Source organism: Chrysochloris asiatica, unplaced genomic scaffold (genome assembly GCF_000296735.1).
Source record: "Chrysochloris asiatica unplaced genomic scaffold, ChrAsi1.0 scaffold00158, whole genome shotgun sequence".
In the NCBI taxonomy this organism is placed as follows: Eukaryota; Metazoa; Chordata; class Mammalia; order Afrosoricida; family Chrysochloridae; genus Chrysochloris; species Chrysochloris asiatica.
Genome location: NW_006408676.1, coordinates 6,031,363 through 6,100,104, shown reverse-complemented (window position 1 = coordinate 6,100,104; position 68,742 = coordinate 6,031,363). Strand labels below are relative to the sequence as shown.

Sequence of the window (68,742 nt, the reverse complement as noted above, 5' to 3'; positions counted from 1 at the left end):
CAGGTGGCATCATTGATGGACTCAAGTGTGGCAGCGGTAGTGAGGTTGGCCCAGGATCGGACATTGTTTCATTCTGCTGTGCATAGGGTCGCTATGAGTCGGTTCCGACTCGATGGCACCTGACAACAACAACAACAACAACAACAACAGATCCACAAGCAAAAACTTAACGCTGTAACTTTTTCTTTGTTTGTGTTTACTTGATTTGGAAATGGACCAAGAAAGCTATGTATAATCTTACTTCTACATCTCAAGGTATTGAGCTATGTGCGTTAAGTTGTTTTTCTAATACTATAGAAGGTTTTCTGCTGTTCTTTGTACCTACTTTTCCACTTGTCTTTGTGACTAGCAAATGGTACAGTTTTTCAGTTGGTTGAGAAGTTAGTGCTAACTAACTCAGCTAATAATCTGCCATAGACAGATTGCATATCTGACAGGTGTGATGTTAAACAAAAGAGAGTTCAGAGTTAATTATATGAATGTATTGCATTCATCTTGACATATGCTGATTTTTCTTTATATAGGAGGAATTTGTGAAATGGAAGGGCTCTCTGTTCTTCCGATTTGTCAGCACTCTGATAGATTCACACCCAGACATTGCCAGGTAAATCCTTGCCCTCAAATGCTAGACAATTTAGTCTGTGTAACTAATTTTTGGTATATACTTATCTCTTTCCTTTCAAATTCATTTGTTGTGGTTAGTGCCGTTTGACCGATAGTGACCCTGTATAGGGTTTCCATCTAGCGGCTAGTGAGTTTGAACTGCCAACTTTGAGGTTCAAACTAAACTTATGGCGCGCAGCACATGAGACTCCAAATTAATTTAGATTTGACTTTTTTAGTATATAATGAGTCTTTGGCAGTTGCCAGAAAAACTAATTTTTAAAATACTAAGTTTTCTAGTAAAACTTCATATTTTAAAAATAAGGAGTCTGCCCAGATTTGCTAACATTACCTGCTCTTCCTAAAGGAGTAATGAAGATCACTATGTGCCTTTGTCATATTAAACTGCTTGTGCGAGTTCTGTGGTAGTGCTGTAAGACAAGCTCTGGACTGCAGTACTATACTGCCAACCACAAGGTCAGCTTTTCAAACCCACCAGCCACTCCTCTGAAACCCTATATGGGGTCACTATGAATCGGGATGTGGCACTTAACGACAAGTATGCATGCCATTAAACTATATTAGCTGCTTACTTAATATGTTGATTTCTAGACCAGTAAAATGCTAGTTTTGATAAGGAATCCAGTCTTTATTTTAAGGAAGAAATTGTGGGAATTAAGATAGAATTACAGCATGAAATAGAAAGTACAAATTGCAAAGCTCTCTGAAAAAGAATTGGTTGGGGAGGGAGTTAATTTGGCAACTCCTGCCGTCTCTAATTTTTTTACTCCTAAGTTTTATTTGGACACCAGGTGTGGCACTGTAGGATCAACACTGCACTACAAACCATAAGGTCAACATTTCAAACCCTCCACATGCTCCTTGGAAACCCTACACATGGTAGCTATGAGTCGGAACCAACTTGACGGCACTTAACAACAAGAAGTTTTAATTTATTTTGTTGTTGATGAGAATATGCTCAGCAAAACATACACCAATTGAACAGTTTCTACATGTACAGTTTAGAGACAGTGATGTCATTTTTCAAGTTGTACAACCATTCTCACCCTCCAAGTTGTTCCTCCCTCACTAACATCCCCTCACTACCTCGTAAGGTTTCTGTCTAATCTCTGAGTTGCTGTTGTCAGTGTGGTCCATATTAACTAAATCCACTGCCATCAAATCGATTTCATCTTATAGAATCCCTACAGGTAGAGTACAAGTGCCCAGTTGGGTTTCTGAGATTTAAATCTTTATGGAATCAGACAGCTTCATCTTTCTCCACTGAGTGACAGGTGGACTTGAACCACCAACCTTGTGGTTAACAGCACAACACTTAACCCACTACATCATGAGAGCTCCTTGATTCCACATCGTTGTTGTTAAGTGTCCTCAAGTCAGTTCCAAATCACAGTGACCCTGTATAAGATTTCTGATGAATGGCTGGTGGGTTTGAACCACCGACCTTGTGGTACAAGTCAACCTTCTGGTCCAGAGCTTTATTCTACAGCACCATCTCATATAGATAGGTCTTAAGAGCATAGTGCGTGGAGCAGATCTTTTTTTATACTAGTTAAGCTAAACAGTTGTTCAGTTTTAACATAACTTCAGGGAGTATTTTTGATTTGAGGTTTAAAGATGCTCTAAGGCCAATCGTTTAGGGGTTTATCCACACTCTGTGGCTCTAGACAGTCTAGAGTCCATGAGAATTTGGAGTTCTGTTCTGCATTTTCCTGTCTTTGATCAGGATTCTTCTATAAAATCTTTGATTAAAATGTTCAATAATGATAGCTAGACACACCGTCCAGTTCTGTGGGTTTCATGGCAAAGGAGGCAGATATTTGATGGAAGCACTTAACCACATGTTCAATATCTTCCTCCTGTTCCTGACTTTCTTCCTTCCTTTGTTGCTCCAGCTGTGTAGAAACCAAATTCAAGTCTTTGAAGATCCCATGTACTGCACAGTGAACTAGAAGGCAGTATAGAAGCACTAAACATTTTATTAAGCTAGTTAACTGGGCTGATTCATGAAACCATGACCCTAACCCTAACCCTCCAAACCAAAGAACCAAATTCACTGAGTGTGTTTGGTTATAGAAAAGCAACCTCAGCCTGTAGTCTTGTTGTAAATAATCTTCACATGCTGGTGTTAGGTGCCATCAAGTCGGTTCTGACTCACGGTGACACACCAGAATGAAATATTGCCCAATACTGCAACATCTTCACAGTTGTTTTTATGTTTGACCCCATTTGTACTGCCACTGTGCCAATCCATCTCATGGGGGTTCTTCCTCTTTTTCGTTGACCCTCTTACCAAACATGATGTCCTTCTCCTGATAACTTGTCTGTAATAAGAAAGACAGTTTCACAATCCTTGCTTAACAAGTACTTCTTCAGACACAGATTTGTTTGTTTTTCTGGAAGTCTATGGTACTTTTAACATTCTTGCTCATCACCATAACTCAAATGCATCAGTTCTTCTATGGTCTTTCTTATTTATTGTTCAATTTTCACATACATACGAGGCTGTTGAAAACACCATGGCTTGGACCAGGCACACCTTACTCCTCAAACTGATGTCTGGATTCTTGAACACTTTCAAAAGATCTTGTGCAGCAGATTTACCTAATGCAGTACATCTTTTGATTTCTTGACTGCTGGTTCCATGAGTGTTGATAGTACAACCAAGCAAAATGAAGTCTTTGATAACGCCAGTCTTTTCTCCATTTATTATGATATTATTTATTGGTGCAGTTGCTGCCATTGCATTGAGGCATAATCCATACTACAGGCTATGATCTTTGACCTTTATCAGTATGTATTTTAAGTACTATTTGCTTTCATCAAGTAAGGTTGTATCACCTGCATATTGCAGGGTTGTTAATAAGTCTTCCTCTAATCCTGATAGCATGCCCATCTTCATAAAATCTAGTTTTTCAGATTATTTGTTCAGCAAAGACATTGATGAATAAGTATGCTGACATCAGATGAATCTTGACTGAAAGCAGAGAATACCAGAAAGATATTTACTTGTGTTTTATTGACTATGCAAAGACTTGTGACTGTGGATTATGGCAAGCTGTGGATAACATTGCAAAGAATGGGTATTCTAGAATATTTGATTGTGCTTATAAGGAATCTGTACATCTATCACATAACCTTTGGCAATTCAACTGTTTACAGAAATTTAACTTACTTACAGCAGCTAAAATAATCAACTGTACACACCTACCTTTAATTAGTGTGATTTTCCATCATTGTTAATTCCCTTTTAAAGTAACCACTAATGTGGCACTGTGTAGGATTAGCATTGGAATGCAGACATCAGTTCAAACACATCAACTGCTTCTCAGAAGCACTATACAGGGTCACTATGAGTTGAAACTGACTCAATGACACTTAACAACAACAACAATACACTTTAGTCTCTGTACATTTGCCTTTTGTGTGGTCGTACAATGTTTGCCCTTTTGTGATTGACTTATTTGGCTCAGCATGTCTTCAGGCTTCATACTGTAGCATGTATCAAGACTTCATTTCTCTTACTAAGTTGTATTCTGTTGTATGTATTTGCCATATTTGGTTTAGCCATTCATCTGTTGATGGACATTTAGGTTGTTGCTACTCGCTGGCTATTCTGAGTAGTGCTGCAATGAATATTGGGTACACGTCTCTTTTTGAGTCTCTGTTTTGAATTATTTAGGGTACATATCTTGGAGTGGAATTGCTGGTCATACGGTAACAAAAGACAAATTAAATGGAGTTTCAAAAAAATTGTAAACTTTTCGTTCATCAAAAGGTGTTACCAAAAAAGTGAAAAGACAGACTACCAGTGGGAGAATATCTTCAGAAATCTAATACCCAAATATGTAAAACTTTGGCAACTTAACAATAAAAAGACAACCAAATCACAAAGTGGGCAGAGGACTTAAATAGACGTTTTAGATGATTTGCAAACACATAAAAAGGTGCTCAGGAGCAGCCACCAGGGACGCAGAAACCAAAGTCACAATGAAATACCATTTCATTGGAGTCCTGGTGTGGCACTATAGGATAAGCACTGGACCTCACAATCCGTGGTTCAAACCCACCAGCCGCTCCTTGGAAACCCTGTACAGGGTCGCTATGAGTCGGAATCGACTCAACAGCACTTAACAACAGCAACAACAGGATGGCTAAGATAAAACAAAACAATTAATTATTAAGGATGTTGGAAAATTGGAACTTGTATGCATTGCTGGTGGGAATGCAAAATAGTACAGCCATTGTGGAAAGCAGTGTGGCAGCTCCACAAAACCCTAAAAGTGGTGTTGTTATCATATGACCCAGCAATTCCACGTCTATAATTTATTTAGAGATTTCTTTTCAGGGGTTTGAGAAATGATCTGACAGAATTTGCTTCCTTAGATTATGCATGAATAATTCTGTTTCATCAAATCTATAGTTGGAAAATAGAATGTGAATACCATGGCAAAAGCCAACCCCAGCTGGGAAAAGGGCCTTTTTAGAGTTCATTAGCTATAAATAGGTTTTAATAATGGGTCCTCTGATTCTAAATATGGTCACAAATGATTTACTCAGAATTCCATGGAAGAATTTCTGATCTGTTTTCATTGGCTGTAGTTTTCAAAGAAAAGCTTTTCACATAACAAACTAGTAGAAGGTTAATGGTCTAATTAGTACTGTCTAGCGGCAGAATAGAAAAGCTAGGGCTATACCGTTTTCTTTATCTATGTAATTGGGAAAGTGACTGAGATAGCTTTACATTGCATCTGTCATACTAGCTTACAAAGTCCTCATAGTCCTCTTTACGCAGTGTGTTACAGCCAAGGAACAGGCAAAATTAGAAGTGCTTAGAATGCTTTTGGATGATGGGCCTGAAAGTTCAGATTGATTTTTTTTTTTTTTTTAAATCTGCGTGTCCTCATTTTTGTCAGCTTCTGTGCTTGTTTGTTAAATATATTTAATCATGCATAAAGTAGATCGATGTAGAACCAATAATGTGGGTGGTCAGAGCATGAAACAGAAAACATCAGGATAGAGAAGTAGTTATTTTAGACAGTGGTGAATTAATGGGTATCTGCTCTACCATTTAAATGTTGTACAATGCTGTTGAGTCAGTTGTTGTTGTTATGTGCCGTGGAGTCGGTTCCGACTCATAGCGACCCTGTACAGGGTTTCCGAGGCTGTAAATCTTTACGGGAGCAGAAAGCCTTATCTTTGTCCCGCAGAACAGCTGGTAGTTTTGAACTGCTAACCTTGTGCTTCACAGCCTGATTCGTAACCATTATGAGTCAGTACTGCCCCTTAAAAGTTTACATTTAATCTCTTCAAGTTGAGTTTGTTTCTACTATCCTTTGAATGTGAAGCATGATTTTCAGCTTCAAAAAGTGGATGACTACATTTGATTTAAGGAGCTCTGATAGTATAGTGGTTACAAGTTGGGCTGCTAGCCTCATGGTCATCAGTTTGAAACTACTAGCCGTTCCACAGAAGATGAGCCTTTCTGCTCCCGTAAAGATTTACGGCCTTGGAAGTCCTGTGCAGGGTCTCTATGAGTCGGAACCAACTCCACGGCACACAACCACCACCATAGTTAATACAATTGTACTTTAAATTAATCTGTTCCCCAATTTTTAGACCAAAGGTCTGCCTACACTGTCTGCTTACATTAAATATACTAATTTTTCCATATGTATCTGATAATGTAGCTCTTCCAAAGAGCTCGTTTGGCATTGTGGGATAAGCACTGTATTGCTAACTGCAAGATCGGTGGTTCAAACCCGCCTGCTACTCCTCAGAAGCCCTGTACTAGGTTGCTATGAGTCAAAACTGCCGCAGCAGCACCTCACAACATAATGAAAAAGCTGATTGAATTTTCTGTTGCTCCAGATGGATTTCTTAAAGATTCTGGCATATGCAAATCAGCCAGGCATTTTTAATTGGTCATTGTTAAGTGCTGTCGAGTTGGGTCTGTCGCATAGAAACTCTGTATAGGGTTTCTGAGGAGCAGCTCGTGGTGGGTGTGAAGCGCCGATTTTGTGCTTAGCTGTCCAGTGCTTATTCTACAGCACCACATCAGCCCTCGTTGGTCATGCTTGCTGTTGTTAAGTGCTGTCGAATTGGTTCTGACTCATAGCGACCCTGTATAGGATTTTTGAGGAGCAGCTGATGGGTTTGATGTTCCAACCTTGTAATTCACAGTCCAGTGCTGATCCACAGTGACACACCAGAAATTCTAGTTGGTCATATAAAAACCCACATTTAGGGGCTACAAAATTGTGTGATGGTATGTTTCCCTATGTCCACTAGGTGGCAGCCTCGTAGTACAGGAGTCACAGAGCGATTGCTAAATAACAAGTGTACTGTTTTTGTTTAATGGAGCAAATGCTGCAGAAATGTAAGAAGGCAGAGAAACAGAGAGTCTCAAAATAGGAAAGTAGTCAAAATAATGGATCGCTTAGTTTAAAAGGAGTCCTGGCATGGCGCTATAGGATAAGCACCGGTCCGTAAGGTCAGTTTGGACCACAAGTGGGTGGTTGTAACCCACCAAGCTACTTCTTGGAAACCCTATACAGGGTTGCTGTAAAGAGCCTGTGCGCCTGTCACATAACTTTGCCAGTGTGAGTTGGAACTGACTTGAAGGCACTTAACAAGAAGTTAAGAAAGGGAGTAAAAACAGAAATGATTTAGTTTGGGAGAAAAAGAAGGAATTGAGGATCTATAGGACTCTGAAGTTGTAGAGCAAGCAGAGTGGAGATGAGGGAGTTGGGAAGCTGAAAGTATAGGTGGGTGTGATCCCCTGTATCAGTGGATTATTTGATGTCAGAAATGGAACATTCTAGGTGTAGTGGCATGCCCGTGAAGTAATCCCCGATAAGGTTATTGAAGACACTCTTGAGTAATGTCAGGATTTGGAATGGAGAGGAAAGCTAGGAACTAGCTACCAAGTTGTTAGATGCTGTTAATTTGGTTTCGATACATCACTAGTGACCGTGTATAGGGTTTCCCAGACTCAGAATCTGTATGGGAGCAGAAAGCTGCATCTTTCTCCCACACAGTTACTGGTGGGTTTCAGCTGCCAACCTGAGGTTAGCAGTCCAGTGCTTATCCTACACCACCCCTTAGTTATCAAGTAGTAGAGGGTGGTGTTATTGTTAAGTGCCATTGAGTCAGTTGCAACCCATAGCATCCCTGTATAGGGTATCCAAGGAGCAGCTGGTGAGTTTGAACTGCTGACCTTGCGGTTCAAGCTGACCTTAAGGTCGAGTGCTTATCCTGTTGTGCCACACCAAGACTCCAGTAGAGGGTAATGAAAGTAAATAATCAAAACTTCCAAAGGAAAGGGTGTTAAGTGTTCTTATATGAAGTAGGAAGAGGAGGACCTCCCCCAACCCCCCAACTGCAACTGACAGCCACTTTCTATATCCTTTCGCTTCCGTATTTCATATTGACTGACCCAACTTTCTTTTTCTCCAGAGCCCTTTATGTTGACTGTTATGTGTATGTTATGTCTACCCGTTAGAATATAAACTTCCTAAGGGACAACTTGTGTTATTTAGTGCTCTATCCCTAATACCCTGGAAGAAAGCTTGAACCCTAGAAGATACTCTACAAATATGTGAATGAATGTGAATCAGGGAAATGGGAAAATGTGGTCTTCATCCTCTGGCTGTGGGATATGGGAGATTAAGTGGCTTCCGTAAGGCAACTGGAGTCCTTGAAGAAAAACCAGCTTTAATTTATAATAAGAAAGTAAGCAAGTGCTCTGAGAATTAATTACAGATTTTAGGGTCTTGATTTATTGTGGAACCTGGAATACAGAGCTCACAACATTAGGACTCAAAGTGGGAGTTCGGGTAGTAATAGGAAGTTAGATTCAGACAAAAGAAACATAGAAAATACAGGTATGAGATAGGCATGAGGAGGGACGAAAGAACAAGAGAGGGTTGGATTTTCGGTAGTAGCTAAGGATAACAAGATAACAAGGCTACAAGAAATAAGTTACCTCTTACAAGCTATGTATCCTAGAGGAGTAAGAACCCTGACATGGATAGATAAGTGCACACCATCTTTATCACAGCATTATTCACAGTAGCAAATAGATGGAAACAGCTTAAGTGGCTTTGAATGGATGAATGGATAAACCAACTATGGTATATACATAAATGGAATAACAATGAATTCACAAAACATCTCATAAAATGGATGAACCTGGAGGACATTATGCTGAGTAAAATAAGTCAGTCACAAAAAGGCAAATATTGTAAAATCCACTATTAGAAAAAGTCAAGAAAGATTTGTAATTATTGTGAGGTGCTGTCTTGCTTGGCCCCCAACTCATAGAAACCCTGTGCATAGCAGAATGAAACGCTGCCTTATCTTGCATCATTCTCACAGTTGTGCTTGAGCCCATTCTTGTAGCCACAGTGTCATGCTATCTTGTTGGGGTGGGGGTGGGGGTCTTCCTCTTATTTGTTCACCCTCTGCTTTACCAAGCATGTTATACTTTTCAGGGACTGACCCCTTCTGACAACATGTCTAGAGTAAGTCTCGCCATCCTTGTCTCTGAGGAGCATTCTGAATATACTTCTTCCATGACAGATTTGTTGTTGTTGTTGTTGTTTTTACAGACCATTATGCTTTCAATAATCTTCACCAGCAACCATAATTCAAATACATCAACTCTTCTCTGGTCTTCTTTTCCATTTTCCAACTTTCACATGCATATGAGATGATTGAAAATACTATTGCTTGGGTCATGTGCATCTTAGTCATCAAAGTGACATCTTTGCTCTTTAACACTTTGAAGAGGTCTTTTACAGCAGATTTGTCCAATGCAGTACATGATTTGATTTCTTAAATGCTGCTTCCATGAGTGTTAATAGTGGATCCAAGTAAAATTAAATCCTTGACAATTTCAGTCTTTTCTCCATTTATCATGATGTTGTTTATTACTTCCCTTGTGAGCACTTTTGTTTTCTTTACATTGAGTTTTAATCCATATTGAAGGCCATATTTGATCTTCAATAGTAAATGCTTCAGATCGTCTTTACTTTGTGAAAGCAAGATTTATGTCATCTGCGTATTGCATGTTGCTAATGTGTCTTCCCCCAATCCTTATGTCACATTGTTCTTCGTATGGTCCAATTTCTCAGAGTATTTGCACAGCATGTGATTGAATAAGTATGGTGGAAGGATACAGTCCTTTACCTGATTTTAAACCCTGCAGTATCCCATGCACACTTTACCTGATTTAAAACCCTGCAGTATCCCTTTGTTCTGTTTGGATACCTGCCTCTTGGTCTGTGTACAGGTTCTGCATGAGCACAATTGAATGTTCTAGAATACCCATTCTTCACAGTGTTATCTGTTGTTTGCTATGCTTCACGCGGTTGCTTGCTTTTGCATAGTCAGTAAAACACCAGTAAGCATCTTTCTGGTATTCTTTACTTTTCTGCCAAGATCCATTTGACATTAGCAATGATATCCCTGGCTCCAAGTCCTCTTCTTCATTCAGCTTGAATTTCTGGCCGCTCCCTGTTGATGTACTGCTGCAACCATTTTATAATTATCTTCAGCAAAATTTTATTTGTGTGTAGTATCATTGATATTGTTTGTAAATTTCCACATTCTGTAGGTTCACCTTTCTTTGGGATGGGCACAAATACGGTTCCCTTCCAGCTGGTTGATCTGGTAGCTGCCCTCCAAATTTCTTGGCATAGAGTATTTCCAGCCCTGCATCAAATTGTTGAAATATTTCAGTTGGCATTCAGTCAGTTACTGGAGCCTTGTTTTTCAGCAATGCCTTCAGTACAGCTTGAGTTTCTTCCTTCGATATCATTGGTACGTAATTAGTGCTACCTCGTGAAATGGTTGAATGTCAATTTTTATGACATAGTGACTGTGTATTCCTTCAATATCCTTTAAATGCTTCCTGCTTCATTCAATATTTTGCTCATAGAATCCTTGTCCAGGCTTGAATTTTTCTTCAGTTCTTTCATCTTGAGAAATGCAGAGTGTGTTCTGTGCCCTTTTTATGTTCTAACTCCAGGTCTTTGCACATTTCGTCATACTACTTTGTCTTCTCGAGCTGCCCTTTGAATTTTCTGTTAAGCTTTTTTGCTGCCTCATTTCTTCCATTTGCTGTAGCTACTTTGTTTAAAAGCAAGCTTCAGAGGTCTTCTGACATCCACTTTGGGCTTTTCTTTCATTCCTGTTTTTTTAATGGCCTTTTGCTTTCTTTATGTAGGTTGTCATCCCAGAACTTTACAACTTGTCTGGTCTTCAGTCATGAATGTTAAGTGTGTCACATCTGTTCTTGAGATGGTCTATACATTCAAGTGGTATATACTCAAGGTCATAATTTGGGTCTTTTAGACTTGTTTTAATATTCTTCAGCTTCATCCTGAATTTGCATATGAACAATTAATGGTCTGTTCCACAGTCAACCCTTGGCCTTGTTTTGGCTGATAATAGAGAGCCTTCTTCATGGTCTCTTCCATTTGATTCCTGTATATTCCACCTGAAGTGGCTCATATAGATTGTTGTTGTTAAGTGCCGTCAAGTCAATTTCAACCCATAGCGACCCTGTATAGGGTTTTCAAAAAGCAGCTAGTGAGCTTGAACTGCCAGTCTTGTAGTTCATACCCACCTTGCTGTCCAGTGCATTAACCCACAGGCTCACATATATAGTCACCTTTTATGTTATTGTAAAAAGTGATGTGTAAAAAATAGTCATTGGTCTTACACAATTTTATTGTGCAATCTCCAGCCTGCTTTCTATCCTTAAGGCCATATTTTCCAACTGCTGATCTTTCCTCTTTGTTTCCAATTTTCACATTGCACTCATAAGTAATAAATGCTGTCGAGTCGGTTCTGACTCATAGCGACCCTGTATAGGGTTTTTGAGGAGCAGCTGGTAGGTGTGAACTGCTGACTGTGGTTCACAGCCCAGTGCTTATTCTACAGAGTCACACCAGGAGTCCATGTATGTATGTATGTATCTATATCTATCTATAAACATATACTTTTTTTTTTTTTTTTAATTTTGTATTGTGATTTAGGTGAAAGTTTACAGAGCAAAACAGTTTGTACACATTTTGTATCGTGACATTGCTTGCAGTGCCCACATCGTAACAACACTCTTCCCACCTCCTGTCTTGTGTTTCCCATATTCATCTGTCCTTCTTTCCTTTCCTTTCCTCTCTGATAGCCAGGCACCCATATGGGTTTTGATGTATTCCTGAGTGAGCAGAGTCTGGGTCTTGTTCCAATATAAAACTGCTTGAAATAATTAAAAATGGCCATGCTATGCCAGAGTATACTGGCCTTTAGTGAATATCTTCTCAGGAATAGAGGTTTGTTTTATATTTATAAGTCAAACAGTTTCCTTATTTGCTATGTAGAAAGTCATAATGTGATTATCTGCCACGGAATTTTTATGTAGGCTTTACTTTAATCACAATTTCAGAGCTGCTTTCCCTGACTTTTAATTGATGTGTATTCTACAAATGCAAACTGAGTAATTAGCTTAGGAAAACATTGTTATTGCTTTGTGCCATCAAGTTGATTCCAACTCATAGCACACTATAGGACAGAAGAGAACTGTGCCCATAGGGTTTCCTTGGCAGAAACCTTTACAGGAGCAGATCTTAAGGAGTTAATGGTGGTTCAAACCACCGACCTTTCAGTTAGCAGCCAAGTACTCTAACTTTGCACCACCTGTGCCCTTGAGGAAAACATTAGGAGGAGACACATCTCCCTCAAAGCCAAGTATAAGGCATTTAGATTACCCTTGTCAGTGCTCCTCTGCAGTTGAAGATTCACTGGTACTCCTAGTATTTGGAAATTGTGTTTGAGCTCTGACATAAAATAGAAGCATTGATCTGAATAGTATGAATATACTTTGACTGACAGCTAAGTACAAAGCTCAGTCCCTTGGCCTTCCCTGACCTATTGTTGTCGTAAAACAAACTGTCATGTAGCCTAGAGTCGAACAACTTGGGCCTTTGTCCATACACGTTGGTTTGGAAACCATTTGAATTTTGCCCTCTAAATTGGTGTAGTGCTAGTGATGCCTGTGTCTCAAGTGTTCCAGATTTGGGGCCCAAGTTGAAAGGAGAGAAGTGTAGGGAAGATTGTTGAATGTTTTGGAGAAGGTCAGTGAAAGTAAAGTACCATTGAAGATACTTGTCCTGCTGTCCTAACCTACAAAGCTCTTGTCATTATTTTTTATTATTAAATAGGCCCTAGCTGCTAAAATTGGGTTTTTGTTCACTGTTGTGGTCAGTAGACTTGAAGTTGGGGAATGAAGACCAAGTGGTCATTTTCAGGTGACCATTATCCTTGCATAAGTCTTAAGGACCGTGGGCCTCTACTTAAGAAGCAATTTAGGGAAGGTTGGTTGGTTGTTTTTCCCTTATGAAGTGTAAGTGAATAACAACATTTTATTAGAATTCTGAAAAGGAATCTGGTAGAGAAAGCCTTTACATTGACCTTGAATTCTAAAAGCAGGCTGTTGGATAAGGATGACAAAATAAGCTAAATTTATAGCTTGATTTAGCTCTGGATGTAGCTGTTTATTGGAATAGTTTAGTTATCCTTTATCCTTATTTATAATTCTCTGTATTGTAAAATCCTTAGTATATTTTTAGAAGCTGCCTGAAAGTAGCAAATGATTCTCTTTCTTTTCTTCACAGTTTTGGGGAATTTTGCCTGGTTCACCTGTTACTGAAGAGAAATCCTGTCATGTTCTTCCAGCACTTCATTGAGTGTATTTTTCACTTCAATAATTATGAGAAGCATGAGAAGTATAACAAATTCCCTCAGTCAGAAAGGTCAGTGAGTCAACTAGGATGGTCTCTTTCTCTTGGTAAGACTTGGGTCATACTCAGGAAATGTCCAGCTGTTTTGTGTAGGGACTCTAACCTAAGTGTTTATTGTGGCAGTCCTTGCTTTCCTTTTGTAAGAATAAATTCCTGAGGGAAGTTCCTGTAATGAACATTAGGCTCCTCACAGTGCTATGTGAAGCTTCTTTTTACCCATGCCCACATGATGCAGTAAAAGTGTCTTGTTTTGCCATAGAGAGAAGCGACTGTTCTCACTGAAGGGAAAGACAAACAAAGAGAAACGAATGAAAATCTACAAGTTTCTTCTAGAACACTTTACAGATGAACAGCGGTTCAATATCACTTCTAAAATCTGCCTTAATATTTTGGGTAGGTCTGGTGTGTTTGGAATAAAATGTGTTTTTAAAAGTAAAATTCTGTGTTGATAATGGACCCAGCTGGTCTGTAGCAAATGTGAACCTGCCAGTGCAGGAAGACCCTTGTCTTTGTTCTTCCTCCACATCTGCTGGCTCCAGCAGCAACTACTGCAGCCCAGATGGGCCCTCCCTGCACTATGATATCCCACTTCCCAGGCAGTGGTTGCGGTTTCCCAGAGACTGATCCTTTGTATTTTCTTTCACTGTGCTTTATCTCAGCATGCTTCGTGGATGGCATCCTTCCCCTGGATATGGAAGCCAATGAGTTACTCTCAGATACCTTTGAAGTCCTCAGCTCAAAGGAGATCAAACTTTTGGCAATGAGGTCTAAACCAGATAAAGACTTTCTGATAGAAGACGATGACATGGCTTTGGCCAATGTAGTTATGCAAGAAGCACAGAAAAAACTCATCTCACAAGTGAGTGTGGGAGTCTCCCCTAAGAATATGTCTGCTCTCACTCTGCTTCCTGTTTGCCTCTCAAGTATTGGTGGTGTGCCTGATTCTAATTTCAGTCTTTTGAATGGCTTTAACGCTCTTCTGTTGTTAACTGCTGCCAAGTCGGTTCCAACTCATAGCAACCCTGTATAGGGATGGCTGGTGAGTTTGAATTGCTTCCCTTGTGGTTAGTAGTCCAGTGCTTATCTTATAGTCCAGTGCACCACACCAGGATTCTGTACTAGTTGGTGTTTATTCTCAACCCATGTTTCTAGCTCCACCTTCCCTGTAAGCTTTAACCCAGTTCCACTGCCTGCGTGGATATGCCTGAGGTATCTCAAACTTACTGTGTCAAAACCAAATGAATCATCTCTTCTTTTCTTATGCTTCCCACTGCTGTCCCCACTCCAAGAAAAAAACTAAGTAAACAAGACAACATGACTTGCTTTTCCTTCTCCCATAGTCTGTGTTGTGGAGAATGGAACCATTGGTCACAAAGTTGTCCAGAAAAGAAACCCAGTGCTCTCCAGGCCAGAGTTTTTCATGCCAGGTGTTGGTTTTATTTGGCCATTTGACTCTGATTGATTTAGGTGAACAGCTTAGTTGCTATAGTCCCCACCCGGCCCATGTTTCTGTGTCTCACCTGGATTGTTACCTTGTATTCCCCACCTGACCTCTGAAGGTTTTTGACTCCAAAGATTTGGACTTTCTTCACATCTAATTTGGCAGATCCTGTCTGTTTTATTGCATGAATTCATGTCTAGTTTGCATCTCCGTTGGTACTGAAGTAATTTAATTTAAGCCTTTAACATTTCCAGCAATTTTCAGCATCCTTTTGTCCCTAGTTTGTTTCTATTCCAGGGCATGAATGACATTAATGCGAAAACAATATTTCTTAAATACAGATGTGATCATTTTATTTTCCTGCTTAAAGTAAGTTGGAGACAGATGAACAGCAGAGAGGAATGGGGGTCCTGCCTGGGATAAAGGAAATGCTTTATACCTATATTGTGGTGTTGGTTACTCAGTATACACTTTTTTCAGAACTCATTGAACTTTTCACTTAAAAGGGGTAAATTTTATTGTAAGAGTATATGTTACACCTCACTAAAAATGTCTTTAAGATGTAGATTGGTATCTTCCTGTTTCCTTTGAATCAGATCCTTATTCTAGTTCAAAGCTGTGAAACATACATCTTTCCTTATTTGTGCCATGCTTCCTCTACCCTTCCTCATCTCTCCAATCTTTACATTCCACATTCCACAGTGTTCCTTTGCACACTGGTTCTTCCTGGAGCACTGTTTCCCGCTTGCTTGTTTTCCTTTCCTAATTATTTCCTCCATGTCCTAGGTGTTACTTCTTTCCTACTCCCTTCCTGCCTGGGCATGCCTCCTTCATAGTGCAACTGTTGTTGTGTGCCATTCAGTGCTTAGTCGTACAACACCACACCAGGTTGCCAGAGCACCCAGTATATCTCTGTCTCATGCCACTTTCTGAAATGTACACACAAACGAAATGTACAAGCAAATGCAAGCAGGAACGGTTTCCTTCATTTCTGGGTCCGCTTAGGTAAGCTCTGTGTGTGATGCCAATGTGTTTGATAATATTTGAGTGAATGTATGTGAGCCACTTACAAAAAAAATTTATTGTAAAATATATATAATGGACATTGACCTGTTTAAACAGTTCTTTATGGTCCTTCATTAAAATTTATTTTTCATTTACATTGTCTGTTCTATACTGTCTTAAGTTCAAACACTATTGTGCAGTATGTGAAATAGCATATTCTTAGTAAATGCTGTTTAACAATTGTTTATTGTAGTAACCATGTACATAACAAAACATTTGACAGTTCCAGCCTTCACATCAATAGTTCAGTGATGTTGATTATAAACATCAAGTTGATTAATAATTATCTTTATCCAGCCCCAAATTCTACCATCACACTTAACCAGAAGCTCAATGTCTCCTAAACACTGAGTTTTCCCTGCCCCCCCAGTAGCCACTAATGCACGTGCCTATTATATAAATGAGTTCATACTGTATTTGTGCCTTTGTGACTGACTTGTCACTCATCCTGGTTTCCAGGCTATAACCATGTTGCAGCATGTACTAGGACTTTCTTTCTCTTTGTAGTTGTATAACATTTCATTGTATGTATGTGTCACATTGTGTTTATCCTTCATCTTTTGATGAACATTTAAGGCTGTATTCCACTTTCGTGAATATAGTGCTGTAATGAGCTTTGCCTATAAGTATCTGTTTGCATTCCTGATTTTAAGTCTTTTAGCTATGTATACCTTACCTAGGAGTAGAATTCCTGGGTCATATGATAGCATTTAACTCACCAAGCTCTTTTCTGCAGTGGCTGTACCATTTTACAATCTCACCAGCAATGGAAGAGGATTCCAATTTTCCCACATCCTCTACAACACTTGTTATTTTTAGTTTTTAAATGGGGTGAAGTGGTATCCTTACTGTGATTTTGATTTGCATTTCCCTACTCACTAAGGATCTTGAGCATCTTTTCACGTGCTTGTTGTATATTTGTACATCTTTAGAGAAATCTTCTCTCAATCTGTAGGTATCTTCACTATCTTGATAAAGTCTTTTGATGTACAAAAGTTTTGCATTTTTCATAAAGTCCAGTGCATCCATTTGTTGTTGCTGTTTGTGCTTTTGCTATTATATCTAAGAATCTGTTGCCAAAAAACAAGGTCTGAAGTATTATAGTACCCTAGAAGAAAGCATAAGTTTTTAGCAATGGATTCTTAGATATAAGCACAAACAACAAAAAAATGGATAGAATGGACTTTATGAAAAATGAAAAACTTAGAATACCTTATGTTTTCTTCTAGGAGCCCTGGTGTGGTACTGGAGGATAAGCACTTGGCTTGATAACCACAAGGTCAGCAGTTCAAACCCACCAGCCACTACTCGGAAACTTTATACAGGGTCATTGTGAGTCTAAACTGACTCCATGACACTTAAGAACAACAACAATCCTATTCTGCTAAGGGTTTTATAGTTTTAGTTAGTACATTTAGGTTCTTGCTCTATTTTGAATAAATTTTTGTATATGGTATAATTTATGGCTCCAACTTTATTTATACAGTGATCCTGTTGTCTCAGCACCATTTGTGCCTGAGTCCCTTGGGGAAAATCAGAAATATGTATGGGGTCATTCTCAGTGCTCAGTTCTATTCTGTATGTCAGTTAATCTGTATGTCTGTCTGTATACCAGTACCAGAGTATTTCGATTACTATTACTTCATAGTAATATAATTTTCAGATTGGGAAGTGAGAATCTTCTTTTGTTCTGATTTTTTTCAAGATTACTTTGCCTACTCAGAGCTCTTTGCAGTTCCATATTCATTTGAGGATTGGCTTTTCCTTTTCTGCACAAAAAGCTGTTTGAATTTTGATAGGGATTGCAGTGAGTCTGGAGATCACTTTGGTTTGTATTAACATCTTAACAGTAGTAAGTCTTCCGATCCATCCACAATGTTTTACAGTTTTCAATGTATGAGGTTTTTTTTTTTAACCTCCCTGGGCAAATTTATCCCTAGATATGTTACTATTTTAGATGCTGTTGTAATGTAATATATTCTTTTTTCTTCCCCTTTTCTAATTTTGCATTGCTGGTGTGTTAGAAACATAACTGATTTTTGTGTGTTGACCTTATATCCTGTCACTGTGTTGAAGTCCTCTATTAGCTCTAGAAACTTTCTTGTGGTCTTTGGTATTTTCTCTAGTTTTATTTCTTCTTTTTCAGTTTGGATACCTTTATCTTTCTTTCTTGCTTAGTTACTCTGGCTAGGACTTCAGAACAATATTGAATATGAGTGGTAAAAGTGTACATCTTCGTTTTGGTCTTTATCTTTGGAAGGGGATATTTTTCACACTGAGTATGTTAACTGTATTTCATAAGTGCCCTTTATCATATTGGGAAATTTCTCTCCTATTCTTAGGGGTTTTTTTAGTTTTTTTCTATCATGAAAGGGGGTTGGATTTCTGCATCAACTGAAATAATCATCTGGTCCTTTCTTTTGTTTTATTAATATGTTATATTACATTGATTGATTTTCTTATATTGAATCACCTGAATTGATTTTCCTTTAGCCAAGGTGTATAATTCTTTTTAATATTCTAGACTTGGTTTTGGTTTGCTATTACTTTGTTGAGGATTTTTGTTTCTATATTCATAAGGGATGTTGTTCTATAGTTTTCTTGTAGTGTGTTTGTTTGGCGTAAGAATAAGTTTGGAAGTTTCCATAAACCACTGTTTAAGACTATCCCTAAACTTACTGTTTGGTAAGGTTTGTATTTATTAGGTTTTCTATTTCTCTGCTCTTTATGTCAGAAACTGATAACACTTTAAAAAATTAGTTGTTTACAAGCAAGGAACATATGCCAAAACCCAAACCAAACCTACTGCCATAGAGTCGATAGACCTGCATAGGATGTCCAAGACTATAAATGTTTATGGGAGCAGACAGCCTCGTCTTTGTCCTTTGGAGAAGCTGGTAGGTTTGATCTGCCAGCCTTGCAATGAACAACCCCCAATGCCTAATTCACGGCACCACCAGGTCTCCTTTATACCTTTAAATAGAAGAAGTAATTTTCACGATCAGAAGGATAAATCTTGCAAATATGTGACTGACTCATTTTTAATTCTAAGAGATTTCTTATAAAACACTTATAGTTAGTGACCATTCTTAGTAAGTATTATCAACACTTGATCAAGTCAAGGTTGGACAAATAAATAACAATTTTCTAAATGTGTGCAGAGGTCACCAAAAAAGGGAACAAGAGATAAAAAGGTTGACTGCTCTTGCTTAGCAGTTTTCAGATCATTATCAGTCACAGAACAGGAAGACAGAATGTCCTTTGGCTAGCCAGAGAGGAATTAGTTTTCATTCCTAGAGGTAGGATGCTGAATGGAGGGGATGAATCTGGAGTCAAGAGTCAAGGACCTGTGATAGATCTGTGGAGGTTCAGTGCTTTTGTAAATTTCATCAGCATTTCGATTTATTTTTGTCATGTAGAAAATAGAAATAGTATGTATCCCCTTCCTACTTTACAAAGCCATTTGAGTGTTTTGAAGCTGTGCTTATAAAGTCTCCAGTACAGAAGTGGTGGTTTTTATGTAGTGCCAACATCAGAACCAAAAATAACATTGTATTGAATGTTGTTGTTAGATACCATGGAAGTGGTTCTAGCTCATAGCAACCTCATGTATAGCAAACTGAAATGTTGCTCCATCCTATACTGTCCTCTCAATCGTTGCTGTGTTTGAGCATGCTGTTCTAGTCATTGTGTCAGTCCATCTCGTTGAGGGGCTTCCTCTTTTTTGTTAACCAAAATACATGAGACAAAGACTCACCATCCTCGTCTCTAAGGTGCATTCTGGATGCACTTCCAGTAGAGATTTATTCATTCTTCTGGCAGTCCATGGTATATCAATATTCTTCACTAACACTGCAATTCAATATGTCAATTCTTTGGTCTTCCTTATTCATTGTCCAGCTTTCGCATGCATACGAGGCAGTTGGAAATATACCATAGTTTGGATCAGTAGCACCTTAGTTCTCAAATGCTACATCAGCTATACTGAAAGAATTAGTCAAGGAAATGCCAAAATTTGCTTAGAAGTCTAAAATGTATGCATCTTGGTTTGTTTTACTATAGGTTCAGAAGAGAAATTTCATAGAAAATATTATTCCAATTATCATCTCCTTGAAGACTATGCTGGAGAAAAGTAAGATCCCAGCTTTACGGGAACTCATGGCCTATCTCAGGGTAAGTGGTTCCCATGTACTTTTGGAGTTATACCCCACCAGCAGTCCACCACTGAGCATCTTTTGATAGATCACATAGTTAAAACCAACATTATCTTTCTTAGAAAAGATGTGTGTCAGACAGAAGGTGGAGAGTTTCATCCAAGTTGATTCTTTGCTTTTCTGTGCTCTTGGGGTTGTGAAAAGCTGACTTGCAATATAGAATATGATTCTGATTAGATTCAATATTTAGGTTTTCTCAACTGCAGTCAAGAACAGAGTCATCCTTTTAGCTCATTTGGGTGAAGGATAAAGTGAAAATTGGTCATCTAGTGTAATTTTAGGGTGTTTACCTTTAACACCTTTCCAAAGATGTGAGTACAGTTTTACTAAAGGTATACAAAACCGACTGCAAATACACGTTGACAGAGAACTTCCAGATGTTCAAGCCAGTCAGTCTCAGAAGAGGACGTAGAACAAGGGATATCATTGCTGATGTCTGATAGATCTTGACTGAAAGCAGAGAATACCAGAAAGATGTTGCCTATGCTTTGTTGACTACGCAGAGGCTTTCAGTTGTGTGGATCATGACAAGCTATGGACAACATTGCGAAGTATGAGTATTCTGGAACACTTAACTGTGCTCATAAGGAACCTGTACATAGACCAAGAGGCAGTTGTTAGAACGTAACAAGGGAACCCCGAACAGTTTAAAATTAGGAAAGGTGTGCAACAGAGTTGTATTCTTCCACCATACTTATTCAGTTTATATGCTGAGCAAATAATCTGAGAAGCTGGATTATATGAAGAAAAATGTGGCATCAGGATTGGAGGAAGACTCGTTAACAACCTGTGATATGCAGATGATACAACCTTGCTTGCTGAGAATGAAGAGTACTTTCAGATACTTACTGATGAAGATCAAAGACCACAGTCTTCGGTATGGGTTGCACTCAATGTAAAGAAAACAAAAATCCTCAACACTGGACCAATAAACAACATCCATATAAATGGAGAAAAGATTGAAGTTGTCAAAGACTTCATTTTGCTAAGAATAAACAATCAACACTCATGGAAGCAGCAATCAAGAAACCAAACAATGTATTGCATTAGGCAAATCTGCTGCACAAGACCTTTTTAAAGTGTTGAAGGGCAAAGATGTCAGTTTGAGGACTAAGGTGCACTTGCCCCAACCCATGGTATTTTCAATAACCTCATATGCTTGCAAAAATTGTACAGTGAATAAGGAAGACCATAGAAGAATGGATGCATTTGAGTTACGGTGTTGGAGGAGAATATTAAAAGTACCATGTCATGCCAAAAGAACAAATAAATCTGTGTTGGAAGGAGTACAACCAAGTGCTCCTTGGAAGACAGAATGGTCAAACTTCATCTCTCATACTTCAGATATATTATCAGAAGGTAACAGTCCCTGGAGAAGGATATCTTTTTTAAAGTGAAGGATCAGAGAAAAAAAGGAAGACTCCCAGTGAGATAGGTTGGTACAGTGGTAGCAGCAGTGATGAGCTCAGGTGTAGCAACCATTGTGAGGTTGGCTCAGGACTCGGCAGTGTTTCATAGGGTTGCTATGAGTTGGTACCAACTCGGTGGCACCCAACAACAACAACAACAACCTTTAACACTTTTGATAACAAGATCAGGAAATCAGCCCTGTAACAGCATACCACATAATATATGTTGACCCTAGTGACCATTGAAGGGTTGGGCTTTCTGTCTGTGAAGTTGTAGAACACCACATTCTCAATCTGTGCAGACCTACATGAAGACAACATCTTTCAACCAGAAGTAATAGCAATATTTTCCTTGTTTAACTTACCAGTTATTACCCTGTTCACATTATGCCTTTTTCTTCCTAAAAAAAAAGTTACATTTTCTTTTTGTTTTTGAGACAAGGACTAAAACAATCAACAAACACCATAAAAGCTATAGTCAAAAAATCAAAAAATTGTATTGAATTGGGCAAATCTGCTACAAACTTTTCTTTAAAGTGTTAAAAAGGAAAGATGTCATTTTGAGGACTAAGGCGTGCCTGACCCAGGCCATGGTATTTCAGTCACCTCATTTGCGTGCAAAAGCTAGACAATGAATATGTAAAACTGCAGAAGAAATGATGCCTCTGAATTATGATGTTGGTAATGAGTATTGAAAGTACTATGGACAGCCAGTTGTTGTTGTTAGTGGTAAGGAGTTGATTCCGACTCATAGTGACACTGTATAGGGTTTCTGAGGAGTTGCTGGTGAGGTTGAACCACCTACCTTTTTCGAACTGACCTTGTAGTCCAGTGTTTATCCTACAACATCATACCAGAACTCCAGAAGAATGAATAAATCTATTTTGGAAAAATGGAATGCTCCTGAGAAGGTGAGCATGGTAAGGCTTTGTCTCACATACTTTGGATATGTTATGTGGAGGGAACAGTCTCTGGAGAAGGTTATCATGCTTGGGAAAGTAGACATTAATGACTGAAGACCAGAAGAGTTGTGGAGTGACATCAAAAATATCATTCATGAAGAAAGCAAAACATCATTAAAAAGATGGGAAAGTACATTGTCTATGAAGAAAGCAAAATGTTGTTAGAAAGAACCTCACCCATAAAGAAAGCAAAATGTCATTAAAAAGACAGAAAAGACCAAAATGCATATCATAAGAGACTCTGAAATTTGCTATCCAGCCTAGATTTGCTAAATCAAATGGAAGAAATCAGGAGACAAAGAGCAGAACAGATAATTTCAAAGGACATTTCAAGAAGATAAAGTCACGTAATAAAATGTGCCAAGATTTGGATTTAGGAAATCAAAAGAGAAGAACATGCTCAGCATTTCTCAAACTCTATGAACTGAAGGAAAAAGGCAAGTCTCCACTTGGCAATATTGAAGGGTTCTATGACCACAATACAACCCTGTCGCACACCTTTCTTAATTTTAAACCATTCAAGCGTTCCCATGTTCTGTTCGAACAGCTGCCTCTTGGTCCAGGTAGATTCCTCATGAGCACAATTGAGAGTTCAGGAATATTCATACTTCACAATGTTGTCCATAGCTTGTCATGATCCATACAATCGAAAGCCTTTGTGTAGTCAATAAAGCACAGGTAAACATCTTTCTGATACTCTTATGCTTTCAGCCAAGATCCATCGGACATCAACAATGATATCCCTCATTCCACAGCTTCTTCTGAATCTGGCTTGAACCTCTAGAAGTTCTTTGTCAATGTATGCTTGCAGTCGTTTCTGTATTACCTTTAGCAAAACTTTACTCACATGGAATCTCAAAGAAATTGTCTGATGATTTCTGCATTCCGTTGGGTCTTCTCTCTCTGGAATGGGCACAAATATGGATCTCTTCCAATCAGTTGGCCAGATGGTTGTCTTCCAAATTCCTTGGCAGAGATGAGTTAGTGCATCTTGTGCCACCTCACTTTATTGAAAGATTTTAATTTTTGTTCCATCAGTTCCTGGTGCCTTGTTCTTTGCCAATTCGTTCGATGCACTTTGGACTTACTCCTTCAGTATCATTGGCTCTTGATCATATGCTACCTCTTGAAACACGTGGCATCATATGCTACTTCTTGAAACAACCTGTGATATGCAGATGATACAACCTTGCTTGCTGAAAGTGAAAAAGATTTTTTTATTAATTTTATAAATATTAAAATATTTACTGATGAAGATCAAAGAGCACAGCCTTCGGTATGGATTGCATCTCAATGTAAAGAAAACAGAAATCCTCACCAGTGGACCAATAAGCAACATTCTTATCAACAGAGAAAAAATTAAAATTGTCAAGGACTTCATTTTTCTTGGATCAACCATCAACTCTTATGGAAGCAACAGTCAAGAAATCAAATGACATATTGCATTAGGCAAATCTGCTGCACAAGACCTTTTAACGTGTTGAAGAGCAGAGATGTCAGCTAGGTGCTAGAAGACTAAGGTGCTCCTGACCCAAGCCATGGTGTTTTCAATAATCTCATATGCATGCAAAAGCTGGACACTGAATAAGGAAGACCGGAGAAGGATTGATGCTTTTGAGTTCTAGTGTTGGAGGAGAATATAGAAAGTGCCATGGGCTGCCAAAAGAACTAACAGATTCATGTTGGAAGAAGTGCAGCCAGAGTGCTCCTTGGAGGCCAAGGTGGCCAAACTTCATCTCTCATACTTCGGACATATTGTCAGGAGGGACCAGTCGCTGGAGAAGGATATCATCTTTGGTAGGATGGAGGGTCAGAGAAAAAGAGGAAGACCTCCAGCGAGATGGACTGGCAAAGTGGCAGCATCAGTGGGCTCAAGTGTAGCAACAATAGTGACGTTGGCCCAGGCTCGGGCAATGTTTTGTTTGCTATGAATCGGTACTGACTCAATGGCACCTAACAACAATGACAATATTGAATGGTGCAGAAAGCATCAAAAAAAAAAAAAAAAGATGTAAGGAATACATAGTGTATCAAATAGAAGTGGCCTATGTTCAACCATTATAAGAGGCAGCATATGATCAACAACCAATGGTACTGAAGAAATAGAAGCTGCACTGAAGGCATTAGCAAAAATACAGGCTCAAATTTGACAGAATGCTAATTGAAATATTTCAACAAACTGATGAAGCACTGGTGGCACTCACTCAGCTATGCCACGAAATTTGGACGACAGCTTTGTGGCCAACCGATGGAAAGAGATCCATATTTGTGTCCTTTCCAAAGAGAGGTGACCCAATGGAATGTGGAAATTATTGAACAATATCATTAATATCATATACAAGTAAAATTTTGCTGAAGAAAATTCAGAGAAACTATTGCAACAGTACATCTACAAGAACTGCCAGAATGGATTGATTCAGAAGAGGATGTGAAATGAGGGCTATCATTGCTGATGTCAGATGGATGTTGGCTGAAAGCAGGGAGTACCAGAAAGATGCTTAGTTGTGCTTTATTCACTATGCAAAAGCTTCCACGTTATTGATCATGACAAACTATGGATAATATTGTGAAGAATGGGTATTCCAGAACACCTAACTGTGCTTATGAGGAACCTGCACACAAAACAAGAGGCAGTCATCCAGTATACTCAATGATTTAAAATCAAGAAGGGTGTGCACAAGGTTTGTATTCTTTCACCATACTTATTCAATCTGTATGCTGAGCAGATAATCCAAGAAGCTAGATTATATGAAGAATATGGCATCAGGATTGAAGAAAGATTCATTAGCAACCTGAAATTTACAGATGATACAACCTAGCTTGCTGAAAGTCAAGAGGACATAAAATACTTAACTGATGAAAATCAAAGACTACAGTCTTCTGTATGGATTGGACCTCAGTGTAAATAAAACAAAAGTACCTACCACTGGATTAATAAACAGCATCCATATTAATGGAGAAAAGATTGAAGTTGTCAAAGTTCCTTGTGCTTGGATCCACAATCAACATTCATGGAAGCAGCCGTCAAGAAATCAAATGGCATGTTGCACAAGACCTCTTTAGTGCTCAAAAGCAGAAATGTCAGTTTGAGGACTAAGATGGTGCCTAACCTAAGCCCCCTGGTATTTTCAATTGCCTTCATATGCATGTGAAAGTTGAACAGTGAATAATGAAACATTGTAAAAGAATTGATGCATTTGTATTATGGTGTTGAAAGAGAATATTAAAAATACCATGGACTGCCAGAAGAACAAACAAATCTGTGTTGGAAGTATAGTCAGAATGTTTCTTAGAAGCCAGGATGCCAGACTTCGTCTGTCATACTTCAGACATGCTATCTGGAAGGACCAATCCCTGGAGAAGAACATCATGGTTTGTAAAGTGGAAGGTTAGTGATACCCCCTAGTGATATGGCTTGGCATAGTGGCAGCAGCATTGGATTCAAGCATAAGAATTGTGAGGGTGGTGCGGGACTGGGCAGTGTTTTGTTCTCTTGTGTGTAGGGTGTCTATGAGCCAGAACCAACTTAACGGCAGCTAACCACAACAATAAAGTAGAGGACCAGTGAACAACAGAATGAGCTGGATGGACTCGATGGCTAACAATGGTTTCAAACACAGTAACGATTGTGAGGATGGCAGAGCTTCATACATAGGGCCACTGTGCATCACACTAACTCAAAAAATAACAATGACTAGGAAATTTCACATTGTGTTTTGTCTTATAGGAATTAAAGGTGAGAAAGATAAGCTCTTAGAAAAATGAGAACTTGTTACTGTTTTTATATTTTTATTACCTTGTTTTGAACTTCTGGAAAGAAAAAAGAACTGCTTAAGTCCTAAGAGACCATTTCGACACTTGTGTGAGAATAAATCTGCCTCCTTATTTGAGATATATGCAGAGAATGGCTGCAGTGGTGCATTAATTCTGTAACGGTGTTTCTTCTTTTTTTTTTTTTTTTAATGGTTAAGTGCTTGAGTACTAGTCAAGGTTGGCAGTTTGAGCCCACTAAGAGGTACCTCAAGAGATAAATCTGCCGATCTGCTCTGGAAAGATCATAGCTTTGGTAATCCTGTAGAGCAGCTATGCTGTGTAACACATGGAGTCATTGTGAGTTGGAATTGACTTGATGGCATCAAGCAACAACAGTACTTGAAGGCAACTAACAACAGCTAAAGCTGCCTGAGTAAGACCTACTCTAGAATGATAGCTAGCCTTCTCCTCACTGGACTTCCCTTAGGATGGTGGTGGTTGGGTGCCGTCAAGTTGCTTCTGTCTCATAGCAACCCAGTACAGAATTTCCAAGGCTGTAAATCTTTATGGAAGCAAAAAACCTCATCTTTCTCCCAAAGTTCAGCTGGTGGATTCGAACTGCTGACCTTGCAGTTAGCAGCCTAACATGTAGCCCACTTTGCTACCAGAGTTCCTTGAACTTCCGTTATAGTTGGAGCTTTTTCTTCCCCCAAACACTGTTAGTCAAAATGGTCTCTTAGTAAACAGGTTTTGCCCCTAGCAACTCTCTGTAAGATCTGAGAATGATAAACACTTGCCATAGTAAAAGCTTCTCTGAAACCTCTTCAGAGGAGCCACAAGATGTGAACAGAGCAACAATTCAAAATTTCTGAGAGTCGGTGGGAAAGGTGGTGCAGAGAGCTGACTAGCTTTTAGATTGCACTGCTTCCTGTGGCTGACCCCTAAAGCCTTGTCAGAGCCAGGACAGCACCGTTTGTACCTACCTGCCAGACCTCTACCTTCACTTCTGACTGGCCTGCTTCACTTGACTATAAGATCTCCTGAACTGGTTGAAACCTCATGCCAAGCCAGACCCCCCAAATGCATTACTGTCCCCATCCCAGCCTTGGTCGGTTGGGGATGGGAAGGAGGTAGCAATTTGGGACAGTCCTGCTCCAGTGCAAGTTCTGTACTTGGCTAAAATTGCATGATTCCATGTCTCTTATTCAACCAGGAAGCTGAAAAATTGCATGTTAACTAGCAGATTGACATGAAGCTTTCTAAGAAATCAAAGCTATTTGTTAACATCGTGCTCACTTGCTTGTGGTAAATACACTTGTGGTGGTTGGTATTTCTTGGGAATTTATTACTATGATAATTAACTTGTAATAGGAATACTTTGCTGTCACCAAAGTAAATCTTTATTTTAAGCCCCAGGAAAATTATTATTATTTAATTTTATGTCTAAGAGTCTTTATTTTTTTATTCAAGAAAATAATCAAAGAATGCTGCTGGATCTGTTTCAGGAGGTGATGCAGGATTACCGAGATGAAATCAAGGACTTCTTTGCAGTTGACAAACAGCTGGCATCAGAGCTTGAATATGACATGAAAAAGTACAATGAACAGCTAGCTCAGGAGCAAGAGCTGGCAAATCAGCTAGATGTGAACAGGACTGCTGAAGAAGGGGCCAGCGTGGTACCAGCAGGGCAGGTAGGAAGAGACCCACCTTGGGCTTGATCTTGCTCTCCCGGCTGCTTTCTATAATAACTTTTTGCAACATTTCTCAGAATGCAGAAATGATCCAAGGTCAGTTTAGGTTAAACCTTTGTTTTGGGTTTTTTTGCCACTATCATGTTCATTTCTTAAGTGAGATAGACAGGCAGCTCCACCGTGGGCAGCTTCCTTTCCACAAGACTGTGCCATGTGAATTTGTCTGGAGCATCCTTGTAATAACAGTTGGGAAAATGTGTTAGTGCCCAGAAAGTGAGCTGGCAATCAGGTTATTTGATTATAGTGATTTTAGATAATTAACTTTCCCTGGGTGTTTTCATTTGTTTGCAGTGTTTCCCCCAACACACCCTCCTTTCTAGAGTATATTGTCACTTGGGGTATTTCTGGGTTTATCTGCTGCTCACTTTCAGAAGCAACGTATTCTCCTGCCCAATGAATCTAGACAGATCTGCTACATTAAAAAATGAAGACGACGACCTTACTCCTTTGTCTCCTTTAGTGCCACAATATCTACTGTGGCAATCTGCCAACAGTACTGTTTCTGAAGAGAAAGCTCTACTAGCTCAGGGCTGACATGTTTTTAAAATAGATTACTCACAGAGTTGCTCAAGCATGTGAAAACTCTATAGAAAACAAGAGTTAAAAGGTAAATACCAAATACCCTTTTATCTTCTCTAACAGGTTACTCCGACTTTAGAAAATATGCCAACTCCTGTTGGCCAAGAAAATGCAGCTGTGACTCCTGCAACACCAAGATCAAGCCCTGGCAGAGGATCTACACCGCCTTCACCTGACACTGGACCATTTAAGATGTTAATACCCAAAGCCAGGTATAATGCTGGTCAAATCTCAGAGGACCTGCTGTTGCGCACCAGGTCTTTTCAGTGTGGGTCCTCTGGGTGAGAGCGTGTGCAGATGAGTGGTCCAGTGGAAGACTGGGATAGTGACTGTGCTGTGTTTACTCTCACTTGGTACAGGGTCTGCAGTTAGAAAAATTAACCTTGGGGGCTTTTTCTCTTCCACAGACCTATGTCCCTGAGCACCATTGCTATCCTGAACTCTGTCAAGAAAGCTGTGGAGTCAAATAATAGGCATAGGAGTCGAAGCATAGGAGTGCTGCCTTTCAGTTTGAATTCTAGAAGTTCAGGCAAGAGCCACAATCAAGGTATGCCTCTAGGTTAGCCCCAGGAAAGTCCTAGAACTCCTCCTTGGTCTTCAGTCTCCTGATGGAAATAGTGAGATCATGCCGATTAAAGCACCTACAGAACAAGCTTGCTTGTCATTCAGTGTCAAGTGGTTTTTACTTCCTTATTGTTAAGACAGATAACAGTAATTGGGACTTGGAGTTCTAAGCAATAAAGCAATGCATATTTATGATGAAAGATTTGGAAAATTGCACAAAAAGTAAAACTCATCCGTAGCAGTTAAATGTTTATTCTTCCAGTCTTTCTTAGCACACTCAGGTATGTATGTTTTATGTGTTAATTATAAAATGGTGATCATAGGGTGCGTCGCATTGCACAATTCTTCTTACAGTGACTTTATATAGCATTTTGTCTTGTGGAAGTATTGTAACTACCCTCTGCTTGAGATGTAGGTGCTTTCCAGTTTTTATGGTTTATGATTTTATTTTGTATAATGTCACAGTGAACATCCTTGTACATAAGTTTGTATATATGTAACCATTAGGGTTAATTTCCAGAAGGCAAAAGCTATGAATATTTGAAAATGTCTTCCATGATTCATGCCCAATTATACCTTCCTAAGGGACATTGGGTTTGTAATGGCTTTCTTTCTGAGTTCTGTAGATCAAGAATGTCATTGTTTGATTGCTGTTTCTTTGAATCATGGTGAGGATGGACTGTTTCCCTCATGTGTCATGTATTTGTGTTTCTTTTGTTATTGCCTCTTTACAGAAACACTTCAAATATTGAGAGTATTAACTTTGTTGTATATCTTGGACATTTCTTCTCACATGATTATATTGCTTTTTGATACTGTTTTTGTTGTGTTTGGGACAGATGACAGTGTTTTATGTTATCCTAGGCTCGTCTTACAGCTTGAACCAAGAGTCTCGTGGTTCTGTGGATCCTGTGACTAAAAGAGCAATCAGCACCCCTGACCGTAAGTAACTGCTGTGAGGTTACAACTCCTCACCCTAGCTCATTATGTATTTGCTGGAGTTAAAACTGATACAAGACAGTTCTTTCAGGTGGATAGACTCTCGATACTCACATGTTAGTTCATTATATTAGTAGTAGACTGAATGTTTCATAATTATATTACCTCACTTGAGCACTTCCTGAATGTCAAGCCATCTTTCCAGTGTTTATACATTTAAATCTCAACCATCCTGTGAAGTGAGTATTAATGGTATCCTTATTTTACAGATGACACTGAGGCCCAGACAAGTTTTAAGTTGCTTCCCTTGTCAGTACAGATCTAGAGCCAGTCATGAGGCTCAGGTGTCTAAGGGTGTTCTGGTCTAGAGGATGATCAGATGTTAGCACTAGAAGGTACCTTGTATGTTACATAGTTCCACTCCTGAGGAAATGAGACTCGTAACTCAGTGGTGTATTCTAACAGTGCTAAAATAGTAAGCAATGCATTTACTCCCTAGTGGTATTTTGTTATACCTTAGTTTTCATGTGAAGCTGGAAGTATAGAATATTTTTCCCATTAAGCCTTTATAATAAAAATATATTTTTATTGTCTCAAAGTCCATAAAAGCCATTCTTTTCAAATAATTAGTATAGCGATTGTCACTGCCTGAAACCTGTTGTCTGCTTTCAAGATCCTGCCTGGTGTGTCTTCCACGTTACCCCCTGTTCTTTATCCCCCACTGCTCACTGCTGCTTCTTCACTGTGTACCATCCTCTGAGTATCTGCACTGAGCTGTGCTCTTCCTGCCTCAGGAATACATGCCATCTTGTCATCCTAAATCCAGACCCGCAGAGTAGATCAGGGCCCTCTTCACTGGGCACACTGACCTTCTCAGCAGTTCTTACCACTCTGCTCTGTGCCTTCACAGTGCTAGAACATGCTAGATGTAAAACAGGTAGTTGCTAAGGGACCCCAAAGGATGGCAGAGCTGAGCTTGAACTCAGGTTTTCTGATTCCATGTCTGGGTTTCTTTTCAGCCTTGTTTTTGTCACCATGTTCTTATGTGTGAGAATGAGAGGAGTGGGAAGATGTTCTCCTTTGTGACCCTTGTAGCATCAGGAGTGAAGCCATTCACTTAGTCCTACCTTCAGTCAGTAGACATTTAGTGAGTGCCTCTTGTGTTCCACATACTTGCCTGTTGCTATTACCCTGTGGTGCTGTGAGCTCTTAGAATATTTAACAGGTTATAGATCATTTTTAGGTAAATTACCATTTTAAGGGAAATTAATGAGCAGACTTCTCAGCATACCCCTCTCCTCAGATGATGACTAAATCATAGCACTTTTTATCATTATAGGCAGTGAGTAATGTTTGGTTCCTCTATATTGAACAGGTGTGCTATTAGATATGTAAAAATTCACCTTCTTTCAAATGTAGATGTTGTCTGTCTGTTCTGTGCTCCTGACTTGGAGCACCAAGCACTTCTATTCTGGTGGTTGGGTACCATCTGCCGTAGGAGCAAGAAGACTGGTTCTCGCGATGGCTCTGTTCCCCCAGAGCCTCTGGCTTCCAACTGTGGCTGGTTTCCCAGCAGCATGTGCCCCTTGGCAGAGACCCCTGACTGGGTATGGATGTTGCTTTAATTTGCACATACGGAGCTGTTCAGTGAGACCAGACACAGTGCCATCAGATCAGTCACACACTTGTTCTTTCTATAGTCTCTTAAATGTAAACTTCCAGCTGATGCAAATTTGGGGTATGTCCCTTTATTCCGGACCAGGAAGCACTGCTTTAAGAAGGGTATCCCATTAACTTTCTTTTCTGGGAGAATTAATGTGATAACTTAGAAGAACCCAGTTCTGTTTTCTCTTATTTATAAACACAAGTGCTTTTGATAGCTCTATAAGGTCATGTGAGGATGCCTGTCAGGAAGTGCTGTCAGCTCTACAAAGCTAAACAGGAAAATGGTGCCCAGCTCAGCTATTCTGCACACCAGTGTTATTCGGCATGAACACAGTGGTTTTGCTAAGTGGAAATTAATACTTTTCAGAGGTAGGATTTGTACTGGAAACCTGTTGGGGGAGGGGAGTTAGCATATGCCTCTTATTGCTATAATTAGGGCACCAAAAGGAGGCTTTTTGCTTTTGATTCTAAACACAGTAGACCAAGGGCTTGGGAGCTACTGGATAGGTACTTGGTAAAGTTCGGTAACAATTACCCACTGCCTTCAAGTTGATTCTCACTCAGAGCAGCTCTATAGGACAGCGTCCAACTGCTCCCGAGGGTTTCTCAGGCTGGAAATCTTTATAGGAGCAACAGCATCCTCTTTCTTGGAAAGCCTGGGGGGGTTTAAACCATAGCAGCCCAATGCTTACCCCACTGGGCCACCAGTGTTTCTTTGATAAAGATTATAGTCTTGGAAACACTGTGGGGGAGGGGGAGTTCTACTCTGTCCTATAGGGCCCCTGAGTCAGAATAAACTCAGCAGCAACAGCGTTTACAGAGGGGAATTCACGTGGAAGCCTAAGGAGAGAGACCTCGCGGAAGTGGTAATCTGCAGAACCAAGCTCTTTTAATGGTAGTGATAAAAAACTTCAGTAGCTATTGGTGTGTTGTTAAGTGCCGTCTAGTCAATTCCTACCCATAGCGACCCCTCTATAGGGTTTCCAAGGAACAGCTGGTGAGCTTGAACCACCGACCTTGCAGTTCAAACAACTTTGTAGTCTGACGCATTAGCCCACAGCACCACAGCAGGACTCTTACAGGTGTGTAGCATTGCAGATATGCCAATGGGTCTTACAACAGGTTAAAGACACATGACTGTGTAAGGAGGTGGCAGTTTGTGGGAGAAATGTAGCAAGGATAAAATTTATTTTATAAATGTTCTTACAGCAAGAATTTTGTTGTTGTTAAGTGCCATAGAGTCAGTTCTGATGCACAGTGACTGTATCTAGAGGTTCTGAGGAGTGACTGTTGAGCTTGAACTGCCGACCTTGCGGTTCAAACCAACTTCACAGTCCAGCTCATTAAGCCACAGCGCCACATACCAGGACTCTTACAGAAACGATGGGGGCTTTAAAAGTGCAGTGTACTCTGCAACAACCTCGTGGGACCTGTACCAAGTTTTAGGCTGCTACAGTGGGGGGATGGAGGGGTGTTGTGCACAGGTAAGTGAAAAGAGTGGACTTACTGAAGAAACAAATATTATTACAGTGTAATTTGGTAAGTTCCACTAAGGCACATATGCAAAATGGTACAGGCCCATGACACAAAACAACCACTAGGGGAAGACTTTAGAATCTGCTTCGGAATCTCAGTCTCAAAGAAATTATACTGTGTTGTCAGATCAGGGGGAACTCCAGGCAAAAAGAACTGTGCTTGGAGACCCAGGTTGGCAGTCCAGGGCATGCTGAGAGTGGCAAGACCGAGGTGCAGTGAGTCCCGGCATTTGCATGCCCCAGTGAGTCTGTAAAGGCAGGTTGGGGGCAGCTTGCATCAGACTGAAGTTGGATTTTAGGTCTTCCACAAAACACTGAGCCATCTAGGTGCTTAAGTGGGACTGTAACCTTACTGTATCTTTAATTAAACATCACTCTGGAGTTCTGGTGTGATGCTGTAGAACAAGCACTGGACCGCTGTCCACAAGGTTGTTGGTTCAAACCCACCAGCCACTCCTTAGAAACCCTATACAGGATTGCTATGAGCCAGACCAACTTTATGGCACTTAACAACATACCAGGTCACATGGGGATCATAGCTATTTAATAATAATCATTGTCCTGTATTTCTTCCTTGTTTAGCTTATACCAGGTATTGTGTTATAAGCACTTTACATGAATAATCTCACTCAAATCTAACAAGTACCCTCTGAGGTAGATACATTGTTATCCCCATTTTTCAGGTGAATAATTCACACAAGCTCACCAGCCACTCCTCGGAAACCCTATACAGGGTCACTATGGGTCTGAACTGACTCGGTGGCACTTAACAACTACAAGTTCACACAACTAGTGAGGCAAAGGCAGAACTCAAACCCAGAGTCTGATTCAGAGTCTGTGTTCATTCTTAAATACTGTTCTACTGCCTCGTGACAGAAGCAACAGAGTCCATAAATGGGAAACCACAGTGATATATCAAGGGTGAGATACACCGAGAAGTGCACAGAGGAGGACACAGAATGAATCAAGAGAGACTTGAAGATAAAACATACAGGACTTGGTTATGGATAGATGTGAAGAGGTAGCTAATGATGTTAACCACAAACTCAGCAGTTCGAATCCACCATTTGCTCCATGGGAGAAAGATGAAGCTTTTTGCTCCTGTAAAGATTTACAACCTCAGAAACCCTATACAAAGGCATGAGTCAGAACCTGCTCCACCATGCCTGAGATAAGAACAAAGGAGGAACATGTTGAGGAGCAGAGGTAATGAATTGGTGAAGTGTCTTCAGGGATTCCAGATGAATACAGCAGGAATTATAGAACTAGAATTCAGGAAAGATCTGTGCTTGAGTTGGGGGGTCATTGACAGATAAGTAGTAATTGACATGAGAGTGGATGAGAAAATGCGGAAGACTGTCATCAGTAAATACTTAGGGCCGGCAAAGTATTGTAAGTAGGGGAGTGATAAGAAAAACAGGAAAATCAACAGAGATCAGTGCCATGTAAGAAAAGGGAGTGAGTTTCAGGAGGCCTGTGCTATTTAAATCCAGAATACTCTGTACTGGTGGAGGGTGGAGAGACTGAATGGAAACTGGCAGAAAGTCTTAACTGACCTTGCTCATTTGACTTTCTCTAATGTTTGTACCAATTTTTTACTCAGTAGTATTTTCCCCTTTACCTAGGAACCATCAGTGAGATCTCATTTGGAGCAGGGGTTAGTTACATCAGCATATCACGGACTCCTTTTACACACAAAGGCAAGTTACCAGTGCTGCCCCTTCCTGTCTGGCACATTGCCTACTTGGGGAGCCTAGAAAAAACTGAATTTGTGTTTGACTCCCTTTCAGATAAAAGTGAAGTCCAGAGTCAAGGAACTGATATACTGTGTTTATCACTGCCGGATAAATCGTAAGTCTACTAAGAGTTCCTTTTCAGGTGAGTGTTTTCTTAGGATTTTTCTTTCCATTTCAAAATAATGGTATCTTTTCTTTCCCTAGGCCTCCACAGCCTCAGCAGTGGAATGTGAAATCTCCAACCAGAAATAAAGACAGCCCAGCCCCCAGTAGGAAGTCCCTCCGAAAGACCCCCCTGAAAACAGCCAACTAAACATTGCATTCCAAGGAGTGGCCTGGAAAAAGGACATTTAAGGAAAGTTTGTTTCATGCATGTGGAAAGAAGTGCAGCTGTCTTCCACCTTACTGATGCTCTTATCTTGGAATACAAAACTTTTCTTGATGATTCCAGCACTCTTATTTACTATGTTTTTAGCTGACAAATCTTTTATATTTCTCTTTGTTAATTAATGTGGTTAAATTGTAAGATAATAAAAGAGCAGTGTCAGATTTAGATTTTCTTATGCCTAAACTTCAGCTATTTAATAACTTTATTCCATTTGAACGTGTCGAGTAAATTCCAATAAGCTATATTCCATCAATAAAGATTAAGCAATAAAAACAGCCCTCTAATATTAAGAGTCTTTCTAATTTTAGAATAGGGTTTTTATTGGTAGTAATTTTAATTTTACATAAAGTGTTTAAGAAGAGAGAGATGATCTTTTCTGTTGGTGGTGGTTATGTACGGTTCCTACTCATAGTGACCTTGTATAGGGTTTCTTAGGCTATAAATCTTTGTAGGAGCAGAAAGCCTCATCTTTCTCTCGAGGAACAGCTTGTAGTTTTGAACTGCTGACCTTGGGGTTAGCAGCCTGACTTCGTTCGTTCTGTTTGTCTTTAAGATTTGGCCCATTTACCTTTGTTCCCAAATAAAAGTTGTCTCCCAACAACAAACATAAATACAATACATACTTATTTTTTTAAAAAAGGCTTCGTGTCTCTTATGCAGAATAGCCCAAATGCTGGCTTGTGTAGCATTCAAGGACTGCTGCCATATGGTGGGACACTTGTAACCTGGTGACCCATTGTTGTTGGTAAGTACCATCAAGTTGGTTCTGCCTCATAGCAACCCAGCATAGGGTTTCTGAGGAGCAGCTGGTGGGTTTGAACTACCGACCTTTGCTAGGTAAACTGAAAACACTTGTATGTTTGTTTTGTTCAAGCACAATCAGTAATTGCTTCCTTTTATATCCTAGTATTAGAGAAACAGAAAAACAGAGTTACTTTTGTAAATAGATGCTGAAATACAAATGTGATAACTGGCTTTGAGGGATGGAATGTCATGCTCTTCTCCCCTGTGTGCACTGCCCCACACCCCGGGCTTCACTGAGTAGACTGATAACATAGTTCAGCACCGGTCTCCCTGGTGTACAGTGTACCAGTCTCTCTCAACCTGGTCCACTTGAAGTCAAATAGGTGAAACCCAATAAATGAGTAAATTAAAAACAATGAGGCTAAGTTGATTTTTTTTTAAAAGCTTTTATAAATGAGGTTTAACAAAAACCAAGTTATAGGGGTGTTACTACAAGTTTGTAACATCTATGTACAACAACATCCATACCAAAGGCCAAAATAACAGCCTTGTGTAAAAATAGGTCTTTTGAATCATTAGTCACATTCGTAGGAATACATTTTTCCTTTTCTGTCTACATTTTTATAGTAATAGGCAACTATTTCCCAGACTCCACATTTCACGTCTCTACTTTGTCACACCCAGTTACACATGGCACGAGGGTAGAAAAGGCTTTAGTATAGAAAAGGGTGAGGCAATAAGGTGATCCTATCACTATGGCAACCAAGATGAAAGCTAGAGTGTGATAACCCCCTGCAAAGAGGAAGGGAAGCACCCTAACCTACAGAAGAGGTGAAGATGAAGGGATAGTCTTAATTCTGTGCATTCAAGATGCAAATGCAAACGGTAGGTACCATTAAGCAATTACAAGTTGCCCACACTGCTTCTGCCAAATATCCCATGACAAAGTATTTCACATAACTTAGAAAAAAAGTCTCAAAAAGTCAATTTTTAAAAAACTGTCAAAGCATTACAAATTAAGACACAAAGTTTTAATCACAAGATGACTACAGTCTTCTATATAAAAGCCGCCTTTTAAGTGCACAATGGAATTACTGGCACTCCTTTTGAGAAACTCATTGCTTCAAATCACATCATAAGCCTTAACACAGTATTTGACCCTCAGAACATCTACTCTTGAAGAACAGAGGTTTTGAATAATGTTTCTCATGTTCCCCACAAAGAGAGCAGTGTCTCAGGCAGGTAAAATTTAAAAATCAGATCCAGAAAACTGCTTTTGATTTAGGCATTTTACTTTCCTCACCATCAGGCCTTTTACCTTGACTGCACCATAATATTCTTCAAAAAGCTAGACTGGCTGCCACCTTTTAATGGTTTATTGTGTAATGAGACAGACCCTATGGTCTTCATGGCAAAGAAAAATAATGACATTAATTTTCTTTAAAAAATAGTATAGTACTTGATAGACTTGATTTCAAAATTGCCAGTGGCCTTCAATCTTACAAAATACACAATATTAAAAATGAACTTAAAAAACAAAGCACGGTAGTTGCTTATTTTGTGAACCATCTACAAATATAAAAGTGGAGCTCTGTCACAAGACTGGGAAGCCACCTGGAAACCACCCAGCTTTCCTGAAACGCCCACCTTAGAACTGACCTGGAATGAAGTAAGTGGCGTATGTCACAGGAGACAGAGAATTAAAGCTGGCCAGGACACAAAGGCATAGGGCTCTTGAGGAAGAAGTGGACACTTTGGCCAATACTCGAAGGAAGTAGTCTATGCCACTATAGAGGGGGATGGTACGTAGCTCAATTCCAGGAGTTTGCCTGAAGTGGTTTGGACATGGGCATCTAAGAGCTTCTGGGTGGTCTTTGGGAATAGGTGGTTTTCGTAATCTAAGGAAGACGCAGTCCAAAGCTATCCTGAGAGCTCCTTGTATTTCTTTTGAAGAGCTAGTGTAGATTTCAACACTGTAAATGGAAGTTTTTAAAGGTTTCCTAAGCAGCAATGGTTTGGTGTATAGATGACAGAAGTTCTCTTGTGAAAAATGCTAAAACTGATGTGGAAAAAGGAATGTTCCAGTAAGCCTCCTTGAGCGGATTCCTTGGGTAAAGTACTCTAATCATTGATATTTTCCAATATACCTAATACTTTGGAAGTCCTGCCTACAGTTGAAAGCTTTTAAAAAAATAGGTTATTTAACATTGCATGACAACATATTTACAGTTTAAATAGAAATTTCTTATCAATAATCAAAATACATCTTTTGCAAAAATTTAGACTGTAAAATTTTATAAAGACACATAGAAAAGCAAAACATAATTTTAGTACCATTTCAAATTTAGCCTAAGATGAAGGTCTTCTTTAAATACTGAAACCCTCATGGACACTCATTCCTACAGACCCTTTTTCCAGCAAGCATTCTACCTCTTGATTTTAGTTGTTTTTACAAAATGTTGATCCAGAAATATTCTCCAATATAAACACTACAACACTGCTGTAAAAAGATTTAACAAGAAATTTTGATGTTTAAACCACTCAATTGTGTGCAAACCTCTGGGTCTATCCGACTCAAGCTCCGCTGCTTGTTTCCTGCAGGGGTGCAAGCTCTTGTTTCCTACTGCTGGCTCCAAGAAGCAACTTCATCCTTCCCTCACTTTGAGCTCATACTAGGTGATGAACAACTAGGGGCAAATTGCCTTAACAGGTCTTCAGTGTCCAAACAGAAAGCTTATGTGAGCAGTATTTTTAAAGTCACCATAATACATGGGAACCAAACTTAGTGAACATCATGATTTTTTCCCTTGTGATTATTATGCCCATCTTGAGAAAATTCTTCTTTTCATGTGACTTGTTAAAGAATAAGAAAGGAGTAGTGGTCAACTTTGGCCAAAAACAAAAAAGCAGCAGCAGCTTTTGCATGAGTGTCTAGCTTTTTCCAAGTGCACTTTGCTCATAGGTTGCTCTTAATAGGAGTTTCTAGTAGAGGTATTTGCATGTGTTCTCTTGGCCATACTGTCAGATTTTAGATCACAAATGATGACTTATGTCGGAAGTCACCCTGCAAAAGAACACACAGTTACAACAAAACCCTCTGCTAATCCACCATCAGCACCCCCAGTGGGAAAGGAAAGATCATGTTCAAATAAATCTAACAGTGGTTTCACCATTTCTTTGAAGAGACCTAGAGCAAATTTGAAATTAAGTGAAATAATTTAATAAAGTACAGCTTGCGAATTATAAGTTCCATTCAAGTGTGGGAATACCATTGTGAAGGGATAAAGTGCAGAGTCAGCAGTAAACCTTGGGAATCTTTGTCTTGTGGGACCAACTTAGTTTCCAAGTAGGAATAACATTTTCCCTGCTGGGCACACCTAGATTTCGAGATCTTCTAAACCATGTCTCTCTTACCTCATCATCTGTCCTGATGTAGTTAACACCATCAGCCTTCCCTGGGTTCTTATAGCTGTGAACAGGAGAAAAGGCAGTTCAATGACTACTGGTTGTCATATTAACACCAACTTGAACTCTGATTTCTTTGTAAGGCAGGCTACCTTTCTCCGTCCTGTTTGTTGATGAAGTAACCACGTCTATAGGCACAGCAGATACCCACGGTTATCAGGGCCAGTACTACAAGGACAACCAGGACTCCCCCAATAATTCCACCGATGTTCAGGTCATCTGAAGAAGAGGAGGTTTGATGGAAGAGATGATGTAAAACACTCTGATTCAGTTCCTTCACCTATCCTAGCCCTCCCTGCGCAAACCCCCACCCCCGCCCCTGCCCCCGTGCCTATTCCATCCTGGAGAACACTTAAGATCTTTCCAGCCTAAAATCCCATGACCCCTGATTTCACTTAGGAAAAGTACTGAGACATTCACTGTTGAAAGGCAGTTAATACTATATTTTATAAACAGGTTAAAAATCCCTCTGGCTAAAGTTTAATGATCTTCTAGGTAAATCCCTGAGAATACTAATGAAGCCAAATGGTAAAAAAGGAGCTGGTTTCAAGTATTTACTAGAGAAAGTGTTTTACAAAAGTACTTACATGTAAAAATAGGTGGGAACTTGCCCACTCCACTGCTGCCTGATCTGAAAGCCAAAAGCTCTCTTAAAAGAAACCATCTTGATTCCAATCAAGTCAGCCTCTCCTATTTCATTTCTATATTGTAGACAATGGGGTCCTAATGTGGGGCTGCAGGATATGTACTAGAATACTAACTGCTAGGTTGGCAGTTCAAACCCACCTCAGAAACTATCCAGTGTCAGAACCTACTCAATGGTACTTAGCAATATAGTAGGTAAAGGGATTCCTGAACCCTATGAAAAAATATGTAAAGAATATATCAACAAAAATCACTTAATATGAAGTTACTAAAGTTCTCCCTTAGCATAATGTTATTAGGTACTACTGAATTGGTTTCAACTCATAGCAGTCCTGTACGGGGTTTCCGAGGAGCAGCTGGTGGGGTTTTAACTGCTGACCTTGTGGTTTACAGTCCAGTGCTGATCCTATAGCACCACACCAGGAGTCCTAGTGGTTCTCAAATGTGTTATGGATTGAATTGTGTCTTTGTTATCTAGTGCTACTATAACAAATACCATCAGGGATGATTTTTAACACAAGTTTTTCCTAAGTTGGTGGTGGTGGTTATGTGCTGTGGAGTCAGTTCCGACTCATGGCGTCATAATTTAGGAGACTTAAAAGTCCAAATTCAGAGTGTCAGCTCTAGGGGAAGTCGGTTCAGCATTGCTTGGAGATCTCCATGTGTCTTGGCATCAGTTTTTCCCTGTGTGGCACTGTGGGATAAAGCACTGGATTGTAAAGTCGGTTTGAACCATTAGGTTCAAGCTCATCAACTGCACCTTGGAAACCCTATGTTGTTACGGGCTGTTGAGCCGGTTTTGACCCAAAGCAATCCTGTATAGTGTTTCTATGGAGCAGCTGGTGAGCTTGAACCTCCGACCTTGTGGTTCAAACCAACTTTGCAGTCTGCATTACCCCGCAGTGCCACACCAGGGTCACTATGAGTCTAAACCGACAGGACAGCACTTAACAACAGGAGCTTCACAGTGCAGGGACCCCAGGTGTAAAGGATGCACTCCACTCCCAGCACTTCTTGGTGGTAATGGGCCCCTCTGAGCTCTGCTTGCTTCTTTAATCTCCTTTATATCTCAAGAGATTGACTCCCTCAAGATCTGGCCTCTAACAGCATATCAGTAGGATTTACAATACATAGGATAATTACACCAGACAGGGCTGAGTCATCATAGAGGTGGTCACACCATTATATAAGTGCCAAATCACTGAGATTTAAAAGGGGACTCAATTCATGACAAATTGTGCCCCCCCCCTAAAATATATACTGTCAATTTAAGATCCCTGTACTTGTGATGTAGTCCCATTTGGGAATGGGACTTCCTTTATTATATTGAGACCATAGGCTGTATCTAAACCATTCAACTTTGAGATCTAAGATGAGTACATCAGGGACAGAGAAGGAAGCCCAAATGGCAAGCAAGATACCACATGCAGATCCCCAAGGGATGAAGGAATAGAAGCTAAAACTAAACCTTCTTCCAAAACCAGTCTTCCTCAGACTTCTAGCCTCTTCAACTGTGAGAATAAATTTGTTTGTTAAAACCATTTCTATTATAGTAGCACTTAGAAATATAGACAATTTGGTACTGAGCGTGGGGTGCTGCTTTAAAAACAAATCTTTTAAAATGTAAAAATGGTTTTGCAATTGGATAATGAGTAGAGGCTGGAGACATTTTGATGTGCTTCATTGTAAGGCCCGAGTTTGCCTTGAAGAGACTGTTGGTAATAAATTATGGACATGAAGGGCAATTCTCATGGGGGCTCATAGAGAACTGAGAATCCTGATGAGAGTTTTATTGTCAGGAACACTGTTCCTAGGAATGTGGATATTAAATGTGCTTCTGCTAAGACTTTAAAGGGAAATGTTGAACATGTGATTGGACATTGGAAGGCAGGTGATTCTTTTAATGCAGTAGCAAAGAACTTGTCTGAATTATGTTCAAATGTTTGGTGAAAGGTAGAACTTGTAAGTGGTGAGCTTGGATAGTTGGCTGAGATTTATAAGTAACATCTTAAAGGGTCAGCATGATTTTTATCCTTGCCAATTACAGTAGAATGCAAGAAGAAAGAGATGAACTTTGTAAAATGAAACCATTTGGAAAACTATATTGCATAAATTAAGGACACATGTCCTAGAACTCTCACCAAGGACATGGTGACTCAATCTTTTGTTAAAGGTATCAACCTCTGAATCAGAAGTTTCATTGGCTTAGATTGAAAGGGGCAGACTCCAAAATATGGGAAAGCTGTCTGCCTCCTGGAATTCTACAGAGAGGAAATGGACCAATGGAATGACTTGGTTGGAAACATCTGTTATCTGGCACATAAAGGAAGACACCATCCTAAGAACAATTCCAAGAGCAGTAGGTCTGTTGGAGGACCATAGTGGAAGGGCTGCCTCCATTGAAAACTTGGAACCACCACCTCCATTTCAAAGGATGGAACGACTGCCTCTTTTTCAAAGGGTGGAAAAATGCCTTTTAGGTTTCAGTGAGATTTCTCCTATCTCAGTTTCTGAGTGTGATTAGAACATTATAATTATAACATAATATAATTATGTTAATGAGATCACCCAAAGCTGAGGAGGCACGCTTGCCATGCCCAAGAGTCAGGAGAACAGTGTCCCGGTCCAAGAGAGTAGGGTCACTGTTCAAGTGGAACAAGTGAATGGGATTACCCAAAGCCAGGGTAAAAGACAGATGATACCTAAGACCAAGGGGCCTCCACTCCTTAGAACATGGCCAAAACCCAGAGTCTGGAGGGTGGAGCCACTGCCTAGACAATCCTAGAGAAAAAAGGAGTATTTTCAAGCTTTGAAAGTTAGTGCCATTTTCCCTGCTACATTTGGAATTGTTTGATGCCCTTTTTTTCCTCAAACTCCTCCCATTTGCAATGGAAATAGCTGTTCTGTGTCCCACCATTGGACTCTGGAAGCAGATGGTTTGTATTTAGGTTTCACAGGTTCACAGATGGAAAGGCATTTTACCCCAGAATGGAACATGCCCAACGTTTCCTCCATACTTGATTTAGATGATTCAGAAGATGAAATTTTGGACTTAGAATTGATACTCAATTGGGATAGAACTTTTCGGATTATGTGATCGGTAAATGTGTTTTCCACATGGGAAGGACATGAGTTTTAGGTGGCCAAAGGGTGGAGTGTTATGAATGTAATTGTAGTCCCTCTTCCCCAAAATATGTGTTATAAACCCCAAACCATTATACCTGTAGATATAATCCCATTTAGGAATAATAGGACTTTGTTATGTTAATGAGACCATATCAGTGTAAATTGTGTCTTAAGCCAATGGATTTTGAGATATAAAAAGAACTGGCTAGGCACAAAGAGGATTTCTGGTGTGGCACTGTAGGATAAAGTACTGGACTTTGAACCACAAGGTCAGCAGTTCAAACCCACCAGCTGCTCCTCAGGGTTGCTATGAGTTGGAACTGACTCAATGGCACTTAACAACTACAAGGCACAAAGAATTAAGTAGAGATAGAGGAAGATAGATGCTAGGTCATATGAAGGTCACCAAGGAACAGAGTTGAAGAGACAAGGACATTCCCTCAGAGCCAACAGAGAGCTTTCCCTAGGGCTGATGCCCTGAACTCCTGAACTTTGAGAAAATAAATTTCTGTTTGTTAAAACCCTCCACTTGTGGTATTTATTATATAGCAGCACTAAGAAACTAAGACAATTTGTATGTGCAAAAAAAAAAAAGAAGGGCCACCCATTTTCCCGCAGCCCTCCACTTCTTTTTTATTGGGTTTGATGATTCATTGCAATAGCCATACAGAGCTCAGAGGCAACTCTCATAGTTATGGGGCTTATTAAGGAAGTTAACTGGTTACAATTCAAGGTCAGTAACACTCAGAGCACAGTTGTTCCAGTCAGGACAGCCTCCCCTAAGCCGTGCTCACAGGCAGGCCTCTCTCTGCTCTTGTAGGGCTGCTGATGAATGCCCACCTGACATACCACTCCACAGTTAGCCTCAAAAGGAAGGCACTCAGCTCTAGCTACCCCAAATCAGTGCCTGGAGGCAACTCACTCTGTAAGCAAGCTTGCCCAAAGTCACTCAGCTTTACTTACTCCTAGAGCTGGCAAATCTACCTCTCTGTCTTGGGCTCTGGTTCTGCTGCTGCTGCTTCTCAGCCACTCCTCTGGGTGTCTTAGCTTTCTGCCCTGTGTCAAGGAAGTTCAATGCCCGGGTATCTCGGGACCCAAATGATATGCTCCACTCCTGGCTCTTCTTTGATGGTAGTTCAATCCCCTTTCCTGCTTCTGAGATGGTTTATTTTATACCCACACTGGAGTCTCAAGTTTTTACAATGACAATTTAACTCTTGAATCATGTCATCCTATCAGTATGTTCTCCCACCTTCCCTTACCCAGACCCAGGGAACATTGGAGAACAAAAATGTTGTTTGGTGGGAGTTACAGGCTATTACTAGAAAACACTTTAAATAATTCACTATGCCGAGTGTGTATAAAAATGCTGATTTTTAAATGGTCAGTTTCCAAATCCTATTCTTTGAGATTCAATAGCTCTGGGCCATGGCCCAGAAGTTCCCTCCTAGAGAAAATACCTGGGGCCAGTTTCCAAGCTAGACAGATAGGGAGGCTCCCCTGGATTACCTGTGAAAAATGTGTCTCAGACATTTACATTTCCTGATCCCCCTCTTAGAGGTCCAACATGTTTGGGTACAGACCTGGAATCTGCATATAATAGTTTTCCTAAAAGATTCTTCTTATCAAACTTGGAAAACACTGCTCTAGGGGATGGTTTTAAGAGGGAGGAAGAAGAAATTTAAAAAGCTCCCCAAATGATTTTTATTTTTATTTCTCTGCCCCCATCCTCTTCCAGCACTTCCCCTTTAAAGCCAATACCCTAGAGATGATCCCATCCCAGAACAAGGCTGTCTTAGTTACCTAGTGCTATTATAACAGAAATACAAGTGGACAGCTTTAACAAACATATTTATTCTCCTACAATTTAGGAAGCTACCAGTCCAAATTCAGGGCATCAACTCTAGGGGAAGGCTTTCTCACTGTTAGCTCTGGGGGAAGAACTCTGTCTCCTTTCAACATCTGTGAGTTTGGCATCCTTGGAGATCTCCAGGTATCTTGGCATCAATCTTCTCCTGGGTCCAGGATGTTCAAAGCACAGGGGCCCTGGGTCTAAAGGAGATATGCTGCTCCTGGGCTTCCTGGTGGCAGTAGGTCCCTCTGATCTCTACTTGTTTAGTCTCTTTAATATCTCAAAAAAGATTGCCTGTGATATAACCTGATGCTATAGATTGCATCCTGTCTTACTAACATAATCACCACTAGTCCTGCCTTATTAAAATCGCTGTTGTTGTTGTTAAGTGCCATGGAGTCAGTTCCTACTCATAGCGACCCTGTATAAGGTTTCTGAGGAGAGCCTGCTGGGTTTGAACCATTGACCTTGCAGTTAACAGCCCAGTGTTATCCTATAGTGTTACACCAGGACTCCTACTAATATCATAGAGGTTAGGATTCACAATACATAGGATAATTACTTCAGATCACAAAATGGAGGATAATTATGCTGAGAACTATGGCCTAGCTAAGTTGACATATTTTGGGGGAGCACTATTCAATCCCCAAATGATTCTGATGTCTCCCCTCTGCTCCTAGCCTTTCCCAGCACTTCTTCTTTAAACCAATACCTTAGAAATGGTCTCATCTGGAACACAATGAAACCTGAGAAGGCTTCCATTATCTTTAATTACATTTTTCCACAAACTTTTTGACAGCCCCCCCCCCCTTCCCACCCCTGATATTAGGACTAAAAATCTAGATTGCAGTTTTCTACAAAATGATTATAACTGGATCAATTTCTGTAGAATTTATATTTTAATAATTCTATCAGTCACCAAAGAGATGGAGTTTACTAAATTCAGTGTTGAATTCATATGATTTTAACCATGTTTCCAATATCAGAAGACTCTAATTAAAAAGTCTATTTTTAAGAAATAAACATATTGTAAGGACCAATTTATGTAGGCAGTTAGGTGTTACTCAGAACATTCCTATCTTTCCTTTCATTATACCCACATGGATTTGGGTGAACCCAGTCCACTCCTGATGATATGGACCCATGGGAGAACAGTTGTCTAAACTGATGGTCTCATTAAATTTAAAAGGTGTCCCAGTCACTTCCCACTCTGGATAAAATCTTTTCAAAAAGTAACTCACAAGAAACAACCTAAGTGCCCATCAATGGGTGGGTAAACAAATTGTAGTATATACAATGTGATATTACTCAGAGATAAAGAATAATTAGTTTTTGAAACACAGTGTGGATCTTATGTTGAACAAAATAAGTCAATCACAAGAAGATGAATATTTTATGTTCTCACTTTTATGACATAAATAGGTAAATATTCAGAAACTAACATTCATTAATGGTTACCACTGAGAGAAGTAGAGGGCAGAAAAGGAAGAAATACTCCCTAGGTAGTAATCACTGTTTTTTTATTGTAATGGGAAAGGTGACATCGAATGCGCATGACCTTTGCACAGCATGATTGATGTGATTGATGTCCACAAGCTGTACATAAGGAAAAGACCTAGTTTTGCAATAATAACAACAACCAAAACAAAAAGGTAGACAATGCAGATGCTGATACAAATCAGGCATAACCAACCACCTCATGGGTTTAGTTCTCTGGATTTGAGGGTTTAGGGCTGTGGTCTCACAGAACAATCCATTTAATTGGCATAATATAGTTCTCAAAGCTTACCTTCTACTTTCCACTATGACGATTGGTGTCTGGGGCCTGGAAAGCATATGAGCAGCCCTCTAAGATACAACTATTGGTATTTATGCATTTGGAACAAAAGCCAAAGAACAATACCCGGGAATCAAAAAAGGTACTACACTATAGGGCTAGCTGTCTCCACAAACCACCGCCTCTCTTCCACCTGGAGACCAGAGCTAGATGGTACCCCGCTACTGCTACTGAGCTTTCGGATTAGGGACATATTAACGAATCATGACTTAAAAAGGGAGGAAAATGTGGAACAAGCTTCAAATTCTTAAAGACTCCAGACTTACTAGATACCTTGAGGCTAGAGGAGTCCCTAAGACTATGACCTGAGCTGCTCTTCAAAACTTGATAGAAACTATCTCCTGAAGTCACCATTGAACCATTAAACTAACAGTTTAGCCCAAATTGTCACTGTTGAGTAATGCCTTTAAAAACAAAAGGTCAACCACTTTTTTAAAGCACAAATGAGGCTGGTAAAACATCTAGACATACACTGGGAACACTGACACAGGAAGAAGGAATGTAAGCAGTATCACTGATCGTTAGGTCTAGAAACTGGAATGAGAGCGGTTGTGCTGTGTCTATTTTCACCAAAATGAAGATTAATTAAAATAAAAACGTTTTACAAATAAACAAACAAAATAACTCACAGACTTCCATCTCCTGTTCCTCACACCTGGCTGAGCCTGCATCATTGGAAGCAATGCAGTAATACTGCCCAGAATCTTCCTTGTGAACAGCATTGAAAACCTGTTTCAGGAAATTACAAGTAAATCATGAGACCAGTCAGCAGGACAGAACTCTGAGGGGACCAGGGTGAAGAGGTCAACCCACCCCAGAACCTAAGTCCAGAACATGGTAAACTGCCTGCTCATCTGTCAGTTTTCATTTGACTCCCAGTCACTGACTGTGTTCTTCCTGATAGCCCTTCCTGGTAATAATGACATCCTTTGGTACTTGGACATATCGAAGCCTAGCAACATCCTGGGAGCACCTGGGTGGTACAGATGGATAATATCCTTGGTTGCCAACTGAAAGGTTGGCAGTTTGAGTCTACCTATAGGTGCCTCAGAATAGAGTTCTGGTGATCTACTTCTGAAAAGCCAGTCATTGGAAACCCTTTGGAACACAGTTCTACTTAGACAATCGCGAGGCACCATGAGTCCAAGTCCGAGTCCGAGTTAGCTGGTTTAGCAACATCCAGAATGAAATTCAAGTAAAGGGACTCTGGTGGAGAGGGCTCGTCACACTATATACTTTGGTAGTATGAACAGAAAATGAACCTATTGTGATATGGCTCCTTCCTACATGTAAATGGATGTACCATGGCTCAAGAGGAACTCCCATAAGAGACGGATGTGTAGCAAAAGCCTGGTGTGATAATGCTGGTGATGGCAGCCTGTCCTCTAACACATGACCACTCTGGTTTCATCTGTACTCCATCCACCCACTTCCCACCACCACGCCTTCCTATCACCACTTGATTATTTTGAAGCACAGCCCAGATACATTTTGCCCATAAATACTTCAGCATTTATCTCTATTTTAAAAATCACAACCACAATACCATCATCATGTCTAAAACAACTCTTGAATATAATCAAATATCCAGCTATAATCAATTTCTCTGCCTCAAAATGATTTTCAGTTAGACATTTAAGTCAGGATCTTAGCAACATGCACCCAATGCATGTGTTCAGTCTCTCTCTTGAGTCTCTTTTAAACTTACAGGTTTTCCCTCCTCCTAAACCCCCCTTAAGGAGCTCTGGTAGCGTAGTGGTTATGAATCGGGCTGCGAACCTTAAGGTCAGCGGTTCGAAACTACCAGCTGCACCGCGGGAGAAAGATGAGGCTTTCTACTCCCGTAAAGATTTACACCCTTGGAAACCCTGTACAGGGTCGCTATGGGTCGAAACCGACTCGATGGCACATAACAACAACAACAAACCCCCCTTAGAACATAGTTTTTTACAATGGGAGTTTCTTATATCATTTCTGACATTCTGAATTTTTAGCACCCTGGTAGGCAGTGGTTAAGTATTGCGCTGCTAACCGTGAACTCAGCAGCTGAATCTACCCAGCTGTGATACAGGAGAAAGGTGAGACTTTCTGCTCCCGTAAAGAATTACAACCTCGGAAACCCGACACAGGGTCACAGTGAATCAGCACCAACTCAACAGCACACTGTTACCACCTTCTAAAGGGGAGCCCTGCTACGGTGCTGTAGGATAAGCACTTGACCTCAAGGTCGGCGGTTCAAACTCCCCAGCCGCTCCTCAGAAACCCCATACAGGGTCGCTATGAATTGGAAATGGCTCAATGGCTCTTAACAACAACAAAACATCTTTTCTAATCACTGTTCTTTCCACAATAGGCATTCCTTGCACCAACAGAGATACTTCCATTGTCATCTCTTAGAAGATATCTTACCAGAGTGCCTGTTTGAAAGTTTAAGAGAAATGAGGAATTTCGAAATTTGGGGTTGGCTCTGGAGTCTGTGGGCAGAGGCATGTCATTGCGATACCAGCTGTAGTGAGGCCGGGGTGAGCCCTCGCTCTCCTGGCAGTGCAGGGTGGCCGACTTGCCCACAGGTACTGCCTTTGGGACTCTGCAGACTGGTGTTACTGGTTTCACTGTAAGAAAAAATATGAATTCATGTTTAACATCTCAACAACATGGCTATGCTTTTCTCACAGTTCACAAAAAACAAGACAGCCAGGCCAGCTCTCTTGCAGCACTGATATTCCATGAGTACAGCTATAGTGTGCAGCCAGCCATTCCTGGGTCCTGTCCTTTCGTTTACCCCACAACACATTTCTCACTCATCCACCTTCATGATGGAGCTGTGGAGGAGACAGAAAGTCTGTTAAAAGTACCTCCTATACCTGGGGAAAAGACCCTTGCTAGCACCATGGGATAGTGTTGGGCTACTAACTGCAAGGTTGGTGGTTCAAATCCACCAGCCCTTCTGTGGGACAAACATGAGGTTATCTGCTCCCACAAAACTTTACAGTCTCAGACACTCTATGTAGGGACACTATAAATTGGAATCAACTTGATGGTACTGAGTTTGGTTTTTCAATACTTGTGGAGGGAGCCCTAGTGGCACAGTGGGTTAAGTGTCAGGCCACTAACCAAAAGGTCAGTGGTTTGAACCCACCAGTCACTCAGTGGGAGAAAGATGAAACCATTTGCTTCCATAAAGATTTATAGCGTCAGAAACACTATGGGGGTACTTCTAAAGTCCAGGGGTATGCTCTTTTAGAAACCTGTCAAGTCATTTGGTCTGACCCTGCCAAGGCAACCGCAGGTAGAACTTGAAAGTCAATAAATCTAGGAGCTTTTTCCATAGCAACATAAATTTATATTAAGTGATATTATTAATATCCAAATGGCCTGTGGCAGAAAGAAAGGTTCCTCAGCCTTGCATTAGGGTCACTATGAGTTGGAAGCGACTTCATGGCAGTGGGTGTTTGGTTCTGTCTGGTGGAGGAAAGTGGCAAGGGTCCCACTTCTCTTCTCTCCTACTCCAGCTCAGAGTCTCTACTTCCCCTCCCAAGTCAAATGACACTCTAGGGATTGGACTGCAGCTCTAGGTGAAAAGAGATCAAAATAAGAGGTAATCTTTATTTACTCTCTCTATATAGGTTCATGAAGCCTGGATGTGGCAAAGATGCTTTCCCTTCACACGAGTTCCTTCCTACCTTGTACAGTTAACTCAATGACAATCTCATCAATTTCTTTTCGGTCATTTCGAGCAACAACCTCGCAGCGATAAAGGGCAGAGTCTCTCCGTGTCACATTCCAGATCTTCAGGGAAGTTTTCCCCAACAATTCTGCACGACCTGCCAGGTCTCCTATAGAAAAGAAGACATTAGGCACAAAAGGTATTTTTGTATAGCTCAACAGAAAATAGATAAATTATCTAATTTAAAAATGGACATTCCTCCAAGGAGACATATAAATGGTCAATAAAGTCATGAAAAGATACTCAACACTATTAGTTATTAAAGAGATACTAATAAAAGCCTGTGAGATATCACTTCACCCTTACTAGGATGCCTATAATAAAAGAGACAGACAATAGCTCTTGTTGGTAAGGAAATGGAAAGATACATTGCTGTTCAGACTGTAAAATGGCACAGCCACTTTGGAAAACAGTCTGGCACTTCCTCAAATGGTTAACATAGAAAATCATATGACGTAGCAATTCCACTTCCAGATATATACCCAAGAGAAATGAAAGCAAATGTCCATACAAAAACATGTACATGAATGTTCAAAGCAGCATTATTCATTGTAGTCCCAAAGCGAAAGCAACCCAAATGTCTAACCACTGGTGAACAGATAAACAAAATGTGGCACATCCGTTCAGTGGAATATTATACAGCCATAAAAAGGAATGGAATTCTGATACATGCTACAGCATGGATGAACCCTGAAAATATTCTGCTAAGTGTAAAGAAAGTGGTCATAGATCACCTGTTATATACTACAGATGGACATTACATTATGTTATTTATATGAAGTATGCAGAATAGGAAAATCAATAGACACAGAAAAGAGATAAATGGTCAGGAGCTGGAGTTTTGGGGTCAGTGGAGATTGGGAGTGACCACTGACAGGTGCAGGGTTTCTTTTTGGAAGTGATAAAACTGTTCTGGAATTAAACAGTGGTGATGGTTGTGTAGCTTATGAATATACTAAAAACTACTGAATTGTTCATTTTAAATAGGTAGACTTTATGTTATGTGAACTATATTTAAAAAAAAAAGTAAAAAGACACAGCAACTCATTCAAAGAAGCCTAAGGAACATAGAGAAAAACAAACAAGAAAGAAAAGGAGAAAAAATAACCTAGAAACAAATGACTACTGCATTTAACGATTGGCAGCAAGTATATGACGGATTTACCATAATATAATAGGTAGGCAGCTTATTATGATAGAGCATAGACATTTTTGGACGCAATTTCTAATGGAAAGGTTTATTATATAGCAGTCATTGTGGATGATTAACATTTCTGTAATGTAAGAAAATTATAAAAATCTATTCGGATACAGGAGACCACCTAGCCACGTTTCCCCCCAGTTCTCCTGTTTTGCATGGTAGATCCTCTCCCACCTAACCATCATCTCTATCGCTGAGTTAAATGGTGTTAATTGCCAGAAATGGAAAGTTCCTTAAAGAAAATTCCCACTTAGTTTCTCTGATGACTAGAACTACACGCACAGGCTCTAGTTGGGGGAGGGGGCAGCCTAAGTTGCTAAAGAAAAGAAAATTGTTTTCTCAGAATAATGTTTCCATCTCTTCAAAGATAAAAGTTAGAAGGGGGTTTCATATCAGTGGGTGAAATGCAGTGAATGACTTCATATGGCTCTACTACCCATAGTCCTTGTAATTCCAACCAAACAGCTCTTTTTCCTGATGGGTCTGGGTAAGAAAAGGTGGGAGAAGATGCTGATAGGACGATATGATTCAGCTGTGAGTGACTGTGAACAGGGTTAATTGTGATTGTAAAAACATGCGTATATGAGCTCAGACGCAGCAACAGGAGATCCTGTGACCATCATAGAAGAAGAACCAGGAGTGGAATGTGTCCTTTGGACCCCAAGATTCCTGTGTATTGAACCTCCTGGATCCAGGGACAGAAAGCTGTGACACCAGAGGAGTGACAGACGAGGGGCAGAGAAGCAGCAACAGAACCGTGAGTCAGAACACCATATAGAGTGGTGGGCTTCCCAGCCAGGGGAGCAAGTAAAACTGAAGGCTTTTGGGCAGGAGACTCACTTGTGGAATGCGGTACTTTCAGGAACTTAATTGGGGAACTCGGTTTACTGACCCACAGAGCTACAGTTGAGCGCCTTTGGGCTGAGGCTTATAGTATACCGGAGTGCTTTTCGGCATTTATCAGCAGTGCTAACTGAGCTTTACCAGAGCAAGGCAGAGGTCAGGTCAAGGGACCTAAGGCCAGAGAGAGAAGTCTGCCTGGGGGTTCAGCTGAGAAGAGGATATCCTGACTGGAAAAACGGTGTCCTGAATATTTCTGACCCTGAATTGTAACCAGCCTGGAGTGGTGCTGTGGGTTAATGCGCTGAATTGCAAAGTTACTTTGAACAAGGTCGGCAGTTCAAGCTCACCAGCCGCTCCTTGAAAATCCTATACTGGGTCGCTATGGGTTGGAAGTGATTCGGCAGCACTTAATAACAACAACTTCCCTAGCTGAGTAGAGTGTGCCATGGGAGGGATAGTTGGCGTCAGATTTGGTAAGGCAGGTAGAAGGCTGGGGCATGTCTGACCTCAGTCCCATAACAATTGGCCTTGGGAAAAGCCAGAGGAGATCAGTCAGGGCCATTTTTACAGTGGGAAATCAAAACTATTTTTAAGATCCTGCAATTCTCAGTGATATTGAGAACTCAAAATCCCTTTCACTTTTCTGAAACCTCTCAACTGTCAACTTCTCTGAAACTCTGAAGCCACCCCACATAAACTTACCTGCATTTGCACCTAATCTCGACACCAGCCATCCGGTCAGAATGAAAGTTTTATCCCACTTCCTGCCTTCTTACTCCTCCCTGTCATTCACTGTCAGGCTCCAGCTCTCTTAGCCCTGCCTCTTTCATCTCTTTCAAGCTCAGTTGAGGGCACTCATCTCCTCTGGACCTCCTCGACACAGCTGTGAGACTGCTTCCCCGTGCCTAGTTTTGCCCACCTCCAATCTGTTCTGTACAAGGGAATTTTTTGAAGCATAAACGTGATCATATCATTTCCCTCTTAAAATCTTTCAATGAATGCCCAGGGCTCTCAAGTTAATGTCTAGTCTTACACAGTACTCAGTACTTCCTAATTCAGCTGTTGCATCTCTTTCTCCAGCCTCATCTATTGACACCATGACTTTCCCTCTTCAGATCTCAGTGATGGTGAAGAACATCTTCCTTGCCTCAACACGTTTCTCCAGTGCACTCTTCACCTTCTTGCCTGACTGACTAGCCACTTTCCACACCTCTGCTTATATGTCAATTCTGGGAAGACTTACCTGGTTACCCTTCTCACCCCACCTCATGCAACCCCAGAGCACCCTAAGAGATCCCTCTTGTAGTACCGTGAGAATATCTGCTAACTTGTTCACAGGTGCTTTCTTAGGGTGGCACTTGGAGCAGCTAGCGTCAGGTTTGGCCCACAGCAGAAGTACTTGGGTCTTCTTTCTGCCACATAGGCGCCCTTCTAGTTAACTCACATCATTGATGTCATGGATCAGGTTAAGAACATGTTCTGGGTTAATGTTCACTCCAATTCTCAAAAAGAGAGACCAAGACTAGATTAATATCCTAACTAATGCAATGATATTTGTTGAAGCTGGGTGACAGGTACAGGGAGGTTCAATACACTGTTCTCACTACTTCTACATGTTTGAAAAGTTCCATAACAGTGCGTTAAAACAACAACATCATTACATTGATCCTAGGTGCAGGTGCAGGTGCAGGTGCAGGTGACCCACCAGAGGAGAGTAAGTGGCTGGCTTTGTGTACAAGGGAAAGGTCAGCAGCAGACAGGACTAAAGGATCATACCCTGAATTTTGTTGTCAAAAAACACATATGATGTTTGGTCACCATGAATTTTCTTCCATTCAATCCTGGGGTCATTTGTCTGTGTATCCGTAATGATACAAGACAATTCCACACCTAAAAAGCAAAGAAGAAAAAGAATTCTTTAAGTGAATAAAAAACCATCTAGGTTCACTTGTATACCCAGACCTTCAAGAGAGAGCTTTCCTACAGTTTAAAAACATAGTCATCCCCAGGCTCCCAGAGACTTTGAGAAAAGTTGGATTTTCACCGTAAAAGCAATAAGGATAATTAGCAAGGACTTACACTTTCCCATGAACACCCCTCATATATATTAAGAAATGTCTTTGTTTTGTATGGACCAATAAATAGCAACACAGAGCTCACTGTTGGCCATTTGACACAATGCCTCCCTGACTCGATGGACCATCTATTTGGCATTACACGTGTGTGTATGTATGTTTGCCCTGAGTTAGCTACAAGACTGCCAAATATCTATTAGGTGGTGTCCATGCTTCTAGTAGTCTCTCGCTTCTTAAAACAAACAAAAAAAGCAAAAAATCCACTATGGCGCTATAGGTTCCCAAGGCTGTAAATCTTCCTTGAAGCATCTTTCTACCACAAAGAAACTGGTGGGGTTGGACCACTGGCCTTTTGGTTAGTGGCCGAGTGTTTGAATTACTGTGTTACTAGAGCTCTTTGCCTCCATTGGACTTACTTTCAAATTCCTGTACCACTGGGGTTCGGTTGATGGATTTGAGATTCACGGCCCCTATCAGACAGCCTGAAGGTAGAAAAGAACAGTAAAATCAGAGACAATGCATCTTAAAACAGCAATAGTAACCCCGGACTAAGCTCAGGTTTTTCCCTTCTAGGGTAGCCACAGTCATTAACCAGAGAATTAAAAAGCTTCTTAGATACAGCGAATTACTGCCTTTCTCAGCTCAGCTTTCACAGGGAAGAAGAGGTCTGAGAATTTGCCACTTTCACGGTTCCAGAACAAAGTCCCCTAACAGCTTTAAAGGTTTTTCTACTGAGTATTTCCTTCTTGCTTAAAGTCATCATTAACTTTGTCAACAACTTTTGGAATCTGGACTGACAAGGGGCTTCTTCTTCTTGACATTACTTATCCCACCTTGCCCCTCTCTATGCTTAAAGCCCTTCCATGGGACCCTCAGTGCTACATGACAATGCTCTTGGCCTGGCACTTCTCCCCTCAGTGGAACAACACACTGGGTACACTTCTCAACCAGCTCAGAATCCACCTCTCCATGGGCCAGTCTATGAAGATGTTTTCAGCAGGCTTTGGTGAAATGAAAAAAATAGCATGAGTTATTTTTACACTAAGTTTACACTATTAATGAAACCCAAATACGTTACTTGAATGGTGGTGTGGTAGTGGTGGTGGTTGTGTGCCGTGGAGTCAGTTCCAACTCATAGCGACCCTGTAGAGGGTTTCCAAGGCTGAAAATCTTTATGGAAACAGAAAACCTCATCTTGTTTTCCATGGAGCAACTGGTAGATTCAAACTGCTGACCTTGCAGCTAGCAGCCCAACTCATAACCCACTGCGCTACCAGAGCTCCTTCTGTGCATAAGTTGTTGTATTGTTAAGTGCTGTTGAGTAGACTCTGACCTCTAGTGACCTTGTATAGGGTTTCCAAGGAACAGCTGGTGAACTTGAACTGCCAACTTTGCAGTTCAAAGCGACTTTACAGTCTAGCACATTAGCCCACAGCGCCACACCAGAACTCCTCCTTGCTGAAGTACAAGGGGAGTAGGATGTTGTTTGTGCTAGTTTTGAAAGGGTATTCCCATTCACAGATGGACGTATATAGCATCTGACTCCCCTTGTGCTTCAGCAAACCTGGAAACCAATTTACCACAACCTAGAAATTTCTCCCCTGATCTTGGAGAGACATCTAGTAGGTACATGACCACATATAAAATGTCACTCTTCAGCGAGTTGGTCTCTAGAAAACGAAACCATCCTCAGAGTTAGCCTTCACAGAGAAACCCCTAATCACAGCTTACTAAACCATCTCTACAGAACGTGTACCAGGAGTTCAATATCCTGAGATGCTTTCTGAGTTCATGGACATTTGGTTGACAACTGATTCTTTTTCTCTCTGTCTTATTTAATGATTGTTGTTGTTAAATGCCATCAAGTTGACCCATAGCGACCCTGTATAGGGTTTACGAGGAGCAGCTGCTGAGCTTGAACCGCCGACCTTGCAGTTCAACCGGCTTTGCAGTCTGGCGCATTAACCCACAGCGCCACACCAGGATTAGCTAATAATGTGACAAGGATGCATTTCAATCCTTTCTTATTCAGTAAGACCTCGTGGTGTGGTGCTGTGGGCTAATGCACCAGATTGCATAGCCATTTGAACTACAAGGGCAGTGGTTCAAGCTCACCAGTCGATCCTTGGAAACACTGTATATACATGGCTGCTATGGGCCGGGACTGACTCAATGAAACTTAATAACAACAACACTGATTCTAGAAAAAGCCTTAAAGAATTTAATGAAAAGCAGAAGCATAAAATTAGTTACTTATGTTTTTTAAAACACCTGTTTCTATAGAAGGCTATAGATCCAGGGTGTGTGAGAGTATTTACTTTGGTTTGGTTAGCTATGGGCTTCTCTTTCTGGAAGACAGACATGCAGCTGCTTGTGCCAATCTCTGGAGACAATATGCCCCAACATTTAACAATAGAGGAGCACTCAAGACAAGTGAAGTTCCAGCTTAAGTGATTATCCATAACAGCTGGGCCTAGGTCTGATAAGGCCCCAAGCTGAGAGTCCTTTCTTAGAATTCTCATTCTGTTTCTGAACAATTCTGAAATGTATAAGTGCTCTAGACCTCTTTACATTGCTTGACCCCAATAGTGCAGCATACACTTTAAAATTTAATAATAACTTGTGTAAGACAATGGTGCTAGAAAGATCAGAAGCTAAGAACCAAACATGAAGACATCATCAGTGACTGATCTGGTATACTAACTGATAGCTGAGGATACAATTCTGACATCACTCAGCACTTAGAAAATAGGGTCTGGAAACCAGCTGTGAAGTGGTGGCTGCACACATTAAATCCCTATCAGAATACTCACATTGAGATGACATTATTTAAGACTGATCAAAAAATTTTTGGAAGAAGGAATGGAGGCCAACATAGTTCAGTTTTAGCTGTACTCTGAAGTCTTAACATGAGAAGGGATCTAGAGTTCACAAAAGGCTGAAAGGGCAGATTCCCAGATAGAACTTCGCTGGCAAACTTTGGCTGTGATGGTTGTCAATATGAAGCATGATGATGGCCCAGCTAAAACGGCTCAAAGCACAAGCACTCCCAGCATAAATCTCTCCAGGCAAAGAACACAATAGCTTTGGTGTTTGCTCCTTGAAACATGGGATCCAGAAATTTTTTCATCCTGACATAACCAAAAAGGCTTTCAACCAATTCAAAGCAATTGGCTAAAAGTCAGTGGCAGAATTTAACAAACTAATATACAAAAACTTGAAAAGGAAGATTCTTGATTATTGTTGTTAAGTGCCGTTGAGTTGATTCCAATTCATAGCAACCCTTTATTGGATTCCCAAGGCTTTTAAATCTTCATGGGAGCAGAAAGCCTCATCTTTCTCCCATGGAGTAGCTGGTGGGCTTGAACCACAGACTGTGAGGTTCATAGTTACATGCTTGTTGTATGGAGCCACCATGATCCCTTCTTGAGTATAGTCAATGAATAAAAATATGTTCTTCTTAGTAACATTAAAAAATATATATTTTACAAATTGAAATCTAAGAATTATATATTCTTATAAATATGTTATTGTTGAGTGCCACTGAGTCAGTTCCAACCCATAGCGATCCTGACCAGGGTTGCCAAGGAGCAGCTGGTGAGCTTAAACCAGCCGAACTTGTGGGTCAAACCAACCTTGCAGTCCAGCACATTTACCCACAGTGCCACACCAGGACTCCATAAATATACTTATATAGTATATTTATGAATATACCTATGAATATACTTATGAATAAAATATGAATATACTTATGAACAATGTATTCTTGTATAGATGTGTGAGTATACTTTCCCTTGAAATGATTTACCGAAAGGTGGCCTGCTTCTGCCAAAGAGATTCCCCTCAATCCAAGGGATGTGATGACACACAAAAAAGGCAGCATCCTGGGAGGCCTTTCAGATGAATAAAATTACTGACAGAAAATTTCACGGAATTGTAGCTCTTAAATCAATCTGCAAAGAGACAGATAGCACTAAAAGATACAACTAAAACAACCAGGGAGGACATAGAGTTGAAGGGCTTCCATGAGTTACTGTACTCGGCACCCTCACTAAGCCACCATGGGCAAATAATACAAGGCAGTCCACTCAAAAGATTTTATGGAAAGATGGTGCCGAAGGAGAACAGAGACACTGGGGGAGGGGTCTCTATCATAATATATGGTCACATTAAATCACAGTTTTGCTTGTATTTTAGTGGTTCCTCATAAAGAATAATTTTTTAACATAATCCATTTTTTATTTGTATAATTGTTATATATGTTTAATCAATTGCAAAGGAAAAAATTAAAAAAAATTTTTTAATGGACTTGAGAATATCTTTTGGTTTCTTCAGTCCAGATCCTAGAAAAAAAGAATTTCAGGAGTATGGCTTCACCAGGGTTATGAACCACAGGTACCATGATGCATGCTGGTTTGCTGAATTATTAACATTTTTTTCCTCCACACAAAATACCTCATTGCTCAGCACACAATGATTATCTATAATGTTCCTAAATATACACTAAACTAAAGATACTCTGTTAGAATATGATTCCAGAAACTTCCTAAAAGTTACAGAAAATACTAAATCTTAAAAATCACATGCTGAAACATAACATACTTGGAATGTTAACACACCTACCTCTAAAGAGAAGTCTTAGACCTGGGTAGGAACTTTTGAAAAGAAATTGACAAGAAAGACAAACTACACATATATCTAAGATGCCTGTAAGTCCAAGATCCAATCATTTTTACCAGGGAAGGATGAAGAAGAGAGCAGTCACATTATATAGCACACTGAATTCAATGAAATAATTTTCTGAAGAAGTTCAAGTCAAGGAAATACAATATAGATATTAAAAAATGAATATTCACACATTCATTAAACACATTTAAAACACTCATTAAAATCCATACAGTGCTAGAATAGAAGATAAAAAGATGAGGAATACAGCTATATGTTCTTACATAAGAATGTAAGCACAGATTTTTATCTGTTTTATTCTTGTTCCAACCCTAATACCTATACCAGCATTTGAACATAGTAAGTGATACATAAAAATAACTCAATGAAAGGATTCTCTCAGAAAGCTTAAAGATCGATAGCCAAGCCAAGCTGGACACAAAGTTAAATAGGAACAATGACACTTGACGGGTACTATATCAGGTTATATGCAGAAAACAGAATGAGGAGGCAAATGGTGCAGTGACACCCTCACATTCACTACAAATGTTAACTGAGACAGGAATACCACATTCTGGTGAAGAGAACGTATATTAGTCACATGGACTCAGCAATTACCTCTATTCATCTGTTAGATACTGTATTAGTTTCTTAAAGTTGCTATAACAAAATACCATTAAGTGAGTGGCTTTAAGCAACAATAATGTATTGTTTCATATATCTGGAGACTAGTTTTTCTAATTCAGGGTGTTGGCCAGCGAGTGCTCCCCTCCAAGGGCTCTAGGGGAAGATTCTTTTGTGTCTCTACCAACTTTTTTTTTTTTTTTTTTAATGTTTTATTGTGAATTATATGATAGTTTACATGAGAGAACTTTAGTTTTATATTCATTCCATCTTATATCATTTCATTGCCATGGTTCCAATCCCCTCCATGGATCATCTTTCGACCAAAGGGTATATCCTAGAAACCCGTCCTCTACCCTTCCCCCTCCCCCACCCCAGTCTTCGGCCCACAGTCCCTCTCCTAGGTGCCAATGAGTTGGTAACAACTTATAGCGATGCAATGCACAACAGAACGAAGCACTGCCCAGTCCTGGGCCAACATCACAATCGTTTTTACACCTGAGCCCATTGCTGCTGCTACTATGCCAATCAATCTTGTTACGGGGTCTTCTTCTTTTTCTCTGGCCCTCCACTTTACCAAACACGATATCCTTCTCCAGGGACCAGTCTCTCCTGACAATATGTCCAAAGTATGAGAGATGAAGTCTTCCAAGGAGCATTCTGTCTGTACTCCTACCAACACAGATTAATTTCTTCTTTTGGCAATCAATGGCACTTTTAATATTCTTCTCTAACACCATAACTCAAATACATCAATTCTTCTACATTCTTCCTTATTCACTGTCCAACTTTCACATGCATATGAAGTTATTGAAAAGACCATGGATTGGGTCAGGTACACCTTAGTCCTCAAACTGACATCTTTGCTCTTCAACACTTTAAAAGAGGTCTTGTGTAGCAGATTTGCCTAATGCAAAATACATTGCTTGATTTCTTGACTGCTGCTTCAATGAGTGTTGATGGTTGATCCAAGCAAAATGAAACCTTTGACAACTTCAGGCTTTTTTCCATTTATATGGATGTTGCTTATTGGTCCAGTGATGAGGATTTTTGTTTTCTTTACATTGAGGTGCAACCCATATTGAAGGCTGTAATCTTTGATCTTCATCAGTAAATATTTAAGTCCTTTTTGCTTTCAGGAAGCAAGATTGTATCCTATGCATATTGCAGGTTGTTAATGAGCCTTCCTCTAATCCTGACGCCATGTTTTTCTTCAAATAATCCAGCTTCTCAAACTATTCACTCAGCATACAGATTGAATAAGTATGGTGCAGACTGAATAAGTATGATGAAAGAATACAATCCTGGCACACACCTTCCTACTTTTAGTGTTCCCTTGTGCTGTTTGAACAACCACCGCTTGGTCTGTGTACAGGCTCCTCATGAGCACAAGTGAGTGTTCCACAATACTCATTCTCTGCAATGTTGTCCATAGTTTGTCATGATCCACACAATCGAAAGCCTGTGCATAGTCAATAAAGCACAGGTAAACGTCTTCCTGGTATTCTCTGCTTTCAGCCAAGACCCATTTGATGTTAGCAATGATATACCTCATTTCACACCCTCTTCTGAATCCAGCTTGAACCTCTGGCAGTTCTCTTTCAATGTATGATTGCAGCCATTTTTAAATGATCTTTAGCAAAAATTTTGTCTGCATGCAGTATTAATGAAATTGTCTAATGATTTCCACATTCCATTGGGTCACTTCTTTTTGAAAAAAAAAAATAATAATAATAGATCTATTTCAGTCAAATATGATCTCTACTAGTCAGTTGGTCAGGCAGTTGTCTTCTACATTTCTTGGCATAGATGAGTGAGTGCCTTCGGTGCCACACTAGTTTGTTGAAAGCTTTCAATTTGTATTCCATCAAATTCCTGGTGCCTTGTTCTTTACCAATGCCTTCAATGCGCCTTGGACTTCTTCCTTCAGTATCATTGGCTCTTGATCAGATGCTACCTCTCAAAATAGTTAAACATCAAACATTTCCTTTTTGTACAGTAACTTGAGCATTCCTTCCATTTTCTTTTGGTGTTTTTGATATCATTCAATATTTTCCCAATAGAATCCTTCAATAGTGCAAATCGAGGCTTGATTTTTTTCTTAAGTTCCCTCAGCTTGGGAAATGCTGAGCATGTTCTTCCTTTTGGATTTTCTAACTCCAGGTCTTTGCACAGTTCATTATAATATTTGACGCTGTTTTCTCAAGTTGACCTTTGACATTTTCCATTCAGCTCTTTTATCTCCTCATTTCTTCCATTTGCTTTAGCATCTCTATGCTGGAGAGCAAGTTTCTGATATCCATTTTGGTCTTTTCCTTCTTTCTTGTCTTCTTCATGACCTTTTGCTTTCTTGCTGTATGATGTTCTTAATGTCATCCCAAACTGTTCTGGTCTTTGGTCTTTAGAATCTAATGCACCAAATCTGTTCTTCAGATAATCTCTAAGTTCAGGCAGGATGTGTTCAAGGTCATATTTTGGCTCTTGCTTTAATTTTCTTTCCCTTCAGCCTGAACTTGCATATGAACAATTGATGGTCATTCCACAGTCTAGCTCTGGCCTTGTTTTGGCTGATAATATGGAGTTGTTCACTGTCTCCTTCCACAGATGTCATCAATTTGATTTCTGTGTATCCTATCTTGCGAGATCCATGTGTATAGTTGTCTTTTATGTTGTATAAAGAAAGGTATTTGCAATTAAGAAGTCACAGGTCTTGCAAAATTCTATCATGTGATATCCAGCATCATTTCTATCATCAAAGCAATATATCCCAACTACTGATCCCTCTTCTTTGTTTCCAACCTTCGCATTCCAATCACCAGTAATTATCAGTACATTTTGATTACATGTTTGATCAATTTCAGACTGAAGAAGTTGGTGGAATTCTTCAATTTCATCATCACTGGCTTTAGTGGTTGGTGTGTAAATTTGAATAGTAGTGGTATTAATGGATCTTCCTAGTAGGTGTATGGATAGTATCCTATCACAGACTGCATTTTATTTCAGGACAGATCTTGGTATATTCTTTTTGATGATGAATATGATGCCATTCTTCCTCAATTTGTCATTCTGGGCATAGTAAACCATGTGATTGTCAGATTCTAAATGGCCAATACCAGTCCATTTCAGCTCACTAACGCCTAGGATATAGATGTTTATCCTTTTCATTTCATTTCTGACAATTTTCAGTTTTCCTAGATTCATACTTCATACAGTCCATGTTCTGATTACTAATGGATGTTTACAGCTATTTCTCTTCATTTTGAGTTGTGCCCCATCGGCAAATGAAAGTCCCGAAGCTTTACTCCACTGGCGTCATTACTACTTTGTAGGACAACTCTACTTTGAAGAGGCAGGTCTTCCCTAGTCGTATTTTGAGTGACTTCCAACCTGAGGGGCATATCCTTGGCACTGCATCTGACAATATTCTGGTGCTCCTTATGTTTCAATATATAATATTCTGGTGCTGAAAGTGTTGCACAGCTATTTGTAAGGTTTTCAGTGACTAAATATCCGTAAGTAGTCTGTCTTTGACTGGAAGCTCAGCTGAAATGCATTTGTCTTTGATTCTTGATACCTGATAACAATTTTGTCAAACTAAGGAGTGTGAGATTTGCTGGTTGCTGTTAACTGTGCTGGAGAAAGTAAGGAAAGAAAAGAAGACACTTACACCTTCAAATTCCCAGTTCAAGTGCTGCATAAATGATCTGAAATTTTGTTTATTCTAGTTGATTCTAAAATAAACCCCTTTCTACTTCAGTCAGAGAGAAGGTATTTCAATAACCAGCCTGTGAGGAGCTGAATTACGACACATATCAAAGTCCCAGCCTCATAGGTGTTTACTAGGAAAGTGAGGGCACTGATTGTTGTTTTGTTGTTAAGTGCCATCAAGCTGGTTCGGACTTAAAGCAACCCTTTATAGGGTTTCCAAGGAGTGACTGGTGAGCTTGAACCACCAACCTTAGACTTCAAACTGAACTTGCAGTCCAGTGCATTAACCCACAATGCCACACCAGGACTCGGAGGGCACTTATTAGGAGGAATGAAATCCTGAAAATTGTAATATGCCATATGGAAAGATCCTGATGAAGCTGGGGAAATGGAATCCCAAATTTTGGTTGAATTTTCTTTGCCACTAGAAGCAGCTCTTTCACAGTTTGAAGAGATTTGCTTGAGAAACATATAATGACCTCTCTTGAAGCAGTTGTATTGCAAGAGATTGCTTACTGTCCTCAAGATCCACCCGCATTGCCCATCTTTGCTTCTGCACCTGTAATTGGCCTCAAGTCCCAGCAGGTTCAGAAAGGTGAAGTACAAAGTGTGACCAATGAGGAAGTATGCTACACTCCAGAAGAAGTGATTATTTCTCCAATTTATACAAACAGAAATTTAGGAAATATGTGGGGCATAGATAATAAGGGTGTGGGATAATAGAGGAAGAAACAAATTTATTGATATGAGTCTACTACACAGAGGTTCTGTTTGCAGGGTTAGAAAAGAATCTATTAATTTAATGGTTGGTTGAAACATGGACAAAAAGTTGCCTTGCACTAAAGAAGCTAACATGCCCAAACTGTCTTGGTCTATGAAAATGAGGTATATTCAAAAGTGCAGGAATTTGGGGATGTTAGAATGGAGTTACCATGTCAGACTCATGTACTGATGTACCCTGAAAAAGTGCCTAGAGAACACACCTTATATCATAACCATGAGGGTTATATTTGTAAGGGGAATCTGAGCATCCTTGAACAATGCTGTTATTGCTCTTCTCTGTAGATCAGATATTACAATGGAACGAACATCACTGAGCTGGGGAACCTACCGATAATAAGGGTGATTGGATCCTGGGGTGCCAAGACCAAGTGGTAGCCGTTAATCACCATAAACATGGTGGGCATGTTTACCATAGTGGCAGCAGAGTCAAAAGAGTAAGCAGAACAGTCTGACTCGCATAGACTTATGGGTTGACTACTTAGTCATGATGTTCCTAGGAGTAAAATGAATGAAAATTCTATTAAATATTTGCTTGATCTGTAAAAGAAGAGTTCCAGGTCAAGTGAACAGAAGTATAACTTGCAAGTCAACAAAATTGAATGCCCCTCAGTCAATTCCCAGACTTAAACCAGTTTACAGACTTGGTTTCATCTCATAGCAACCTGATGTACAACAGCAAAAAGAGAACCTGGACTTAGAACAGGAGGCAGGCATTCAAACAAACAAAAAAAAAGGAGATGCTGCCTGGTTTATGATCAGGAAAGGCATTCATTAGGGTTGTATCCTTTCACCATACTCATTCAATCTGTGTGCTGAGCAAATAATCCAAGAAGCTGGACTAGATGAGGAAGAATACAGCTTCAGGGTTGGAGGTGACTTAGTAACAACCTGTAATATGCAGATGACATATCCTTGATTGCTCGAAGGGAAGAGGACTTGAAGGACTTACTAACGAAGATCAAAGAACACAACTTCCAGTATAGATTACAGCTCAATATAAAGAAAACAAAACTCACAACTGGACAAACAAACAACATCATGATAAACAGAAAAAAGACTGAAGTTGTTTTAAATTTCATTTTACTTGGATCCACAATCAATGCTCATGCAAGCACCAGTCAAGAAATCAAATACTGTATTTCACTGGCCAACACTTCCTGCAAAAGACTTCCTAAAAGTGTTAAAAAGAAAAGATGTCACCATGATCCAATCCATGGTTTTATGCATTCGCCTCATATGCATATAAAAGCTGGACAATGAATGAAGACTGAAGAAGAACGATGCCTTTGAATTATGGTGTTGGCAAAAAATATTGAAAGTACCAGAAGAACAAACAAATGTGTTTTGGAAGCCCCTTAGAAGTGAAGATGGTGAGACTTCATCTTAAGTTCTTTGGAGATATTATCAGGAGGGACCAGTCCCAGGAAGAGAACATCATGCTTGGTAAAGTGGAGGGTCAACAAAAAGAAGACCCCTCAACGAGATGGGCTGACACAATGACTGCAACTCAAAGTGCCTCAAAGATAACAATAGTGAGGGTGGGGAAGAAACAGACAGTGTTTCATTCTGTTGTGTACAGGGTCGCTATGAGATGGAGGACTCAATAGCAACACACAAGAGCAACAAATGTAGATCTTAAAAGAGCAAAATGCTCAAAGCAGACTTTTTTTTTTTTTAACCAGTTAAAATAAACTATTGTTTGGTTTTAAGAAGATTTCAGGGGCTATTTTGGCTTAAGGTTTACAGACATCTAAAGACAATAGTAAGGAGCTCTGGTAGCTTAGTGGTTAAGAGTCGGGCTGCTAACCTCAAGGACAGCAGTTAAAAAATACCAGTGGTTCCACGGGTGAAAAATGAGGCTTTCTGCTCCCATAAAGATTTACAGCCCCAGAAACCCTATACAGGGTCGCTATGAGTTGGAACCGACTCCAAAGCACATAACCACGACCACCACCAAGACAGCAGTTTGGGGGATTGATCTGCTATCCATGGCTTCAGAGATTCTGCATTCTATGAGAAACTGAAATTCTATTCTGAGTTTCCCCTCTTTTGATCAGGATTGTTCTACAGAATCTTTCATAAAAACGTTTATTAATGGTAGCCAGGCACCAGCCAGTTCTTCTGGTCTCATGACATGGGAGGCAGCTATTCATGAAAGCAATTAGCCACATATTACATTTCCTCCTCCTACTTCTGACTTTGCAGTTTCCTCTGTTGCTTCAGGCAAACAGATACCAATTGTGCCTTGGGTGGCCATTTGCAAGCTTTTAAGAATCCAGAAACGTCACAGTGAACTAGGAGACAGACCAGAAACACTAAATGTTATTAGGTCATTTACTGTGGACTGTGGCTTGTGGTGGGTGCGTGCTGTGGTGTCAATCCTGACTCACAGCACTCCTGTATAGGGTTTCCAAGGTTGTACTTCTTTATAGGAGCAGAAAGCCTCATCTTTCTCTGTCAGAGTGACTGGTAGATGTAAGCTTCTGACCTTGTAGTTCACAGCCCAAGTTTTAGCCTACTACGCTCCCAGTGTCCCCTAAAGCAACGACCTTAAACCAAGGAACCAAATCTCATAAGGTATGAAGTTGAACACAAGCACTCTCAGCAGCTACTCTTCTATGCTCCTGTTGTAAACATGTCTACCATATAACTTTGGACGATTCAACTTTTTGTAGGGATACAGCTTATTGACACTAATTACATTAATCAGATGTGCAACCCTACCTTTATTCAATATGATTTTTCTATCACTGTAAACTGAAGATCAGTGCTCTATAAGCAATAGAGACTCACTTTCCCATTCCCTCCCATCCACAGTCGCTTTGGTCTCTATACATTTGTCTTTTCTTGTCTTTTTATGAAAGTGAGGTCATACAATATTTGTATTTTTGTGATGAATTTATTTTATTCAGCATAATGTTTTTAATTCAATCTATACTACTGCATGTACGAATACTTTCCCACCATTCACTTGCCAGTCTGTCATACTGTGATGGCTTACATTTTGTTGTAAAGATGCAAGCTATGCACTGGTGTTTCAAATACTATCAGGGTCACCCATGGTGGGTGAGTTTTAATGGTGCTTCCAGACTAAGAAAGACTGGTAAGGACCCGGATATCTACTAAAAAGACTTGGCCAGCGAAAATTTTATGGGTAGCAGTGAAACACTGTCTGATATACTGCCAGAAAATGAGGCCCTCAGGTTGGAAGGTACTCAAAATATGACTGGGCAAGAGATATCTCTTCAACGTACTGTTGACTTTAATGATGTGGCTACAGTTAAATTTGGGAACCCTTCATGTGCTGATGTGGTAGGACTTAAAATGAGTACAGCTGCAAACATCCATAATCAAAATGTGGAATGTATGAAAAATGAGTCAAGGACAACTGGAGGTTGTCAAAATGAAATGGAATGCTTGAAGATTAATATCCCAGGCATTAGTGAGATGAAATTGGCTATTTTGAATCAGGCAATGATATGGTCTACGATGCTGGTAGTGATGGTAAAGGCTGTGTGTCAAATTGCCTGGACCAGTGGTTCTCTGCTTTGGCAGTTATGATGTAATCATAATTCATGAAGAGATCTGAAATAATCACTTTTATGATGAGATTTGCTATGAGTCAGTTGACAGTTATTTGCCAGTCAGTTGACAGGTTATTTCTTTATGGGTATGGGCTGTACTGAATATATATGGACATTCCGGCAAAGCATTTTTGCTCCCTCTAAAACTGCATCTGGTTCTCAATATCTTATCTATGGTTCTTGGAACTTGAGCCAGTAGCCTGATCTTGGGTTCATCAGTCTCTATAGTTGTGTGAGTCAGGAGAAGCCTCCAGCCTGACATCTGACCCATGGACTTGGGTCTTATCAGCCTCTGTAACTGTGTGAGCAATTTCTTTGAGAGAAATCTCTCTGTATAAACATATATGACCCATAGCCACCCTGTATAGGGTTTACTGAGGAGTGGCTGGTGAGCTTGAACTGCTGACCTAGTAGTTCAAACCGACTTTGCAG

The 68,742-nt window shown here is 40.1% G+C and overlaps 2 protein-coding genes across 2 annotated transcripts in view; one reads left to right on the top strand and one right to left on the bottom strand.

Moving 5' to 3' along the window:
- Window positions 1–35,356, top strand: part of NCAPD3 (non-SMC condensin II complex, subunit D3) — a 152,144-nt gene extending 116,788 nt beyond the window's left edge. The window contains exons 24-35 of the mRNA XM_006871006.1: window positions 525–604; window positions 13,305–13,442; window positions 13,690–13,823; window positions 14,090–14,289; window positions 19,999–20,109; window positions 27,780–27,965; window positions 28,668–28,816; window positions 29,012–29,151; window positions 30,033–30,110; window positions 34,933–35,007; window positions 35,098–35,158; window positions 35,248–35,356. Of these exons, the coding sequence (XP_006871068.1) occupies window positions 525–604; window positions 13,305–13,442; window positions 13,690–13,823; window positions 14,090–14,289; window positions 19,999–20,109; window positions 27,780–27,965; window positions 28,668–28,816; window positions 29,012–29,151; window positions 30,033–30,110; window positions 34,933–35,007; window positions 35,098–35,158; window positions 35,248–35,356 (1,461 nt within the window). The remainder of the gene's footprint in view (window positions 1–524; window positions 605–13,304; window positions 13,443–13,689; window positions 13,824–14,089; window positions 14,290–19,998; window positions 20,110–27,779; window positions 27,966–28,667; window positions 28,817–29,011; window positions 29,152–30,032; window positions 30,111–34,932; window positions 35,008–35,097; window positions 35,159–35,247) is intronic.
- Window positions 35,357–39,203: 3,847 nt separating this feature from the next.
- On the bottom strand, window positions 39,204–65,130 carry JAM3 (junctional adhesion molecule 3). The gene is made up of 9 exons (XM_006871015.1): window positions 65,055–65,130; window positions 55,363–55,428; window positions 54,648–54,761; window positions 50,784–50,936; window positions 49,510–49,712; window positions 47,730–47,829; window positions 39,733–39,859; window positions 39,590–39,644; window positions 39,204–39,239 (listed from the first exon to the last, which is right to left on the bottom strand). The coding sequence occupies exons 1-9, from the start codon at window positions 65,128–65,130 to the stop codon at window positions 39,204–39,206; spliced, it is 930 nt and encodes a 309-aa protein (XP_006871077.1).
- Window positions 65,131–68,742: the final 3,612 nt, after the last annotated feature.

Bases quoted from the DNA above. Each gene is read 5' to 3' on its own strand.
- JAM3 (XM_006871015.1), bottom strand. From the start codon at position 65,130: ATGCCCACCATGTTTATGGTGATTAACGGCTACCACTTGGTCTTGGCA. The intron at 50,937-54,647 runs GTATGATCCTTT...TCTTTTCTATAG, and splicing joins TTTTGACAACAAAATTCAGG to GAGACCTGGCAGGTCGTGCA. The intron at 39,240-39,589 runs GTAAGAGAGACA...GTTCTTTTGCAG, and splicing joins ACATCAGGACAGATGATGAG to GGTGACTTCCGACATAAGTC.